General features: G+C 38.0%; 9 protein-coding genes and 1 long non-coding RNA gene across 10 annotated transcripts; 4 read left to right on the forward strand and 6 right to left on the reverse strand.

Moving 5' to 3' along the window:
- The first annotated feature begins 13,245 nt into the window (after positions 1-13,245).
- LOC134328872 (histone H1-like) lies at positions 13,246-13,885 on the forward strand. Its single transcript, XM_063010104.1, has one exon. The coding sequence runs from the start codon at positions 13,246-13,248 to the stop codon at positions 13,852-13,854; it is 609 nt and encodes a 202-aa protein (XP_062866174.1). The 3' UTR covers positions 13,855-13,885.
- A 1,228-nt stretch (positions 13,886-15,113) lies between these two features.
- On the forward strand, positions 15,114-19,611 carry LOC134328376 (histone H2A-like). Its single transcript, XM_063009478.1, has 2 exons — positions 15,114-15,154; positions 19,239-19,611. The coding sequence occupies exons 1-2, from the start codon at positions 15,114-15,116 to the stop codon at positions 19,609-19,611; spliced, it is 414 nt and encodes a 137-aa protein (XP_062865548.1).
- A 672-nt stretch (positions 19,612-20,283) lies between these two features.
- On the forward strand, positions 20,284-20,716 carry LOC134328918 (histone H3). Its single transcript, XM_063010159.1, has one exon. The coding sequence runs from the start codon at positions 20,284-20,286 to the stop codon at positions 20,692-20,694; it is 411 nt and encodes a 136-aa protein (XP_062866229.1). The 3' UTR covers positions 20,695-20,716.
- A 3,969-nt stretch (positions 20,717-24,685) lies between these two features.
- On the forward strand, positions 24,686-25,060 carry LOC134328377 (histone H2B-like). Its single transcript, XM_063009479.1, has one exon. It carries the CDS (start codon positions 24,686-24,688, stop codon positions 25,058-25,060), a length of 375 nt encoding a protein of 124 aa, XP_062865549.1.
- An 8,352-nt stretch (positions 25,061-33,412) lies between these two features.
- LOC134329021 (histone H2B) lies at positions 33,413-33,834 on the reverse strand. The gene has a single exon (XM_063010264.1). The coding sequence runs from the start codon at positions 33,832-33,834 to the stop codon at positions 33,460-33,462; it is 375 nt and encodes a 124-aa protein (XP_062866334.1). The 3' UTR covers positions 33,413-33,459.
- Positions 33,835-34,199: 365 nt separating this feature from the next.
- Positions 34,200-36,066, reverse strand: LOC134329132 (uncharacterized). Its single transcript, XR_010014788.1, has 4 exons — positions 35,827-36,066; positions 35,649-35,745; positions 35,495-35,569; positions 34,200-34,762 (listed from the first exon to the last, which is right to left on the reverse strand). It is a non-coding gene; the product is annotated as an uncharacterized LOC134329132 (long non-coding RNA).
- A 319-nt stretch (positions 36,067-36,385) lies between these two features.
- Positions 36,386-38,745, reverse strand: LOC134328378 (histone H4-like). Its single transcript, XM_063009482.1, has 2 exons — positions 38,740-38,745; positions 36,386-36,685 (listed from the first exon to the last, which is right to left on the reverse strand). Exons 1-2 carry the CDS (start codon positions 38,743-38,745, stop codon positions 36,386-36,388), a joined length of 306 nt encoding a protein of 101 aa, XP_062865552.1.
- Positions 38,746-39,112: 367 nt separating this feature from the next.
- Positions 39,113-40,602, reverse strand: LOC134328901 (histone H2A-like). The gene is made up of 2 exons (XM_063010138.1): positions 40,220-40,602; positions 39,113-39,320 (listed from the first exon to the last, which is right to left on the reverse strand). Exons 1-2 carry the CDS (start codon positions 40,600-40,602, stop codon positions 39,128-39,130), a joined length of 576 nt encoding a protein of 191 aa, XP_062866208.1. The 3' UTR covers positions 39,113-39,127.
- A 601-nt stretch (positions 40,603-41,203) lies between these two features.
- LOC134328846 (histone H1-like) lies at positions 41,204-41,862 on the reverse strand. The gene has a single exon (XM_063010077.1). The coding sequence runs from the start codon at positions 41,819-41,821 to the stop codon at positions 41,204-41,206; it is 618 nt and encodes a 205-aa protein (XP_062866147.1). The 5' UTR covers positions 41,822-41,862.
- Positions 41,863-62,140: 20,278 nt separating this feature from the next.
- On the reverse strand, positions 62,141-62,763 carry LOC134328892 (histone H1-like). The gene has a single exon (XM_063010126.1). The coding sequence runs from the start codon at positions 62,720-62,722 to the stop codon at positions 62,141-62,143; it is 582 nt and encodes a 193-aa protein (XP_062866196.1). The 5' UTR covers positions 62,723-62,763.
- Between the last annotated feature and the right edge of the window lie 9,116 nt (positions 62,764-71,879).

A 71,879-nucleotide genomic window follows, 5' to 3' on the forward strand; every position in this document is an offset into this window, starting at 1 on the left:
CGCCCTGGTGAGAAGTACCAAGACAACTGTATCTTGCCTACAGTCAAGCATGGTGGTGGTAGCATCATGGTCTTGGGCTGCATGAGTGTTGCTGGCACTGGGGAGCTGCGGTTCATTGAGGGAAACATGAATTCCAACATGTACTGTGACATTCTGAAACAAGCATGATCCCCTCCCTTCGAAAACTGGGCCTCATGGCAGTTTTCCAACAGGATAACGACCCCAAACACAACCTCCAAGATGACAACTGCCTTGCTGAGGAAGCTGAAGGTAAAGGTGATGGACTAAACCCAATTGAGCACCTGTGGCGCATCCTCAAGTGGAAGGTGGAGGAGTTCAAGGTGTCTAACATCCACCAGCTCTGTGATGTCATCATGGAGGAGTGGAAGAGGATTCCAGTAGCAACCTGTGCAGCTCTGGTGAATTCCATGCCCAGGAGGGTTAAGGCAGTGCTGGATAATAATGGTGGTCACACAAAATATTGACACTTTGGGCACAATTTGGACATGTTCACTGTGGGGTGTACTCACTTATGTTGCCAGCCATTTAGACATTAATGGCTGTGTGTTGAGTTATTTTCAGAAGACAGTAAATCTACACTGCTATACAAGCTGTACACTGACTACTCTAAGTTATATCCAAGTTTCATGTCTATAGTGTTGTCCCATGAAAAGATATAATGAAATATTTGAAATGTGAGGGGTGTACTCACTTTTGTGATACACTGTATGTTTCACATTTTTACTGAATATGCTCTTTGCAATTCTAATTTGTTCACAGCATTGTGCTATAGCAAAGTACAAACTTATTTACAACAAACATAAGAAACACCCTTTGGGTAGAGCTGTGCACAACTGTAAACAATATTGCAGTACATATTGGAACTGAATTGGAACATACAACATACACAGTACTGTAAATCATTATTGCACATCCAGACATTCCTGTCTGTCTGGCCACATATTTTCATCGACATTACAGCGAATATCATCCCTGGCAATGCAGCAAGGAAAGTATCTCCTTAAGTAGCAAATCCAAATCCATCCATGGCCACTAGCAGGGCCATTTGGGTATGTGGATGCCGGTCATATACCTTCCACCTTCAGGCAGAGAAAAACTCCTCTATTGGATTAAGGAATGAGGAGTAGGGAGGGAGATATTCCACCAGCATCCTTTCATGTGCTGCAAACCACTGTCTGACCAAATCTAAGTGGTGAAAACTCACATTATCCCATATTACAACATACTTGTTCAGATGGTCTCCATTTAGACCCCTCTCATTCTCAGGGATTATGTCCCAGTAAAGAGTGTCTAAAAAAGTCAGCAAATGTTTTGGTAAGATTTGCTTGACTGATCTTGAGAAATAGTTCAACATTTTTGTATGTAATGATTTAAGCAATGAAATGAGGACTATTAGTTTAATAGGGAATGACTATTCAGCATTCATAAGTATAGTTCATTTTGACAGACATGACATAAGCAAATGATAATGTTATAAAACAGCAGAGAATTGTATGGAAGCAATTGATGCATGTCCAAAAGCATTTGTAATTTGTTGGAAGGAATGAGAAACTGCTACTATGATGTGCACAAATGACTAAATCTTGTGGAGGCTGAACTAACAGTTATGAGAATTTTAATTCTGATCAGAGAAATGCACCAAAGCAATTGAGAAAAACTGTAACACCATTTTTTGGAGAATTAAAACATAACTATACATTTATACTAGTTATAAAGTAGCAGGTTCTTGCGTCTCCTAAGCTCGTATTTCCGCTTGGAGATGCTGAAATGATAACGGAGCGCAAGACATGACGGCAAGGCGAGAAAAGCATCTATCTGTAGCCATGGTGACGGCAGCTTCCTTATTCCACTCGAAAGCAAAGAGGGCGTCCCAAAGTTGACTCCTGAATTTAGACCCTCCCCTTAATTGGAAGCTCCCTTCACAGCACAGTGTGACTTCATATGGAGTGTGACTCTGTAGTGGAGTGTTAGTGAGGAGGGAACGGTTTGGGAAAGGCCGATGGTGAAGTGACTAAACATAAGCAGTACAAGTGGCTGCTGATTGGTTGCAGCCTGTTCTCTACTGCAACCAATTACAATGTATACTTTTAAAGTACTGGTTAAGTAAATACAGCTACAGGCTATGTTAAGAGCACATGCAGGTAGACAGACCACTGTAATTTTAGCCTTGTGCTTATTTGTGGCCACCAGTTTTCTTGTGAGCATGGTACAAAGAAAATCTTGTAATGTCGCCCTTTTGTGGCACTTTTGGAGAATTGCTAAAAAGATAGATGATAGATAGATAGATAGATAGATATAAGCCACAACACAAATAAAAAAAGTCACAACGCAAATAAAAAGTCACAACGCAAATAAATTAAGCCACAACACAAATAAAAAAAGTCACAACGCAAATAAAAAGTCACAACGCAAATAAATTAAGCCACAACACGAATTAAAAAAGTCACAATGCAAATAAATTAAGCCACAACACAAATAAAACTAGTCACAACACAAATAAAACTAGTCACAACGCAAATAAAACTAGTCACAACGCAAATTAAAAAAGTCACAACGCAAATAAATTAAGCCAAATACAAAGACAAGACAAAGATAGAGTCTATACTTTTAAAGCACTGGTTAAGTAAATAAAGCTACAGAGCTATGTTATGAGCACATGCAGGTAGACAGAGCAATGTAATTTTAACCTTGTGATTATTTGTGGCCAGTTTTCTTGTGACCATGGTAAAACAAAATTGAGCTGTCGCCCTCTTGTGGCATTTTTGGAGAATTGTTATGAAAACTAATATGATATGGTAATATGAGGTCTGTTGACCATGGTAAAATAAATATTTGTAATGTCGCCCTCTTGTGGCAGTTTTGGGGAATTGTAAAAAAAAAATTCACATGATATGGTAAAATGAGTTCATGTGACCAAATGGGTAAAAATATCTATTTTAATATATTTTAATAAAATATATTAAAATATATATTAAATAAAATATATTTTAATGTCGCCCTGTTGTGGCACTTTTAAAAAATTGCAAAAAAGTAATATGATGTGGTAATATGGGATCTTGTGATCATGTTAAATAAATCTTTGTCGCCCTGTTGTGGCACCTTTGGAGAATAAAAAAAAAAAATAGTGATATGATATTGTTACTTGCATGTATTAGTGTTTGGTTGTTCTCTCTTTCTGTCTTTTTGCAGTACAAGTGTCTGCTGATGTTATGAGCACATGCAGGTAGACAGACCACTGTAATTTTAGCCTTGTGATTATTTGTGGACACCAGTTTTCATGTGACTATGGTAAAAAAAAAAAAATTAAAATGTCGCCCTCTGGTATCACTTTTGGAGATTTGTTATAAAAACTAACATTATATATTATTATATAATAATATGGTGAAATGAGATCATGTGACCATGCTGTTAAAAAAAATCTTGTAATGTCGCCCTCTTGTGGCACTTTTGGAGAATTGCAAAATAAAAAAATAGTGATATGATATATGTTACATGCCTGAGGGAAACGTTTTTTTTTCTTTTATGTATTTGTGTTTGGTTGTTTTTTTTTTTTTGGTTGCAGCGTTTTCTCCACTGCATCCAATGAGAGGCATGGTGGAATGACTAAGCATCAGCAGTACAAGTGGCTGCTGATTGGTTGCAGCCTGTTCTCCACTGCAACCAATGAGCGATAGGGTGGAGTGACTGAGGGCGGGGCTTCTAGTAAAAAAACAGCAGGAGACAGTTTTGGAAAACTTAAAAAAAAAATTTACATGATATGGTAAAATGAGTTCATATGACCAAGTTGGTTATAAAAAAATATTTTAATGTCGCCCTCTTGTGGCACTTTTGGAGATTTGCAAAAAAGTAATATTATGTTGTAATATGAGATCTTGTGACCATGGTAAAAAAAAAATCTTTGTAATGTCGCCCTGTTGTGGAACTTTTGGGGAATAAAAAAAAAAAATAGTGATTTCATATTGTTACATGCCTGAGGGACACGTGTTTTTTTTTGTTTTCATGTCTTTGTGTTTGGTTGTGCTCTGTTTCTGTCTTCCTGTATTTTTGCAGTACAAGTGGCTGCTGATTAGTTGCAGCCTGTTTTCCACTGCAACCAATCAGAGATATGATGGACTGACTGGGGATAAGCAGTACAAGTGGTTGCTGATTGGTTTAAGCCTGTTCTTCACTGCATTCAATTAGAGAAATGGTGGAGTAGCTGGGGGCGGGGCTTCCAGTAAAAAAAACAGCAAGAGACCGCCACGAATAAAAAAAGAAAATGATGTCAATACAAAGATAGAGTGTATACTTTTAAAGCACTGGTTGAGTAAATACAACTACAAGGTTATGTTATGAGCACATTCAGGAAGACAGACCACTGTAATTTTAGCCTTTTGATTATTTGTAGCCAGTTTTCTTGTGACCATGGTAAAAAAAAAAAAAAAAGAAAGAAATGTCGCCCTCTTTTGGCACTTTTAAAGAATTGTTATAAAAGCTAATATGATATGGTAATATGAGTTCTGTTGACCATGGTAAAGCAAAAAATCATTGTAATGTCGCCCTTTTGTGGCAGTGTTTTAAAAAACTGTAAAACAAATTAACATGATATTTAAACTTAGATCATGTGACCATGGAAAAAAAATCTTGTAATGTCGCCCTCTTTTGGCACTTTTGGAGAATTGCAATAAAATAATATGTTGTGTTAATATGAGATCTTGTGACCATAATAAACAAAAATCTTTGTAATGTCGCCCTGTTGTGGCACTTTTAAAGAAGTGTTGAAAAAAAATTGTGATATGATATTGTTACGAGCCTGTTCACTACTGCAACCAATTAGAGACATGGTGGAGTGACTGTGGGCGGGACTTTCAGTATAAACAAAAAAAGAAAAGAATGTCAAGGGCAGTTGTAGCCTAGCGGTTAAGCTAATGGGCTAGCAAGCAGAAGGTTGATTGTTCAAACCTCATCACTGCCAGGCTGCCACCGTTGGGCTCTTGAGCAAGGCCCTTAACCCTCAATTGCTTAGACTGCAAAATGTAAGTCGCTTTGGATAAAAGCGTCTGCTAAATACTGACAATGTAAAGACAAAGTTAGAGTGTATACTTTTATTATTTGATTAATTGATTATTTGTGGCCAGTTTTCTTGTGACCATAATAAAAAAATTGTAATGTCGCCCTCTTGTGGCACTTTTGAAGAATTGCAAAAAAAAGTTATTATAATTTATATTATATAATATAATATTATGTGGTAATATGAGGTCTTTTAACCATAGTAAAAAAAATCCTTGTAATGTCGCTGCTTTGTGGTGTCACGCTTTGAGCCTCTGTGTGTGCTCCTGAGGTGCCACGCCCCCCTCTCCATGAGCACACTGTCTCCTGCCACACCCCGTTCCTGATTGGCTCTTCTGGGCTAATTAGCTCCAGCTGCTCCTAATAAAAGGAGGCAGCTTCTCGACAGACGCTGAGAACTATTCTTCTGAACTGGGTTATGGTGTGGAACTCTGTGTTGGTCTCTGTGTTGGTCTCTGTGTTGGTCTCTGTGTTGGTCTCTGTGTTGGTCTCTGTGTTGGTCTCTGTGTTGGTCTCTGTGTTGGTCTCTGTGTTGGTCTCTGTGTTGGTCTCTGTGTTGGTCTCTGTGTTGGTCTCTGTGTTGGTCTCTGTGTTGGTCTCTGTGTTGGTCTCTGTGTTGGTCTCTGTGTTGGTCTCTGTGTTGGTCTCTGTGTTGGTCTCTGTGTTGGTCTCTGTGTTGGTCTCTGTGTTGGTCTCTGTGTTGGTCTCTGTGTTGGTCTCTGTGTTGGTCTCTGTGTTGGTCTCTGTGTTGGTCTCTGTGTTGGTCTCTGTGTTGGTCTCTGTGTTGGTCTCTGTGTTGGTCTCTGTGTTGGTCTCTGTGTTGGTCTCTGTGTTGGTCTCTGTGTTGGTCTCTGTGTTGGTCTCTGTGTTGGTCTCTGTGTTGGTCTCTGTGTTGGTCTCTGTGTTGGTCTCTGTGTTACTAGCCGTGTGTTTAGCTTATGTTACTAGCCGTGTACTTAGTTTGTGTTACTAGCCGTGTGCTTAGTTTGTGTTTAGTTAGCTGTGTTTAGTTTTGTTTAGCCCTGCTTTGTTGGTCTTGTCTTTTGTTATTAATAAATATCCTTTGTTAGTTTTTACATCTCTGCGTTTGTGTCCACCCCTATTGTCTTGTCCCTAGACCCCCTCGTGACATGTGGCAGTTTTGGAAAACTGTAAAAAAAAATTAACATGATATGGTAAAATAAGTTCATGTGACCGAACGGGTAAAAAAAAACAACATTTTAATGTCGCCCTGTTGTGGCACTTTTGGAGAACTGTAAAAAACAAATTGTGAGATGATATTGTTACGTGCCTGAAGGACACAGTGTTTTTTTTTGTCTGTTTTCATGTACAGTATTTGTGTTTGGTTGTTCTCTCTTTCTGTCTTTCTGTATTTTTGCAGTACAAGTGGCTGCTGATTGGTTGCAGCGTTTTCTCCACTGCATTCAATGAGAGCTATGATGGAGTGACAGGGGGTGGGACTTTTAGTAAAAAAGCAGCAGACGACCGCCACAAATAAAAAAAAGAAAGAAAAGAATGTCAAGACAAAGATAGAGTGAATACTTCTAAAGCACTGGTTAAGTAAATACAGCTACAAGGTAATGTTATGAGCACATGCAGGTAGACAGACCACTGTAATTTTAGCCTTGTGATTATTTGTGGTCAGTCAAAAAAAAATTGAAATGTCACCCTCTTGTATCAGTTTTGGATATTTGTTATAAAAACTAATATTATTTTTTATTATATAATATTATGGTAAAATGAGATCATGTGACCTAGCTGGTAAAAAAAATCTTGTAATGTCGCCCTCTTGTGGCACTTTTGGAGAATTGAAAAATAAAAAAATACTGATATGATATTGTTACGTGCCTGAGGGACACGTTTTCTGTTTTTATGTATTTGTGTTTGGTTGTTCTCTCTTTCTGTCTTTTTGCAGTACAAGTGGCTTCTGATTGGTTGCAGCCTGTTCTACACTGCAACCAATGAGCGATAGGGTGGAGTGACTGAGGGCGAGGCTTCCAGTTAAAAACAGCAGGAGACCGCCAGAAATAAAGAACAAAGAAAAGAATGTCAGGATAAAGATAGAGTGTATACTTAAATCATATATGTATATGAAAGCTCTGGTTAATTAAATACAGCTTTACGGCTATGTTATGAGCATATGCAGGTAGACAGACCACTGTAATTTTGGCCTAATGTTTATTTGTGACCACCAGATTTCTTTTGACCGTGGTAAAAAAAAAAAAAATTGTGTTGCTTCCCTCTGGTGGCACTTTTGGAGAATTGTAAAAAGTAATATGATATGTTAAAATTCCCAGATTTGACTAATTCTTCCCTGTCTCAGGTCCACAATCTTGCTGTCATTCTAGACTCCACTCTTTCTTTTAAATTTCACATAAAAAATGTTGCTAAAACTGGATATTTTCACCTTAAGAACATCTCTAGACTGCGCTTCTTTATTTCATTCTCTTCAACTGAAACTATTGTAATGGACTATTGTAATGCTGTTCTTTATGGGCTCCCTGTCTCCGGGCTAAAGAGGCTACAGAATGTACAAAATTCAGCCGCGAGGGTCCTAACACATACAAGATCACGTGATCACATAACTCCTACACTTAAACAGCTCCACTGGCTACCCATCCAATACCACATTCAATATTAGGTTCTTTTGTTGGTTTTTAAAGCCTTGCATGGCCAAGCACTTACATATCTCACTGATTTACTTCATCCATACTCACCTACTCGGTTCACTTCGGTCATCAGATTAAAACGTACTTGTTGTCCCCCCTTTCAGGCTTTTTTCTATGTGACAGGGCTTTTAGTATATCTGATCCCAAACTCTGGAACTCCATTCCTGAGAAACTCCGAGCATGTACTTTGTTTTGGCTGAGCAGGAGTCATCTCTTCCCCTCCTGCTCCACCAACCAGACAAACCACCAACGTTTTTTTTGTCATGTTGTGTATCTTCTCTGGTAGTTAAAAGTTTAACTTAGTTATGTAATATTTTAATCAAACTTAAAAGCAGAGTAGGGGGTAAAGCCCTTTTTTTGTTGTTTGTTTTTTGTTTTCTCCTGGTAACAGTAGAGAGAGAGGCAGGAAAAACATTGTATTTTGATAAGTTTAGTACCTTGTACGGTGGCTGAGAAGTGCAAAACAAATTAACATTTTAGAAAATAAAATTACAAAAAAACCAAAAACAAATTTACAAGAGCTGAAACACTTTTACCAATGCCGAGACACATTTACAAACGGCCGATCTGAAGAAAATGGTAGGTACAATACACAGGAAGTGCTTGTTGCTTACCTGCTGCCAATCAAACTGTTTCTCGGGGGTAAAGTGAACGGAGTTTGTGGAAATAATTTTATCCAGTTCACCTGCTTTTGTTTTTCTTGTAGTCTTGAAGTCCTTAGATTGTTTGTGCAGACATTTAGACGTGGCCTGTTCATCTCTATCTACTGTCCGCTTCTCTAAACATCTAAGGAATTCCCACAAGAAAAACAAAAGCGGGTCAACTGGATATAATAATTAACACAAAATGGACAGAACATTGTTTATTAGGGACGGAACATTTGATACAGAGGCTTTGAAGCTTGTTTCACTTTTGTAACACTGGACTCAGTGTATTGGAGCTTATATTAAACCAGCAGGAATGTGCAGGACTGATTCAAAGCTTTGGTGCTTTTATCTCACTGACTATATAAGAAACAGTAAAACTACACTCTAATAAGTAATGTGTCATTTTTTCTACACAACTACTGTGTCCTGCGATCTGTAACATGTTTTGTGTCATTTTTGGCCACTTTTTACACAGACACGTAAAGTAACTCCAATAGTTAGTCTACACATTTATGTGTAGAACTGTGAGAGAATACATTGTTTAAAAATATATATTTATTCATTTTTTTATTTTAATTTGGATAAAATAATGGCATTTCTGACTAGAAACATAGATTTTTTTTTCCCATGGAAGATTAAAAATAAATTAATAAATAAAAATATGCGTTAACCAGTCACATTTCTCCTATCAAGTATATCTGTGTTTCATGGTTGATTTCCTCTTTTTGGACCATGCAAGGAAAGGAGCAGGACTCATCCTTATTGGTAAGATGAAAAAGCAGTGGGGTTTCAGAATAGTCTAGTATTGAGTATGTTTTATTAATTATTATTTAGTTAATGTTTATCAGTGTTTTGTTGTGTGTTTTATGAAGTCAAGCAAAGCTATAAAAAGTAGGTTTTAACCCTGTGACCTGTTTTAACTTACAATAGACTCACAATTGACTTAGTTAAGTAAAAAAGGAGGCACTGAATTACATTAATATAAACCTAAGTTTGCTTTTCTGTTCCTATTCAGTAATAAATGTTCCGTTAACTAGTAATAAATGTTCCGTTCCTGACTAGTCTTTCTTTTTATTGGTATTATTTATCGTTAGCTAACTGGCTAACCGTAAATCGGACTTTTAGTTTGGTCAAAATGGCGCCACAACAGAATGATTGTGGATAAGGTTACCATAGCAACCCTGTGTGTTTTAGTTTTCTCAAGGTAATTTACTTAACTGATCTATTGGGACTTTGTGGTTACAGTGATTGAGTAACATTATTTAAGTTAAATCTCATTATGAGAAGCGAATTTTAATCATTTTAACATTTTTAGCTTAGTTTAGCTCAGTTCGTTTTACTGAATCGGTTCTTTTAAATCATCCATTTAAACGAATCGAAAAACTGAATCGATTGATTCATTAGTGGTCCTAATGCAGTCGGTTCGGAAGTGCAGAATCGTTTCGGAAGAATCGGTTCTTTAAATCGAATTGTTAGCAACATTGCTTATTGTTATTAGCATTAAAGCTGGTAGTGGTGGATATATTTAGGGTAAAGCACAACTCTTCCAAAATGTATCATCCGATTTACTTTATTCTGGTAAAGGAAACATTTTAGCTTGTATTCTGTAACTGTAGTTTTCAGGTGACTTGTTTAATAATTTGCTAAACAGCCTATGTGAATAATTAGAGACATGACAAATTTGGAGGAATATCAGTTGTGTTCTGATTACTCATTTGGTTGGTTGACTAATCAGAATGTTATTCAAAATATTAAATGTTGTAAATGTCTAATTCAGTTAATATTTTGTATTGTGATTACACAAGACTCTCTGAGAGAGAAACACAGAACCTTGTAATGATATTTTTGTCTTTCTTTTAGGACAGAGAAACAGACGTTTTACGAGTTTTTGCAACCATCTTTAAGAATGGAAAGAAGTTCAAGGAAGATATATTTTGTACCTTTACTGTTAAACTGTTTGTAATATTGTTTTACAAAAAACACAAAAAAGAATGTTATTTAAACATTTGTAATATTATACAGTAAAATAAAATGGCTACATTTGTTTTAGTCTTTATCTTACCCATTTTTTTGATTACACATAATCAACACACATTGTGTAAGAACAACACATTGTGTTTGTTAATTATCCTAACACGGTGGGTGTGCAAAAACAGGATGATACATTTACTGTGTTTAAATCAACATATAGTATGTGCCGTCCCTGAGCACACTCCTCACATGTGTTAAAATTCCACACAGTGTGTGTCGTTTTTAACACATTTCTTTTTAGAGTGTAGGATTACCAACCGCCTCGTAAAATACAGAATCGATCTTTATTTGGAGACTAAACGCCACGTTCCGTATTGAACTGATACAGGACGAGCTTTGTATGAAACAGAAAGATACTGCTGCTACCGTGGAAATTAGAAAGCGTTTGGTTATTATATTAAGTAGTATTTGCTTTAATTCTTAGTAACGGTGTGTGTGAGTAGGTTTATCAGCATAACAACCTGTTTAATACACCGCTGTATGAGTAGCACAGTGGGCTGAGTGTGTTGTTTTGCCTAAAATATGGTTCTGACTTATTATTATAAAGAATGAAAATAATATATGTTAAACACCCTAAATAAAACATTTTGATAATGTTCTCATAACGGTGTAAGACACGTTATATTTTTTATAGGTGCAACCCTAACCACCCCCCTCCTCCCCCACTCAGGTATTTTCAGCACAATCAGGAAAAACTTCAAAAGCTTTAATGAGGCTTCATCTGCACATCACTATTGTTTAGTGTTACCATCACAAACTCCGTTCACTTCATCCCTGCAAAACAGTTTGATTGGCAGCAGGTAAGCAATGAGCACTTCCTGTGTATTGTACTTACCCTTTCCATCAGATCAGCCGTTTGTAAATTTGTTTCGGCATTGGTAAAAGTGTTTCAGCTCTTGTAAATTTGTTTTTGTTGTTAATTTGTTTTGCACTTCTTGGCCACTGTAGTTTTTGCTCAGTAAATCGATCCAAAATCGATTTGATGTTTTTTTTTTGTAACTAAAGTTTAATTTTAATAATTTTGCAGTTTTAAACATGTTAAAAAAAGAAATTCAACAGGGCTTCTATGCAACCCTAAACCCTATTACAATGTACTATAATCGCCATATTTGTCGCATTTTTTAATATTGTACAATTAGGTGAGACAAACAGCAATTAGAGACATGAAAATGTAGCCAAAAAATAACCCATACTAGGATATAAGACAGAGTGGGAGAATAGAGCAGTGTGTGATAAAAAATTCATATTAGGTCAAACCAGTAAAATTGTAGTGAAATTGAAATAAAACAAACAAATAGCTTTAGAAACCTTTCAGTGCTTGTGAAAGTAGCATTAGAGACATGTTAGGATAAAAAAAAAAAACTACATCTAAAACACCTGCAGCGGTGTAGGAGGAGGTGTAGTGTGAATAAAACATTAAGGTAAAATTGTGTTTAGGAATGTGTACTATATAAATGGACAACGCTTGTGTTTGTTGCTAGCTTTTGCAGGTGTGTGTGTGTGAGAGAGAGAGTAAAAAATTTAAGTAAAATAGGTGGATATGTCTCACCTGGACTGCTAGAGCCATTAATGTTATGTTAAATTTGGTGTTAGGGTCATGAATGAGTGATTAACTAAATAAACAATGAATACATTAAACAAATAAATAAATAAAAATTGATTGAATAAGTTTTCAGATTATTTTGTGCTGAACAATACTGACTTATAAAGTCTTTATAAGTGACATCTGTGTTAAAAATGTGTTTGTATATTTCACTATATTGTGAGAAATGGGACGTTATAAGTCATATTCTGCTAAAGCATAACGTTTCATAAACATATTTCAAAGTCAGACACATCTTGGTTAAAGTGAAAGTGATCTTAGCTGTGTATCAATAAAAGCCAAATAAGTGAAATAAGACATTTTATGTGTCGGTGTTAGCTGTGTTAAAGACATTTCTGAGTTAAACATTAAAAAGTGCATCTTTATAAAAGAGATGTATCAGATAAATAACTAAAATAGACTTGAATCTGTTTTCTGAGTGTTAGAAACATCAGTAGAATGTGAATGTTGGAGCCATGTGTTGTTTTAGAAATGTGTCAGTATATGTGAACTTAAAGCTGATACGGTGATGTTCTGTAGATCTTACAGCACAAATATGTAGGAATGACTGAAATAAATGTTAGTGTATTAAAATATTCTTCTTATTATCATTATTATTCTAAATTGTTATATTTACTTTTTTCTTACATTTGTTCTTTCAGCTACATGACAGTTAAGCACCCTGGACTCGACCTAGTCCTGCTTGGTAGCTGTGTTTTACTTCGCACTAAACAGCCTATTTTTCTAGTAGAAAAGGAAACTCACATCCGCTTATAAATGCATGTGGAAAACACCAAGGCTTTGTTTATACTTTTCAGCCTGTGTCTACAAGAAGATCGGGTTTCCTCAGCATATTTTTACGTGTAATAAGATGTGAAATGTGCGCTGCGTCGCTTTACGCATCAGGAGCGGTGTGCTGTTTTAGCAGAACACAAGGAAACAGAGCATCGTTAGGTTCCCTTTGCGGGCTTTTACATGAACGAGAGAACTTATGTTCGGCCGACGTGCACTTTATTACCTCGTATTTTATATCAGGACTTGTATTTTAATCATTATTTGCCATGAGAAAACACAAGTGCGCATGTGTCACGGAAGCACACAGACGCTGCGCTGGTCGAGTTGAGCCTACACAGTTCTCATGTGTGATATAAAGCCCCGCCCCCTCTCGTAAGAGGGAGGAGTCTCTGTACAACAGAGCACAGCGCTTCACTCGCTCTTTCTTAGCGCCGTTTTAGCTCCAACAACGATGGTAGAAGAAGCTCCAGCACCGGCCAGCTCGGCCCCCGCCAAGGCTCCTAAAAAGAAGACCGCGGCCAAACCCAAGAAAGCGGGTCCCAGCGTCGGCGAGCTGATCGTCAAAGCTGTTTCCGCTTCCAAGGAGAGGAGCGGCGTGTCCCTGGCCGCCCTGAAGAAAGCTCTGTCTGCAGGTGGATACGACGTGGAGAAGAACAACTCCCGCGTCAAACTCGCCGTCAAAAGCCTGGTGACCAAGGGCACCCTGGTGCAGACCAAGGGCACCGGCGCCTCAGGCTCTTTCAAGCTCAACAAGAAGCAGACCGAGGCGAAGAAACCCGCGGCCAAAAAAGCCGCCGCTCCTAAAGTGAAAAAGGTCGCAAAGAAACCCGCCGCTGCAAAGAAGCCCAAGAAGGTAACAGCCAAGAAAACCGCGGCTAAGAAGTCCCCCAAGAAGGTCAAGAAACCCGCTGCTGCCGCTAAGAAAGCCACCAAGAGCCCTAAGAAGCCGGCGACCCCCAAGAAGGCAGCCAAGAGTCCTAAAAAAGCCAAGGCAACCAAACCTAAGACCGCTAAGCCCAAAGCGACCAAGGCCAAAAAAGCTGCACCCAAGAAGAAGTAAACTTGTTCCTGTTTTATTACTTTTGTTTTATTAAAACGGCTCTTTTAAGAGCCACCTATATCCTCCCATAAAGAGTCGCGTTTCCTAAACTCATACATATAAGCATTCATGCAAACATACAACTATTCATACAAACATATTTTGTGGAGAGTGATAAGCAAGGAGTTAAAAACACTAAGTATAACTGGTCTTGTTTTATGTGTAATAATGATTTTGTCACACATACTCATAAAACTGTCCGTATAAATGTGTATATGTATGTGAATTTACGTATATGAGCACCTTACATAGTGTAATTGTTAGTGTAAATGTTATTGTGACATAATATAATGTAATTGATGCTTAAGAGAATCTTTTCTGTATCATACATTACACGGGAGGGAGAACGGAGGAGAAGAGAGGGGAGGAGGAGGGGCGGGGCAGTATGTGAGGGGGCGTGTATGTGTTTCCCTGAGACATGACGGCGCGTTTATGATTGGCTCAGCTGTGCCTTCGCTCTAAGTCAATAGGAGAGAGGCAGTTTGCCTATATCATACCGTTTCGAGCTGTCTCCCAGTTTACTTCAGTTTTGTTCGACGAACGGATCTGATCATCAAAATGAGTGGACGGGCCCCTTAAGTGCAGCCCTTTATGTACTAGCTATTAGCCCTCTTCTAAATAAAATCAAGAATGACCCAAGAATACAAGGTATAAAACTTTCTAAGAACAACATAATTAAAATCTCAGCTTACGCTGATGATATAACAGTTTTTATTAAAAATCAATTCGAATACAATATATTAAAAGACTATTTTAATGAATATGAAATAATAGCAGGTGCAAAACTTAACCAAATGAAAACAGAAGGTATTTGGATAGGAGGAAATACACAACCCTATCTAGAAGTTAATATAAAAGAAGAAATAAAAGTACTGGGTATATATGTATCTAAAGATAGAGCACGTGAACTAAACTGGGAAAAGAAAGAAGAGTCAGTGAAACATGAACTGGACAAATTCAAAGGCTCTAACTATAAAACTCGCATACATATTATTAAAACCTTTATTTTATCTAAATTATTATTTCTTGCTACTGTTTTTCCACCAGATGAAAAATGTATTAATCGCCTGAACAAATTGTGTATTAAATTTATATGGAATACAAATAGGGAGGTAACAAAACGAACCCTTCTGTTTAAACCAAAGTTACAAGGAGGGTTAGGAGCAATCGACTTAGGCATTAAATTAAAAATTGCATTTTGTAAAAACATAGCACAAGCAATGGAAAGGAAGGCCAAGTGGATACTAAAGGAATCTGAATGGTTGAAACAAAAAGGAAAGAAAAGAAAAGATGTATTTTATTATAAACTTATTTATGGTGATTTCACATTTAAGCATACAAACTTAAATATTGACTGGATTAACTTATCAAATAAAGAAATTTATACATTAATTAATACATTTTATCATGGAGAAACCTTACAGTATAGACAGACAGATTTAAATGAAAGTAAGATAATAATAAAGAACATACTCTCTAAAAATATTTCTGAAAATATAAGAGACACAATGTGGCTAATAATAAATTATAGACTACCTGTTAGAACAATTGTGAAATGGAGTTGCTATGTCACCACCACTAAATGTCCTATACATGGTTGTCTGGAAGAAGAAACAATTGAACATCTTTTGTTGAACTGTACAAGAACCACCAACATTTGGAATAAAGTAAAAACATTAAATTTGGATTTTGATATAAATATGAGAACAATAATGTATGGTATTTTTGATAATGTACATACAAATATTGAAGAATTTTACTGGCTAATTATTTGTGTGGTGAATACAAAGATTTGGAAAACAAGATGCAAAATAATTATAGACCAAATTAATATAAGTGCTGACATTGTTTTTAAACAGATTGTTTGTCACTTAAGACGGTTGCGAACTGAAGATCTTAAAGCTAAGAAAAAATTTCCATGGTCGATACTTAAGTTGTAAAAATTTGTATGTAATAGATTTTATGTTTTGTATGTGTTATTGCTGTGTTCTTTATCTGGTTCGGATTGTAATGTAATGATAATAACTTTGTTCTGAAAATCATGTCTTAATAAAGATCATATTTAAAAAGGAAGACCGGTGGTAAGGCTAGAGCTAAGGCCAAGACTCGTTCATCCTTCAAGACTCCTCTTCTTCTCATATACACGCCGTCAGATCGCGCCGGTAAAATAAGAATTTTTCACAAAATGTCAGAATTATTAAATATTGGGTTTCCCGTAATCTTATGTGGGGACTTCAATACAATTACTGATTTAAAAGATAGAATTCCGTTTAAGGATACTCCAATAAGTAGGGAGGGAAATCTATTAAAAAAGATCTGTGAATCATCCGAACTAAATGATGTCTTTAAACAATTACATCCAAATCGAATGGGTTTTACACGTTTTGATAAGATAGTTAACACACGAATTGATAGAATATACACATCAAAAAATATACAAATTATTAACTATACAACAGAATATTTAGTAGACTCTGACCATTTAGCAGTGAACGTTAAAATAAATATAGGGAAATATGAGAATAAAGGATATTGGAAATTAAATACATCATGCCTAAAAAACCCAAATTTAATAATAGAAGTGAAGGAAGAAATTAATCGAATTAAGCAATTAAATGTTTTAACTAAGTCAAATATAGAACTATGGAGTGTTTTAAAAAGTCAAATAAGAACCTTTTTTAAGCGTAAATGTAAATAATTTAACTTTCGCAGAAACGAATATTATAAGCAGTTAACCCTTGACTACGTAAGTTTGCAAACTATATCAAATCGAAATTATGAAGAAGAAAATAAATTAAAAGAGGTAAAATTGGAAATCGCAAAAATAAATAATGACATTTTTCTAAGTACTCAAATACAAGCTGGTTTTGACTCCAGCTACATGGGAAATGTAAATACTGTAATAAAACACTTTAAAGAAAGAAAAGAAAAGAAATATATAACGGGTATTCGAAATCAAGATGGCAAAATTATAAAAACCAATAATGAAATACGTAATTTAATACAGGAAAAATGTGAAACTGCATATAAAAAAGAACATATTGATGAAGCTCAAATTATAAAATTTTTGAAACTTTTTCCTAAAAATAATATAGAAAATTTAGAACACTTAGAAAAACCATTTACAAAGGAAGAAATAGAATTAGCCATAAGACAACTAAATAAAGAGAAAACACCAGGGTCAGATGGCCTCCCTGCTGAATTCTATCAAATATTTTGTAATGACTTGATAGATCTTTTGGAGAAAGTATATAATGAAGGTTTGCAATCAAGAAAAATGCATGATTCCTTTTATCATACCATAATAAATTTAATATTCAAAAAGGGTGATCAATACAATTTAGATAATTGGAGACAAATCAGTGTAACTAATGTAGATTATAAAATATTAGCAAAAATTTTAATTAATAGAATGAACGAATTTTTAAATAAAATTGTAGAACAAGAACAAACGTGCGCTATAAAAGGGCGATTCATGTGGGATAACCTAAGCACTATAAGAGATATACTAACAAATGAAAAAAATAAAAATTATTTCATAGTAGCATTAGATCAAAAAAAAGCTTTTGACTACGTCTCAAGAGAATATCTCTGGCATGTATTAGAAAACTATGGCTTTCCAGAAAATTTCATCCAAATGATAAAGCTGCTTTATGCAAAGTCGGAAGTACAAATAAATGTTAATGGTGTTTTAACTCATAATTTTAGCTGTCATAGAGGAGTAAAACAAGGTTGCCCCCTGAGTTCTGCCCTATACATTTTGGCAATTAGTCCACTTTTAAAATTAATTAAAAATAATAAAAAAATCAAAGGTATTCAACTAGATCCCAATAACTTAGTTAAAATTTCAGCATATGCAGATGATATCACCGTAATAATAAAAGATCAACAAGAGCTTGATATTTTAAAAGAACATTTTAAAACATACGAGTTAGTTTCGGGAGCCAGACTAAATGAAAACAAAACCGAAGGAGTTTGGATAGGAGATGATGATATTCAACCCCATATCAATCTAAATCTGAAAGATAAAATAAAAATTTTAGGTATATATATAACTAATAGTAAAACTAGAGAACTAAATTGGGATAAAAAGGAACAATTAATAAAAGAGGAACTAGAAAAATATAAAGCTACCAATTATATGACACGAATTCAAATTATAAAAACTTTTATCTTGTCTAAATTATTATTTCTAGCTACAGTTATACCACCCGATGATAAATATATTACAAGATTAAACAAGCAATGTGTAAAATATATATGGGGAACTAATAGAGAAGTAACAAAAAGAGCACTATTATACAAACCAAAAAAACAGGGGGGCTTGGGAGCTGTTGATATGGGTAATAAATTAAAAATAGCATTTTGTAAAAATTTAACACAAGCCATGAATAGAGGCGCAATTTGGGTTGGAAAAAAAGAATATTGGTCAAAACAAAAAGGTAAAAAGAGATTAAATATACCATACTACCAACTCCTTTATGGAGATTTTATGTTTAAACATGATCATTTAAATATAGACTGGCTAAATCAAACCAATAAAGATATTTATAATATAATTAATAATCATTATTATGGTGAAAAGATACAATACAGTCAACTAACCGAAGAGGAATCGACAAAAGTAAGAAAAAATGTCTCCTCTAAAAACATCTCTGAAAACATACGCGATACAATATGGTTAATAACGGTTGGAAGACTTCCAGTAAGAGTTATCGTTAAATGGAGTTGCTTTGTAACAACAAAATTATGCCCGATACAGGGCTGTTTACAAAATGAAACCATCGAGCATCTACTAATAAATTGCAGTAGATCAATTGATATTTGGAACAAAATTAAAACTTTAAACTTACATTTCGAAATAAATAAAAAAACAATTATGTTTGGAATCTTCGAAAATATTTCTCAAAGAATAAATGACCTTTATTGGTTAGTTGTCTGTATTGTTAATACAAAAATCTGGAAAACTAGGTGTAAAATGATTTTCGAGCAATGCAACATACCCCCGGATATTGTTTTTAAACAAATTGTATGCCATCTTAGAAGACTAAAAAATGAAGACTTGCGCACAAAAAAAACTCCACTTCCTTGGTCAATATTAAGATTGTAATTTATTATTATTATTCTTTTTTTTTTTTTTTTTTTTTTCACTTAAAAAAAAAAAAAATACAGTATAAAAAGGGAAAAGAAAAAGAACAAGCTCTGAATATATATATTTTTTCTGTATTATTCTACTCTGGATTTGTAATAAACATTTTGAACTGATGTAATTATTTTGATGATGTATTGATCTGTATATATTTGTAATGTGATTGAATTTTGTTAAATAAAATTATTTAAAAAAGGAAGACCGGTGGTAAGACTAGGGCTAAAGCCAAGACTCGTTCATCCCGTGCCGGCCTTCAGTTCCCTGTGGGCCGTGTTCACAGACTGCTACGTAAGGGTAATTACGCCGAGCGTGTGGGCGCTGGTGCTCCTGTCTACTTGGCTGCCGTGCTGGAGTATCTGACCGCTGAGATCCTCGAGTTGGCTGGTAACGCCGCCAGAGATAACAAGAAGTCTCGTATCATCCCTCGTCATCTGCAGTTGGCCGTGCGTAACGACGAGGAGTTCAACAGACTGCTTGGAGGTGTAACCATCGCTCAGGGCGGTGTGCTGCCTAACATCCAGGCTGTTCTGTTACCCAAGAAGACCGAGAAAGCAGCCAAGGCCAAGTAAAGTCGCTCTCGTGTTCTAACCAAAAGGCTCTTTTAAGAGCCACCCATTTCCACAGAAAAAGTGCAATTTCCCCAGATAATGTGTAAATAAATGTAATATCGTTTCATAGATTCACACGGTGTAAAACACATGATTTATCACATGGTAAAATTAACAAATCAATATTTACAATATATTTTTTCTCTAGCTATCTTCACATATATCACTATATACTGTATGTATACACAAGTGAAGTTACAGATCACTTGCAGTAGCAAAACCAACAGTATAGACGATTAAAAGTGGTGCAACAAACGTGTTTGTGTAATACACATGGAACAAAAATAACAATAATAATAAGCAAAATGAACGAAATAATCAATAATATATATTTTGCAAAAGGTATATACTTTAAGTGCGATTGTAGGCTGTGTTTTAAAAGCACAAAGAAATAAAGGAAAGTATTTTAAATCCCGCCAACAGCATGGAGGAAATACTATGTTTTCTGCAACGAGGCAGCGGCAGAACGCCGACCAGTAAGCGATATTTGACGTAAGCACCTTCGTCCAATGAGAAAAGTGCATCATCAAGACGCCCAATGAGCGCAGAGCGGCTCTGGTACTTATAAGGAGCGTGTTGAGCGGGTTAACATATTCTGTTTTACAGTTGGTGAAGTGCAGAGTTCCAGACGCGATGGCAAGAACCAAGCAGACCGCTCGTAAATCCACCGGTGGTAAAGCGCCGAGGAAGCAGCTCGCCACTAAGGCTGCCCGCAAGAGCGCACCGGCTACTGGCGGTGTGAAGAAACCTCACCGTTACAGGCCAGGTACCGTGGCTCTGCGTGAAATCCGCCGTTATCAGAAGTCCACTGAGCTGCTCATCCGCAAGCTGCCCTTCCAGCGCCTGGTTAGAGAGATCGCTCAGGACTTTAAGACCGATCTGCGCTTCCAGAGTTCTGCCGTCATGGCTCTGCAGGAGGCCAGTGAGGCTTACCTGGTCGGTCTGTTCGAGGACACCAACCTGTGCGCCATCCATGCCAAGAGGGTGACCATCATGCCTAAGGACATCCAGCTGGCCCGCCGTATTCGCGGAGAGCGTGCTTAAACGAACCCACTCCATCCAGTTATCCACAAAGGCTCTTTTAAGAGCCACTTACATGCTTCCACTGAAATGGGCACTTTTCATAACTTTTTTTTATGTATTTTTATTATTCCATTGTGTGCGCGTGTTATAATTTAGTTATAATTTAGTTATAATTCATCAGTTACAAATATTAGGAAAACCTGGTTAATGTGTTTTTGAGTGTGTAGAGATGTACTTTACATGTTCTTACAACAATTATAAACAAGGTTACATAAGTACAGCTGATTAAAGATTGACAGGTGGTGTCTTATAACACATGATTAATAATGTTTATGGGGTTCTATAAAGCATTGAGTTAGTAAGAGTAATATAGTCGTTATGAGTAGTAGAGTAACAACACAAACATGACGGTAAATAAGAGGGAGCTGTAAATTGCAGCAGTGGTTAAAATATTACGCTACTAATGCAAAAAAAAAAAAAAAAAGATTAATAATCAGTAATTATTATTCAGAATAATATATCAATAATAAAATACCATTCTAGGTACTCAACACAGGGTAAATAGAGACATTTTAGTGTAAATAATCATAATTACTCATTTCTTTTATGTATGTATAATTTTATGTATTTTTATGTAATATAAAAAATTGTTAGGAGGATTTAGTGGCGTTGGTGTTGCACGGTGTACACAGTCTGTATTTTACACAGAGATCGTATTAACTGATTGTAGTGTAATCTACAGTATGGCTGTACATTGGTAGAATGTAAACACGCTGGATGAAGGCATAAGGAATGAGCAGAATATTGAATGTTTACCATAAGACTGGTTATTGTAATAATGGTAATAAAACAACCGTATTCACAATGATGCCTTTTCTAATTTGGTAATTCATGTGTTTCAGCCGCCACCATAGCTAACAAGTGTTAACAAGTGTCATAAGTGAGTGAGATAAAGACCATGACTGAATTAGATTAAAGGGGAAGGCCACTTCCTGTTCCAGCAGGACTATACCTCTGTGCACAAAGCAAAATCCACAAACATAAAGAGAAGCTCGGCTTCAAGAAACTCCAGTGTCCTGCACAGAGGCCTGACCAAAGCTCCACTGCACCGCTGAGGAATTAAAGTTTTTGGTAATATGGATTGAGGCTCTCCTGACCAACATCAGCTTGAAGCCATACAAATGCTCTTTTGACAGAATGGGTCCAAATTCCGACAGATTTAGTTCCAAGTCTTGGGAGAAGCGTGTGTATGTGTGTGTAACTTTAACCTTTGCCCTCTGAGTCCCGCAGCGGCGACTCCCATTTCTGACGGGTTTTTGTCTCCGTTTGCAGGTTCTCCGGCTGGCACTCACACTCAGGCTGGCACTCATTGTTCTCGCTACCTGATCTGAAGGCATGAGGACCCAGGTGTGGTTCATCAGCTCCAGGTGCGTCTTGTGTTCCTAGGCAGCACAGATGATATCTGTTGAGTCCAATTTAAGCCCAACCTCCTTCAAACCCAAACTTCGATAACCCCAAGTTTTTTCTAACCTAAACTACAATAACCTCAAGTTATTTCTAACCTAAACTTTGATAATCCTAACATGTTTTTAACCCTAATTAGGAAAATTCCAACATGTATCTAACCCAAACTATGATAACCCCAAAATGTTTCTAACTCAAACTAATATAACCCCATGAGTCTAACCGTAACTATAATAACCCCAACATGTATCTAACCCAAATTAGGATAACCCCAAGCTAGTTCTAACCCTAAAATAATCCTTTTTTTACTATCAGTCAATGAAATTAGAAGGAGGCAGAGTAAAAACATCAACACCATTTCACTATTTAATTTACTTTCACGAAAACAGGTGAGCATAAAAAGTGTAGGTTTTCACATTAACAATACACAAAATCTTATTTCTATAACTTTTGGAACTTAATGACTTCATTTGCTGTTTTTCAGTCCTTTGAAGCAGTCAAGAGCAGCTTTGTGATGTCCAAAAAGTACATAAAGCGCTATAAAAAGACCTTGTTGCTTTTGTATTTGAGCTAGTAAAGCTTCACACCTGAATGTTGTACATTGTTCACGTTCTTGTATTTCACGGTGTTTAGTACCGTAATGGGGATTTAAATTGTAAATCTTAATCGGTTTTACTTCTGACTTCAGTAAATAAAAAGTCTTTGTTAAGAAATTGCAGTTTCTATCTATTGCACTTACAGTTCTGTTTGCGAACACATTACGGTGAAGATGGATACACTCGCACACACCTAAATCATAAACTGAGAGGGAAATACCCCCCCTCCTCCCCCCCATAAAAAAGAAAAGAAAAGAAATTAATTACTTAATTTGAGTTCACATACACTGACAAATTTCTAAAACAACACATGGCTCCTACACTTACACAACAGATTCAAGTCTATTTTTTTTTTATAATTCTTTTAAAGCTCAGAAATGGCTTTAACACAGCTAACACTGAAACATAAAATATCTTCTTTCACTTATTTTTCGCTTTTATTGATACACAGCTTTCACCACTTTCACTTTAATCGAGATGTTTCTGACTTTGAAATATGTTTATGAAACGTTATGCTTTAGCAGAATATGACTTATAACTTCCCATTTCTCACAATACAGTGAAATATACAAACACATTTTTAACACAGATGTCACTTATAAAGACTTTAATCAGTATTGTTCAGCACAGACAAATCCAAACACTGCTTTACACATTATTTATGTATTTATTTGTTTAATGTATTCATTGTTTATGTATTTATTTAGTTATTCAATCACACCCACTAACACCCACTTTAACAAAACATCTATAGCAGTCCAGGTGACACATATCCAGGGCCAGCTGTAGCCTAGTGGTTAAGGTACTAGGCCAGTGACACATCTGCAAAAACTAGAAAAAAACACTGGCGTTGTCCATTTATATATTACACATTTCAACACAATTTTACCCTCATGTTTTATTTACCCTACACCTCCTCCTACACTGCTGCAGGTGTTTTAGTTCTTTGTTTTTATCATAACGTGTCTCTAATGTTACTTTCACAAGCACTGAAAGGTTTCTAAAGCTACTTGTTTGTTTCAAATTCAATATTCACTACAACTGTACTGATTTGAACTAATATGATTTTTTGATCATACACTGCTGTATTCTCCCACACCGTCTTTTCGTATTGTACGCGCTTTACATGAGGCCTACTCCGAGCATCTGCGGTCACTGCTTAACTCCGCCTCATTGTCTTCAACTAGGTCCGGTAGAGAGAAATAACATGTTCGCTGTAAACGCTCGTCCTGCTCTGAAACGCCAGGGACACACCCTGTACGGATTCGGGGGTTAAACGTTCAGACCTCCACGCTAACACAACTAACTCATATTTTCTACAAAAGAGAAAGTCCTCCTGCTTTATTATTAATATTGTTATTATTAGTAGTAGTACGTTCACTGATGCGTAGATGTGCAAATCACTCGTTTAGCCCCAAAAGCTTGAAAGCATCATTATAAGTAAAAATAACACATTCACTGATGCATTTTTTTTATCAATTAATTTATGTAGCCCTAAAAGCTTGGAATTATCATTAGTAGTTTTAGTATTACGTTTACTATCAGATCTCTCGTTTAGCCTTCATACGGCGTGTTTGCATACTACCAATGTACAGCCATACTGTAGATTACACTACAATCATTAACACGATCTTTGTGTAAAATACATACATATGTATATATATATATATCATAAAATTTAATAAAATATTGCTATGGATTATTTTATATTCGGTTTTAAAACATGTATCGACCTCAGATTAAGCGGGAACAGACAACAAAGAACAGATTCTAGTGAATGGGGCAGAAGGGGGCGTGGAACGGTATGTTGTCTGTCCAATAGAAACCCAGGACTTTGGACCAATCAGAGTTACGTGTTCCAACTTGGCTTACTCAGCATGCAGGGTTAATAAAGCGGGTGTGTAGAGCGTCTATATTCACTTGCAGTTTGCTCTAGAGGAAACAGCAGCATCATGCCCGAACCAGCGAAAGCCGCGCCCAAGAAGGGCTCCAAGAAAACCGTCCCCAAGACCGCCGGTAAAGGAGGCAAGAAGCGCAGAAAGGCCAGGAAGGAGAGCTACGCTATCTACGTGTACAAGGTCATGAAACAGGTCCACCCTGATACCGGGATCTCCTCCAAGGCTATGGGCATCATGAACTCCTTCGTCAACGACATTTTCGAGCGTATCGCTGGTGAGTCCTCTCGTCTGGCTCACTACAACAAGCGCTCCACCATTACCTCCAGGGAGATCCAGACCGCCGTGCGCCTGCTGCTTCCCGGTGAGCTGGCCAAGCACGCCGTGTCCGAGGGTACCAAGGCCGTCACCAAGTACACCAGCTCCAAGTAAAGCGCCTTAGTCGCTCTGGCAAACCAACGGCTCTTTTAAGAGCCACACATCTTATCAAGTTAAGAGAATTTTCTTCTTTTTAAGTATTATGTCTGAATATGTTATACCCACTTTATCTAGGTAGCCTCACATGTTTGTAATATCTTACCTTTTATTTATATATAGTACTATTGTTGGGCCCTGACTGCCACTATGTGGTGAGTTTAGGATAACTTGCAGAATAAAATCTCACTGTACTAAGATAGTGTGACGCACTCGGAGCTGTAGAGAGAGTTGCGACACTCCTTGATCTCGCCGCCAGGCGGTCACGTGGTTCATGTGCCCCTTCAATAGTTCCAGATAGATCCGCGCTGTCATGTTCTCATGTGGGACCGGCAGCAGTGAATGACATTAAACGGTAAATTATAAAAATGTGTACAATTTCTGGGTATTTTCAACTGCCTGAAGATTGATGTTTATAAAGACTTTTTAATAGGTCGTTCTTGTTAACACACAGTACATTATATTAGCGAACAATACATAATGCAATGACATTAAGTAGTAGAGACAATATACAGTACAGAGATTAAAGAGGTTTTTTTTTGCATAGGAGTTTTTTTTTTTGCATAAACTAATCTCCCTTCACTTTCCTGAGGATTCATAGTAATACTTTTGGTTAAACACTAAACCATGTGGCTGGATTCATAAGGTTTACCTGCACTGAATGAACAGATTCATAAACACACTACCGTACCAGAAACATTATAGTGCAGGTACAGGAAATAGTATTAATTCATCTCTTATTTCACGAGTGATTAATTATTGATTCCTACATGTAATACATGAATGAATAAAAAAAAAATACTCTTTACCTCCACTTGAGTAAAAGTACCAAAGTATTTACCTTCAAATGTACAAATGTACGAAGGTAAAAGTAGCATGATTTATTATGGCTCTAATGTTTCATTATCATTTCTGTAAAAAGACTCTTGATGAATCAACTCATTTTGGGTGAAAAGACTCGTGTCAATTATTAATCTGACACTAATGTTTATTAAAATTATCATAAGAACAAAACACTGATTGGTGTGATCGCTTCACGCTTCCTTTATTTTGACAATGTTACGTTTTTATTCACACATAAACCAAAAAGAAGATTGTTCAGAATGTAGTGGAGAAAAAAGTAAGACATTTGACTACCAAATGTGGTGGCGTTAACGTAAAAACTCACCCAACTAGTTACATTTACTTAGTTACTGTCCACCACTGCTAATGTATGCCTTAATGCAGGAGCAATATATTAATTATTTTAGTAATTAAGGTACAAGTGTCATCAGTTATTCATGAGATTCATACAGGTCATCAGGATGACCATCACAAATATTACCTCATGTCATGTTCAGAATCAGATTTATTGGCCAGGTATGTGGATACACACAAGGAATTTGTTTCCGGCTGATGGTATCTCTCTAGTAATGGTACGATACAGTGTACAAGCAACGTATACATTAAGCACAAAATTATCCAAACTATAAGATTATATACACACAATATACAGATATGTAATTTAGCAGCATCTGACATATTTACAAAACAGTAAAGTGCACAACATGTAGGATGAGTACTACAGTGTAGTCAATTTGGCAGCAGATGAATATTTTTACGCTTACGTGTTATGTATTATCAGTCATTTATTTATTTAGTAGGGAGATCGCCTGTGGGAAGAAACTGCTTTTAAATCTGGTGGTTTTAATGTGGATGGATCTATAGCGCCTGCCGGAGGTAAGGGGTTGTGTCCAGGGTGTGAGGAGTCAGTGATAATTTTCTCTGCCCGTTTCTTGGTTCTTGAAGTATACAAGTCCTGGAGAGAGGGGAGAGGAGCACCAATGATTTTTTCAGCTGACTTCACCTGTCGCTGCAGTCTGTTCCTTTGTTGTGTTGTGGCTGCACCAAACCAGACTGTGATGGAAGTGCACAGAACTGATTCGATGGCCGTAGTGTAGAATTGTCTTAGCAGCTCCTGTGGCAGTCCCAGCTTTCGCATTTTCCGCAGAAAGAACATTCTCTGTTGGGTTTTCTTGATGGTGGAGTTGATGTTATACTCCCACTTCAGGTCCTGGGAAATAATAGTGCCCAAAAACTTGAAGGACTCCACAGTTGAAACAGGACTGCCTAAAATTGTGAGTGGGAGCCGTGCTGGTGAGTGTTTTCTGAAGTCCACTGTCATCTCTACAGTCTTGAGCGTGTTAAGCTCCAGGTTGTTCTGACTGCACCAGTGCACCAGCTGGTCGACCTCTCGCCGGTAAGCAGATTCATCTCCATCGCAAATCAGACCAATGATTGTAGTATCATCTGCAAACTTCAAGAATTTCACAGATGGGTCACTGGAGATGCAGTCATTGGTGTAGAGTGAAAAGAGCAGTGGTGAGATAACACATGTGAAGCATGGGGGTGGATCAGTAATGGTTTGGGCTGCCATTTCATGGCATTCCCTTGGCCCAATACTTGTGCTAGATGGGCGCGTCACTGCCAAGGACTACCGAACCATTCTGGAGGACCATGTGCATCCAATGGTTCAAACATTGTATCCAGAAGGCGGTGCCGTGTATCAGGATGACAATGCACCAATACACACAGCAAGACTGGTGAAAGATTGGTTTGATGAACATGAAAGTAAAGTTGAACATCTCTCATGGCCTGCACAGTCACCAGATCTAAATATTATTGAGCCACTTTGGGGTGTTTTGGAGAAGCGAGTCAGGAAACGTTTTCCTCTACCAGCATCACGTAGTGACCTGGCCACTATTCTGCAAGAAGAATGGCTTAAAATCCTTCTGACCACTGTGCAGGACTTGTATATGTCATTTCCAAGACGAATTGACGCTGTATTGGCCGCAAAAGGAGGCCCTACACCATACTAATAAATTATTGTGGTCTAAAACCAGGTGTTTCAGTTTCATTTTCCAACCCCTGTATATGTATATGTATATATAACTATATATATATATATATAAAACCATAACAATAACAATGTTTTATCTCTTTCTACTTTATTCAAAGGGGAAAAAAAGAAAATATAAATTAAAACAATAAAAAGTAATAAAATGAAACATGTATATATGTAACACTTTCTCTTTGTGGGTTAATTCAGACTGTTCCTCTGTTCGGGTGTATCAGTCCGTGTCTCTCAGACTGTTGCAGGTAGATACATACTGTGCTGCTACAGTGCTGCTCTCCTTCTCCTCTCCTAACATGATGCTTAGTTTCTGACCACTGTTGTTTGTGTAGTATGTAGATTCAGATTTGAGTAGCTCTATAAGCATGACAGTAGGAAACAATATTGCCAAATGGTCGGTGTTTTCCTTAGGACTTATAAAATCATTCTACAGAAATCAGCATGCAGGGTTTCTGTTGGATGTTTGTCCCATTTAACAGAACTGTGAAATTTCAGTGGACCCCATACACATTCACTGCCATGCTGAAACTCCCTGATGCAGTAATGAGTACAGCCGTGGCCTAGTGGTTAGGGTACTGGACTAGTAATCAGAAGGTTGCTGGTTCAAGCCCCACCACTGCCAGGTTGCTGCTGTTGGGCCCTTGAGCAAGGCTGTTCAATTGCTCAGCTTTGGATAAACGCATCTGCTAAATGCTGAAAATGTAAATGTAATGATGAGACCAAGGTAAGTGTACTGCATTGTGTGCTCCAGGGCAGTGCTGACCATGGTAAACTGGTGCCATGTGTTCCTGACATCTAGGATTGTTTTTGGAACACAATCATTTTTGTTTTCTTCAGATTTACTGCTAGGGCCCAGTTCTGGCTGTACTGCTCCAACAGGTCTAGGTGCAGCTGCATAGAGTAGAAATTTTACTTCCCCGTCCTGCAGAGTGAGTCCGGGGGCTGCACACTAAATCATTTATGTAGATATTAAACAGTGTCGGACTCAGACTGCAGTCCTGCAATTCTGTGTTGTGTATTGTGTATGTTTGTCACCGGTTCTTACAGCACTTTTGTTTCTTAGTAGTATCTGTGTGTGTTTGAGTAAAATGTATGTACACACACACACACACATACACATACATAAAAGAACACATATACAGTTGTATGGCAGTTGTATGGCATGTGTAGGGCAGTTGTAGCCTAGCGGTTAAGGTACTGGACCAGTAATCAGAAGGTTGCCGGTTCAAGCCCCAAGGCCCTTAACCCTCGATTGCTTAGATTGTATACTGTCACAGTACTGTAAGTCGCTTTGGATAAAAGCGTCTGCTAAATGCTGAAAATTTAAATGTATGAACGTAACAGCTACAGCCACGCTCCACTAATTGTCTATTGGTTTTCCATAACATTATAAGTAACTAGTTATATTATAAGTTACTACTACCACTACCATCACCAATAATACTATTATTACGACAACAACTATAATATTAAAAACTAATTGATTATTATGAGTAATTATGATTATTTACAGTTAATATTTTACAATATGTCTGTCCTAAGATGCCTGTAAGTACCCTGTGTTGAGTACCTAGAATAGTGTTTTATTATTGATATTGATACATTATTCTGGATAATAATTACTGATTATTATTCCTCTTTTTTTGCAAGCTGCAATTTACTGCTCCCTCTTCTTTACTGGCATGTTTTTGTTCTGTTACTCTGTTTAGTGCGAAGTAAAACACAGCTACCAAGCAGGACTAGGTCGAGTCCAGGGTGCTTAACGGTCATGTAGCAGAAATGAAAGAAAAAAATAAACAAAACAATTTAGAATAATAATGATGATAATAAGAAGAATATTTTAATAAACTAACATTCATTTAAGTTATTCCTACATATTTGTGCTGTAAGATCTACAGAACATCCCCGTGTCAGTTTTAAGTTCACATATACTGACACATTTCTAAAACAACACATGGCTCCAACATCCACATTCTACTGATCTTTCTAACACTCACAAAACAGATTCAAGTCTATTTTAGTTATTTATCTGATAAATCTCTTTTATAAAGTTGCACTTTTTAATGTTTACCTTAGAAATGGCTTTAACACAGCTAACACCGACACATACAATGTCTTATTTCACTTATTTGGATTTTATTGATACACAGCTAAGACCACTTTCACTTTAACCAAGATGTGTCTGACTTTGAAATATGTTTATGAAACGTTATGCTTTAGCAGAATATGACTTATAACGTCCCATTTCTCACAATACAGTGAAATATACAAACACATTTTTAACACAGATGTCACTTATAAAGACTTTATAAGTCAGTATTGTTCAGCACCGAAGAATCTGAAAACTTATTAACTCAATTTTTATTTATTTACTTAATGTATTCATTGTTTATTTAGTTAATCACTCATTCATGACTAACACCCACTTTAACAAAACATTAATGGCTCTAGCAGTCCAGGTGAGACATATCCATCTATTTTACTTACATTTTTTACTCTCTCACTCACACACACACCTGCAAAAGCTAGCAACAAACACAAGCGTTGTCCATTTATATATTACACATTCCTAAACACAATTTTACCTTCACCCTACACCTCGTCCTACACCGCTGCAGGTGTTTTAGATGTATTTTTTTATCCTAACGTGTCTCTAATGCTACTTTCACAAGCACTGAAAGGTTTTTAAAGCTATTTGTTTGTTTTATTTCAATTTCACTACAAATTTACTGATTTGACTTATGACTTTTGATCATACACTGCTCTATTCTCCCACTCTGTCTTATATCCTAGTATGGGTTATTTTTTGGGCTACATTGTCATGTCTCTAATGGCTATTTGTCCCACCTAATTGTACAATACTAAAATATTTGACAAAAACGGCGATTATAGTACATTGTAATAAGGTTTAGGGTTGCATAGAAGCCCTGTTGAATTTCTTTTTTTAACATGTTTATAACGGCAAAATTATTAAAATTAACTTTAGTTACAAAAAAAAAAAAACATCAAATCGATTGTGGACCAATTTACTGAGGAAAAACTACAGTGGCCAAGAAGTGCAAAACAAATTAACATTTTAGAAAACAAATTTACATCAAGGTATATATAAATCCATATATATATATATATGTGTCAGAATGCATATAAATGGAGCCACTTAATGCTGTTTAATGATAATAGTTGACCATTACACTCTCAGCTTAAACAAAACTTCAATCCTAACAATAATAACGGGACGATATTTTAAGTGTATCCAGAGCGGTAGAGAGAACAGAGTGGCGACTCTCCCGTAGAGAACCGTTGTAATGTTTTTTGTTTTTTTACTACTTTTACTGGAGTAATATTCTACCGTGGATATCTCTACTTTATCTCAACTACATGGACTTTAACTCGACTACATTCTGTACCTTCTCCACCACTAACATTAGACAAAATGAACTTGTGCATATTCACAATGAATTCACTAATGTATTACATGTAGGAATCAAGGTTATAATAGTTTTGGATTTTTCATTATAGTTTAGTTTTATTTCATTGTGACTTTTTTCTCTCTAATTTAGTTAGTTTTAATACGTTTTTATAGTGGGTTTGCTAGTTCTTTTGAATTTTTATTATTTTTTTAATGCTTAGTTTTAGTTTAGTTTTTATTAGTTCTAGTATTTGTTTTAGTTTTTTTATACTTTGGGTCATTCTTCAGGTGCAGGATTCAAAAAGGTCAGAGTAAGTATTATGTAATAAAAACTCAACAAAAGATACCATTTAAAAATGTTTTTCAAATACTGTTGAACAACCAACTGTCCACAAAAACTGTAACAGTCCACAAGATATCAGCCGTAAGTGCAAAATGTGTATAATACTGCTGCTGAAATGTAGTTGTTGACAGTTACCATCTTTCAGTCAGTTATTTAAAATGAGTCTGTTCACATGAACTGGTAAAAGTGAGGATATTTACCTGTCCATAACCCTGCCACTGAAAACAGGCGCTCATAATATGAACCATATCTAGATGCAACACCAGTGGTGTAACTAGGAGCTCAAGGGCCCCAGTGCAAAAAAGAAATGTTGGGCCCCCTCAACAAATTGCATCTGCTGACAGCTGGTCAGAATAAATTAAAAGTCACTCAGAAGTTACACTTCAAGTCCAAATTCCTGCCTCTGGTATTTTTACTGCACAGTTTTAGTTATTTTAATTTTACTTATCAAAAATATTGTAATATAATAATAAGGACCTGGCGAGTGCAGCCAATGGTAGTGAGGTGAGTGGTTAATGTCGTGGAGGCCCCCCTGCCATGGGCCCCGGTGCACCTTCTGTATCTGCCGTAGTTTTTCCTGCCCTTGTAATTCACACAAGAACTATTTTTCCTTAAAAATGTTTCCTCTCACCTGTCATGTAATGTGAATTACACATCTAGTGTCTGGTCCTTTAAGAATGTTAAGTGTACTATAGGTGCGCAGGGAGCGAATGTGTAGGGAAGCTATCAGAAGTTCTGTTCATCAGAGTTCTGCTTCATGCACTTTTAAGAAACAAAAATTACCACAGAGACGCAAATTTACGTGACACAAACAGCTCAATTAAAATAGTTTGATTAAAAAAATTATCTCGATTATTTTTTTTTAATCGCGATTAAAAATGTTAACGCTTTAATCGCGTTAATTACCGCGATTAACGACAGCCCTAATAATAATATAAACTAATTCATGAAACACACATAAGGGAGCTCAATCTGAGAACATCAACTTAACTTTTGCTGTGGTCATTTTGCAGGCTAGCGTGGAGAGCAGAAACGGAATGTAAACATGAAGTGCCGTCAGGGAGCCCAATCCCCCCAATCTCAATCCGCTCCCTACTCACTCCCCCTCTCCACTCCGCCTCCGTTTGCGCGTTCACGTGGAGGGTCCCTCTGTAGTGGAGTGTTAGTGAGGAGGGAGCGGATTGGGAAAGACCGCATGAGGTACCGTACGGTGCTCGAGTGGAAAACATCGATTTCATCAGTTCACAATGCTCATAAATAAAATGATGAACACGAAAACGAAGGCTATTCTATTTATAATATTAGTACGTTCTCGTTAGTTTTGTAAACGCCTAATACAGTTACAGTTAGTTATCGTTTTTTTTTATTTTAACAGCACCGGGTTTGTTTGGCGAGATCAAGGAGTGTAGCATCTCTCTCTCTACGGCTCTGAGTGTATTATAATATCTTAAAGAGTACAGTGACATTTTATTGTGTAATCTACTAAACTCACCACATAGTGACAGTCGTGGACAATTCGTGAAAAACAGCAGTGCCCAAAACTAGTAATATATTAATAAGTAAATAAAAAAATAAAAAAATCATGTGAGGCTACCTAGATAATGTGTATGACATGTTCAGATCTAATATTTAAAAAGAGGAAAATTCTCTTATCTTGATAAGATGTGTGGCTCTTAAAAGAACCGTTGGTTTGCCAGAGCGACTAAGGCGCTTTACTTGGAGCTGGTGTACTTGGTGACGGCCTTGGTACCCTCGGACACGGCGTGCTTGGCCAGCTCACCGGGAAGCAGCAGGCGCACGGCGGTCTGGATCTCCCTGGAGGTAATGGTGGAGCGCTTGTTGTAGTGAGCCAGACGAGAGGACTCACCAGCGATACGCTCGAAAATGTCGTTGACGAAGGAGTTCATGATGCCCATAGCCTTGGAGGAGATCCCGGTATCAGGGTGGACCTGTTTCATGACCTTGTACACGTAGATAGCGTAGCTCTCCTTCCTGGACTTTCTGCGCTTCTTGCCTCCTTTGCCGGCGGTCTTGGTGACGGTTTTCTTGGAGCCCTTTTTGGGCGCGGACTTCGCTGGTTCGGGCATGATGCTGCTGTTTCCTCTAGAGCAAACTGCTAGTGAATATAGACGCTCTACACGCCCGCTTTATTAACCCTGCATGCTGAGTAAGACAAGATGAAACACGTAACTCTGATTGGTCCAAGGTCCTGGGTTTCTATTGGACAGAGAACATACAGTTCCACGCCCCCTTCTGCCCCATTCACTAGAATCTGTTCTTTGTTGTCTGTTCCCGCTTAATCTGAGGTCGATACATGTTTCAAAACCGAATATAAAAGATTAAATAGCAATATTTTATTAAATGTTTGTTAGATTAGATAGATAGATAAAGATCGTGTTAATGATTGTAGTGTAATCTACAGTAGGCTGTACATTGGTAGTATGTGTGATAGATGGCGGAAACCCGGAAGGTACTTTCGACAACGCCACCCCCGGGGGGTATAGGCCCCCGAGGGGAAAAGAGTTTATAATTACAAACGCCCCAAATTGATCACGGTTTCCAAAGTTCACAAGATACCCGCCCAATAGCAAACAAGTCCGTGCAATCAAGACAGAGACAGGGTTCTATTTCTAATCGTATACATATTTATTTACTTTCAAGCGTATTCACAATATATTCTTAAATCTTTTGTTAAAATGGTTACACCCAAACACACACACATATACTCACTTATTTACACACTACTGCGGGTATGGTTAGAGGTAAGCCCACCAGAATAACACGTCAACATACCAAACATACAGAACAAACACCAATACTAGAAAATCAAAATAATAAAAGAAGAAAGGCAAGAGAGGGCTTACCAGCAGGAGGACCGTACTTACGGAGTGGGTTGAAAGGACCACACGTGATCTACACTGCACTGTACACCCAAGTGACGCTACACTACCATAAAGGTGAACTCTGGATACCCACCACCACTGGGTTGGCCCCCACTACTGATCGTCCCCAATCCTGCCAAAGAGAAAGAGAAAAGAAAACAGAAAATATGATTAACACTATACAGTACCCGCCGGGAATAGCTGAGCCCACGGGACCAGCAGTAGAGCAATTTACAAAACAGTGACAGCACACACACACGGTAAGCTATACACCCCAAGCAAATATCACATCCCCAAGAGGGCACAGCAAGGCACCAGTACCAACCCAGCAAGTCGTGAGGAACAAAGGTGAGGCCCACACAGGCCCTGAAAACCCAACCACTGCCCCACAGAATGTATATAGAAATCAAAAAGAAAATCAACCAAAGAAATCATAACCCAGAAAATAACTAAATAAATCAATCATCAAACAAAAAAAATAAAATAAACCAAATCACAAAAACAACATACTCGATAACGAGTGGTTAATACCCACTTACCACCCCACACACCCTCACACATACACTAATTAAAGTTAACCCACACACGCTGCTGTTTGAAATGGCGGCACACGGCCCCTCCCAGTGGGATGCCGCCACAATCCAAAACAAGCAACAGCGTGGAAATATACTATAATAAAAGCACAATGAAAGCAGAACAACAGCCGGAGTGGAGCCCGACGATGCAAAGCTGGTTATAAATCCAATAGAGGAAAGATGAGAGCACCTGGAAGCCTGCAAGGAAACGAATATTTCCACATTAGCTGAGCCCATTAATAGTTACTCTTACTCATAGTAGCAGCAATATTAACAGTGGCACTACTTACCTAAAGTCCAATATTAATGTACACCAAACCCGAATACCCAGCTGGTCTCGGAGACAAAAGTCACGAGTATGGATCCTACGTGAAAGGGGGAAACATTAGCCGCGAAGCAATCCAAAACCATGCTAAACAAATACGTTGCCGGGCAACCACATACCAGAACGCGGGGAGAAAGCGAACTGAATAAACCACTGCAAAACACAGATAGAGCCCAAAGGAGCCACTTCAGAACGCAGGCCACCGAACGAAATTCCCTGAGAACAATGCAAGAAGCTAGCATTAGCAAATGGCAGCTAGCTTGCATTTCAACGCCAAAAAGAAGCAAATTAACGTACCTCCAGAGAGAAACGTGAAAATACCAACCGTTGCCTCCACAAAAGGATCGCTCGCGAACGAGCAATAACAGCAAAACCAATCCTGATGGCCAGGCGGAACTGCGTGAAACAGCCCGAGCTTGCTCCACTGGTCGTGTCCGCACCGTGAATTTAAAGACTATCGCTAACGCCGAACAACGAGCCAGCGTAATGACGTAACCAACGATGCGACACGGCTGCAGCACACTTAAAGGTACCGGAGCACCACCACATATGCAAACACGCCGTATGACGGCTAAACGAGAGATCTGATAGTAAACGTAAAATTACTAATGATAATTCAAAGCTTTTAGGGCTACACAAGTGAACTAAAAAAAAATGCATCAGTGAATGTGTTATTTTTACTTATAATGATGCTTTCAAGCTTTTGGGGCTAAACAAGTGATTTGCAAATGTACGCATCTGTGAACGTACTACTACTAATAACAATATTATTAATAAAGCAGAAAGACTTCCTCTTTTGTAGAAAATATGGGTGGCTCTTAAAAGAGCCGTTGTGTTAGCGTGGAGGTCTGAACGTTTAACCCCCGAATCCGTACAGGGTGCGTCCCTGGCGTTTCAGAGCGTACACCACGTCCATTGCGGTGACGGTCTTTCTCTTGGCGTGCTCGGTGTAGGTGACGGCATCACGGATGACGTTCTCAAGGAAAACCTTGAGCACACCGCGGGTCTCCTCGTAGATCAAGCCGGAAATACGCTTCACACCGCCACGGCGAGCCAAACGGCGGATGGCGGGTTTAGTAATACCCTGGATGTTATCACGGAGAACTTTGCGGTGACGCTTAGCGCCTCCTTTTCCAATGACCCTTTGGTCACTGGCCTAGTACCTTAACCACTAGGCTACAGCTGGCCCTGAATATGTGTCACCTGGACTGCTAGAGCCATAGATGTTTTGGGTGTTAGGGTCATAAATGAGTGAATAACTAAATAAATACATAAACAATGAATACATTAAACACATAAAAACATAAAAAATGTGTAAAGCAGTGTTTGGATTTGTCTGTGCCGAACAATACTGATGCAAGTCTTTATAAGTGACATCTGTGTTAAAAATGTGTTTGTATATTTCACTGTATTGTGAGAAATGGGACGTTATAAGTCATATTCTGCTAAAGCATAACGTTTCATAAACATATTTCAAAGTCAGACACATCTTGGTTAAAGTGAAAGTGGTCAAAGCTGTGTATCAATACAATCCCAATAAGTGAAAGAAGACATTTTATGTTTCAGTGTTAGCTGTGTTAAAGCCATTTCTGAGTTTTAAAAAGAATTATAAAAAAAAAAAAAATGCATGTTAATAAGTGAGATCTCTTGTGTAAGTGTAGGAGCCATGTGTTGTTTTAGAAATGTGTCCGTATATGTGAACTCAAATTAATTAATTAATTAATTTTCTTTTTTTATGGGGTTGGTGTTCTGGGGTTTTTTATTTCCCTCTGAGTTTATGATTTAGGTGTGTGCGAGTTTATCCATCTTCACCGTAATGTGTTCGCGAACAGAACTGTAAGTGCAATAGATAGAAACTGCAATTTCTTAACAAGACTATTTATTTACTGAAGTCAGAAGTAAAGCCGTTTAAAGTTTACAATTTAAATCCCCATTACGGTACTAAACACCGTGAAATACAAGAACGTGAACAATGTACAACATTCAGGTGTGAAGCTTTGCTAGCTCAATATAAAAGCAACAAGGTCTTTTTATAGCGCTTTATGTACTTTTTGGATATCACAAAGCTGGTCTTGACTGCTTCAAAGGACTGAAAAACAGCAAATGAAGTCATTAAGTTCCAAAAGTTATAGAAATAAGATTTTGTGTATTGTTAATATGAAAACGTACACTTTTTATGCCCACCTGTTTTCATGAAAGTAAATTAAATGACCTAATTTGGGTTAGATACATGTGAGGGTTATCATAGTTACGGTTAGAAACATGGGGTTATATTAGTATGGTTTAGAAATATTTTGGGGTTATATTAGGGTTAGAAACATATTGGGGTTATATTAGTTTGGGCTTAAATTGAGCTCAACAGATATAATCTGTGCTGCCTAGGAACACAAGGCGCACCTGGAGCTGATGAACCACACCTGGGTCCTCATGCCTTCAGATCAGGTAGCGAGAACAATGAGTGCCAGCCTGAGAACCTGCAAACGGAGACAAAAACCCGTCAGAAATGGGAGTCGGTGCTGCGGGATAAAGTTACACACACACAGTGGCGGCTCAAACACATGAATTACCAAATTAGAAAAGGCATCATTGTGAATACGGTTGTTTTATTACCATTATTACAATAACCAGTCTTATGGTTAACATTCAATATTCTGCTCATTCCTTATGCCTTCATCCAGCGTGTTTACATTCTACCAATGTACAGCCATACTGTAGATTACACTACAATCAGTTTATACCATCTCTGTGTAAAATACAGACTGTGTACACCGTGCAACACCAACGCCACTAAATCCTCCTAACAATTTTTTATATTACATAAAAATATACATACATAAAAGAAAACACACACATAAACACACACATTTAGTTCGTGTTTTCACATTTTGTTGGAAGATGGATGAAACGCTCCACTAACCGTCTATTGGTTCTCCATAACATTATAATTACAGTTACTACTACTACCATCACCAATAATACTATTATTACAACAACTATAATAGAAATAAAATCATTATGAGTAATTATGATTATTTTTACTTAATATTTTAGTGTGTGTTCCTAATTACCCTGTGTTGAGTACCTAGAATAGTATTTTATTATTGATATATTATTCTGAATAATAATTATTGATTATTAATCTTCTTTTTTTTTGCATTAGTAGCGTAATATTTTAACCACTACTGCAATTTACCGCTCACTCTTCTTTACCGTCATGTTTTTGTTCTGTTACTCTACTACTCATAACGACTATATTACTCTTACTAACTCAATGCTTTATGGAACCCCATAAACATACACCACTATAAACATTATTAATCATGTGTTATAAGACACCATCTGCCAATGTTTAATCAGCTGTACTTATGTAACCTTGTTTATAATTGTTGTAAGAACATGTAAAGTACATCTCTACACACAAAAACAACCAGTTTTTCCTAATATTTATAACTGAAAAATATAACTAAATTATAACTCGGAACATGCACAAACAATGGAATGATAAAAAAATTATGTTATGAAAAATGCCCATTTCAGTGGAAGCATGTAAGTGGCTCTTAAAAGAGCCTTTGTGGATAACTGGATGGAGTGGGTTCGTTTAAGCACGCTCTCCGCGAATACGGCGGGCCAGCTGGATGTCCTTAGGCATGATGGTCACCCTCTTGGCATGGATGGCGCACAGGTTGGTGTCCTCGAACAGGCCGACCAGGTAAGCCTCACTGGCCTCCTGCAGAGCCATGACGGCAGAACTCTGGAAGCGCAGATCGGTCTTAAAGTCCTGAGCGATCTCTCTAACCAGGCGCTGGAAGGGCAGCTTGCGGATGAGCAACTCAGTGGACTTCTGATAACGGCGGATTTCACGCAGAGCCACGGTACCTGGCCTGTAACGGTGAGGTTTCTTCACACCGCCAGTAGCCGGGGCGCTCTTGCGGGCAGCCTTAGTGGCGAGCTGCTTCCTCGGCGCTTTACCACCGGTGGATTTACGAGCGGTCTGCTTGGTTCTTGCCATCGCGTCTGGAACTCTACACTTCACCAACTGTAGGACAGAATATGTTAGCCCGCCCAACACGCTCTATTTAAGCATTAGAGCCGCTCCGCGCTCATTGGGCGTCTTGATTACGCTCTTTTCTCATTGGACGATCGTGCTTACGTCAAATGTCGCTGATTGGTCGGCGTTCTGCCACTGCATCGTTTAAAAAAAACAGTATTTCCTCTATGCTGTTGGCGGGATTTATAATACTTTTCTTGGTTTCTTTGTGCTTTTAGAACACAGCTTACAATCGCATTTAAAGTATATAACTTTTAAAAAAATATATTATTGATTATTTCGTTCATTTTCCTTATTATTATTAGCATTATTCTTATTTTTGTTCCATGTGCATTACACAAACACGTTTGTTTCACCACTTTTAATCGTCTATATTGTTGGTTTTGCTACTGCAAGTGATCTATAACTTGGCTAATGTATACATATATAGTGATATATGTAAAGATAGATAAATGGGGAAAAAATAAGTCATACATATCGATTTGTTAATTTTACCATGTAATAAATCATGTGGTTTATGCCGTGTGAGTCTATGAAACGATATTACATTTGTTTACACATTATCTGGGGAATTGCACTTTTTCTGTGGAAATGGGTGGCTCTTAAAAGAGCCTTTTGGTTAGAACACGAGAGCGACTTTACTTGGCCTTGGCTGCTTTCTCGGTCTTCTTGGGTAACAGAACAGCCTGGATGTTAGGCAGCACACCGCCCTGAGCGATGGTTACACCTCCAAGCAGTCTGTTCAACTCTTCGTCGTTACGCACGGCCAACTGCAGATGACGAGGGATGATACGAGACTTCTTGTTATCTCTGGCGGCGTTACCAGCCAACTCGAGGATCTCAGCGGTCAGATACTCCAGCACAGCAGCCAAGTAGACAGGAGCACCAGCTCCCACACGGTGGGCGTAATTACCCTTACGTAGCAGTCTGTGAACACGGCCCACGGGGAACTGAAGTCCGGCACGGGATGAACGAGTCTTGGCCTTAGCTCTAGTCTTACCACCGGTTTTCCCTCGGCCACTCATTTTGATAATCAGATGCGTTCGTCGAACAAAACTGAAGTAAACTAGAAGAGAGCTGGAAACGGTATGATATAGGCAAACTGGCTCTCTCCTATTGGCTTAGAGCGAAGGCACAGCTGAGCCAATCCTAAACGCGCCGTCATGTCTCAGGGAAACACATACACGCCCCCTCACATACTGCCCCCCCCCTCCTCCCCTCTCTTCTCCTCCGTTCTCCCGCCCGTGTAATGTATGATACAGAAAAGCTTCTCTTAAGCATCAATTACTTTATATTATGTTACAATAACATTTACACTAACAATTACATTATGTAAGGTGCTCATATACGTGAGTGCACATACATACACACATTTATACGGACAGTTTTATGGGGATGTGTAACAAAATTATTACACATAAAACGGGACCAGTTATACTTAGTGTTTTTAACTCCTTGCTTATTACACTCTCCAGAAAATATGGATGCATGTATGAATAGTTGTATGATCGCATGCATGCTTATATGTATGTATGTGTTTAGGAAACGCGATTCTTTATGGGAAGATATAGGTGGCTCTTAAAAGAGCCGTTTTAAGAAAACGAAGTTAATAAAACAGGAACATGTTTACTTCTTCTTGGGTGCAGCTTTTTTGGCCTTGGCCGCTTTGGGCTTAGCGGTCTTAGGTTTGGCTGCCTTGGCTTTTTTAGGACTCTTGGCTGCCTTCTTGGGGGTCGCCGGCTTCTTAGCCTTCTTAGGGCTCTTGGTGGCTTTCTTAGCGGCAGCAGCGGGTTTCTTGACCTTCTTGGGGGACTTCTTAGCGGCGGGCTTCTTGGCTGTTACCTTCTTGGGCTTCTTTGCAGCGGCGGGTTTCTTTGCGGCCTTTTTCACTTTAGGAGCGGCAGCTTTTTTGGCCGCGGGCTTCTTCGCCTCGGTCTGCTTCTTGTTGAGCTTGAAAGAGCCTGAGGCGCCGGTGCCCTTGGTCTGCACCAGGATGCCCTTGGTCACCAGGCTTTTGACGGCGAGTTTGACGCGGGAGTTGTTCTTCTCCACGTCGTATCCACCTGCAGACAGAGCTTTCTTCAGGGCGGCCAGGGACACGCCGCTCCTCTCCTTGGAAGCGGAAACAGCTTTGACGATCAGCTCGCCGACGCTGGGACCCGCTTTCTTGGGTTTGGCCGCGGTCTTCTTTTTAGGAGCCTTGGCGGGGGCCGAGCTGGCCGGTGCTGGAGCTTCTTCTACCATCGTTGTTGGAGCTAAAACGGCGCTAAGAAAGAGCGAGTGAAGCGCTGTGCTCTGTTGTACAGAGACTCCTCCCTCTTACGAGAGGGGGCGGGGCTTTATAGCACACATGAGAACTGTGTAGACTCAACTCGGCCAGCGCAGCGTCTGTGTGCTTCCGTGACACATGCGCACTTGTGTTTTCTCATGGCAAATAGTGATTAAAATACAAGTCCTGATATAAAATACGAGGTAATAAAGTGCACGTCGGCCGAACATAAGTTCTCTCGTTCATGTAAAAGCCCGCAAAGGGAACCTAACGATGCTCTGTTTCCTTGTGTTCTGCTAAAACAGCACACCGCTCCTGATTCGTAAAGCGACGCAGCGCACATTTCACATCTTATTACACGTAAAAATATGCTGAGGAAACCCGATCTTCTTGTAGACACAGGCTGAAAAGTACAAACCAGACCTTGGTGTTTTCCACATGTATTTATAAGCGGATGTGAGCTTCCTTTTCTACTAGAACAATATGCTGTTTAGTGTGAAGTAAAACACAGCTACCAAGCAGGACTAGGTCGAGTCCAGGGTGCTTAACTGTCATGTAGCTGAAAGAACAAATGTAAGAAAAAAATAATAATAAACATAATAATTTAGAATAATAATGATGATAATAAGAAGAACATTTAATGTTAGTCAGAACAAGTCAAAACAACCGTATTCACAATGATGTCTGTTCTAATTTAAAAATTCATGTGTTTCAGCCACAACGATAGCTAACAAGTGTTAACAAGTGTCATAAGCGAGTTAGATAAAAACCATGACTGAAATAGATCAGTTTAGGGAATCTCGTTAGTTTCAGCTGTTCATCTTTTACAAAGCGTTTCCCTGGATAAATAGAAAAAAAAACATCAACAAGTCACGTACCTCTACTTATATATATATTATATATATTATATTTTTTATGTATTATAAGTTATTGCGTGTTTGTCAATTTAAAAATAAAAAATGGTCTTCAACAAATGATTTGAATGAATACAGAGCGTTAATGTCATTGTAACACTTACAGATTGACATAATTTTTAATGCTGCGTTTCAGTGAGCAATGACACAACGACTTTCATATTACATGATGCCCTTAAATGATCATAATTTTTCTTTACTGGAGAATGCGGGCATCGATCCCGCTACCTCTCATATGCTAAGCGAGCGCTCTACCATTTGAGCTAATTCCCTTTAAAAAGAACCCTCTTTTACCCTTTGTAAATTGTAATGTACTAACAGAATTGATGCTGCATTATGTAAGGCCTAAAATAGTGCAGGATATACCAACTGTTTAGTGCAGTGCAATAACAAAGCGGCTCTGTGAAGCAAGAACTGAAATTATGATGCATGTAATTCATCATAAAATATATGTAGGTATTAATATCTAGAACTCAGTGCACTATTAGGCTACACATAAATGTAGATTTAAACTGTCCTCTATTTACTACAGTGTGTTTGAAACAGCTGGGAGTACAATTATTTCAAGTACAACTAGATCAAGTACATGCTATTTCAATTAGATATATCTCACTAAGTACAAATCTTTTAACTTTCTAAATAAACCACGTTGTACAGGACATTAGTGCTTACTGTAGTAAGGAACAACTCACCTGAACAGGGACTTGAACCCTGGACCCACAGATTAAAAGTCTGATGCTCTACCGACTGAGCTATTCGGGCCCTACATACTGCTTTATTCCTCACAAGGATGTGACATGAATTAAAAACTTTAACATACGTTGTCCTGTAAAACTGCAATTGATATAAAATGTTTTAATGTTTTTGCAAATATGTGAAATAAACAATTTTTATTTTATATGTTGCTTTTACTTATTAAGCCAAGTTTCATCCTGAAAAAGTACTTTTAACTGTATTTTGTTTTATAGTTTAAAACCTTAAGAAGAGTCAATTTGACCCATAACCTATCAGGAAGGTTAAACCTTTAATCACTTCTCACGTTTGTTTTCGTGACTAAACGTAGTTTGGGAGACCAGAGAGGCTCTCCTGTGATTCCAGTTGGTGATAGATGGTGTAGTGTGTGACCCCCTATCACAGATCAGTCGTGTAGTGTGAAAGCCACACCGACTTGAAAGACTCCCGTTTACAAGAGATCCAGTCGTGTAGTGTGAACTGTACAGAGACCTGATGTCTTGAAAAGTCGTGTAGTGTGAATTTGGCATAAGATGAATCCCCACTAGACTGTGGATAGTGACACCAGAGTTCCAGCAGCTTTTATTTAAAACAGACCAGTTTTTTTGACATCTGACAATCCGGACAACTTTTATTTCAACATAAATTAGGAATTCGGGGTTTGTTTGGCAAAAATATCACAGTTTCGTGTTATCTTGTCCTTAAATACCCCTTTATGGGAAAAAAAACCGTAGCACCTGGAGGAAAACCATGCAGACAAAGGGAGAACATGCAAACTCCTCTTGTGGAACTTTTGGAGAATTGTAAAAAAAAAAAAAGTTATATGATATGATAATACGAGATCTTGTGACCATGTTGAAAAAATTGTGATGTTGCCTTCTTGTGGCATTTTTAAAGAACTGTTAAAAATGAGTTATGATATGGCAATATGAGATCTTGTGACCATGGTAAAAAAACAATTCTTGTGATGTTGCCCTCTTTTGGCATTTTGGAGAATTGTAAAAATGTCATTTGAAATGTTAATACTAGGGCTGTCGAAGTTAACGCGATAATAACGCATTAACGCGACCTCAATTTAACGCGATTAAAAAAATTAGTGCCATTAACGCAAATTCTAGTTCATGTTGACACTTGACTGGTAGAACAAACGTTTTAATGTCGGACTTGCCACCGTTTTTCATTTGCGGTTTGTTAACATAATGTAACCGATCGTGGTAGTGATGCACTTGCATAATAAAGAAATAAATACACGCTATATTCACAAGTTGTCGGGAGCAGAACACTTTATTACACTTAATTAACTTCTTCTTCTGTACCGAATACCGGAAAGCTGAGTCGAGCACGTTAGTTCATGAACTATGGAAGCCCCAAAGGGTCAAAACACACTCACTTCGTGTAGAAACGTCCATCAAACCATCGTCACGATACAACCACAGACAAGTCTGATACAATAACTACGCCTTATCCCATCTAAAGCACCGCTGATCTACAATGTTTGCTGATGGAGAAATTCTAACCTACAATCTGACATTTACTGCCTAATATGTGAGTGAATAAACTCCCTTACAGTTTTCTCTTGTCCCAGCAGTTTTTAACATCAGTACATTTAGCATAAAATGTGTTCACCATTTTAATTGTTATCTATAACATTTACACAGATTTTTTTTTATGCGATTAATCACGATTAACTATATGAAATTCTGAGATTAATCGCGATTAAAAATTTTAATCGTTTGACAGCCCTAGTTAATACACTATATTGCCAAAAGTATTCACTCACCCATCCAAATAATTGAATTAAGGTGTTCCAATCACTTCCATGGCCACAAGTGTATAAAATCAAGCACCTAGGCATGCAGACTGCTTCTACAAATTTTAGTGAAAGAATGGGTCTCAGGAGCTCAGTGAATTCCAGCATGGTACTGAAATATCGACTGTCAGTGGTATTATAACAAAGTGGAAGCGATTGGGAACAACAGCCATGAAGTGTTAGTGCCATGTAAAATAACAGAGCTGAGACTCATAGTGCACAGAGGTCGCCAATTTTCTGCAGAGTCAATTGCTACAGACCCCCAAACTTCATGTGGCCAAGCAGCTGCATCCAAGCCTTACATCACCAAGCATAATGCAATGCGTCGGATGCAGTGGTGTAGAGCACACCGCCACTGGACTCTAGAGCAGTGGAGACGTGTTCTATAGAGTGACGAATCACGCTTCTCTATCTGGCAACCCGATGGATGAGTCTGGGTTTGGCGGTTGCCAGGAGAACAGTACTTGTCTGACTGCATTGTGCCGAGTGTAAAGTTTGGTGGAGGGGGGGTTATAGTGTGGCAGTGTTTTTCAGGAGTTGGACTTGGCCCCTTAGTTCCAGTGAAAGGAACTCTTAATGCTTCAGCATACCAAGAGATTGTGATTAGATAGATAGATAGATAGATAGATAGATAGATAGATAGATAGATAGATAGATAGATAGATAGATAGATAGATAGATAGATAGATAGATAGATAGATAGATAGATAGATAGATAGATAGATAGATAGATAGATAGATAGATAGATAGATAGATAGATAGATAGATAGATAGATAGATAGATAGATAGATAGATAGATAGATAGATAGATAGATAGATAGATAGATAGATAGATAGATAGATAGATAGATAGATAGATAGATAGATAGATAGATAGATAGATAGATAGATAGATAGATAGATAGATAGATAGATAGATAGATAGATAGATAGATAGATAGATAGATAGATAGATAGATAGATAGATAGATAGATAGATAGATAGATAGATAGATAGATAGATAGATAGATAGATAGATAGATAGATAGATAGATAGATAGATAGATAGATAGATAGATAGATAGATAGATAGATAGATAGATAGATAGATAGATAGATAGATAGATAGATAGATAGATAGATAGATAGATAGATAGATAGATAGATAGATAGATAGATAGATAGATAGATAGATAGATAGATAGATAGATAGATAGATAGATAGATAGATAGATAGATAGATAGATAGATAGATAGATAGATAGATAGATAGATAGATAGATAGATAGATAGATAGATAGATAGATAGATAGATAGATAGATAGATAGATAGATAGATAGATAGATAGATAGATAGATAGATAGATAGATAGATAGATAGATAGATAGATAGATAGATAGATAGATAGATAGATAGATAGATAGATAGATAGATAGATAGATAGATAGATAGATAGATAGATAGATAATTGATTCTGAAGGAAATTAGTACAGTGGCCCAGTACAGAAATTAGTACAGGGTTGTTCACTATGTTTAAATCAACATAGTTATGTAGTCATAATGTCGCCCTCTTGTGGCACTTTCAGAGAATTGTTTTAAAAACTAACTTGATGTGGTAAAATGAGTTCATGTGACCATGTTGGTAAAAAAAATCCTTGTAATGTTGCCCTCTTGTGGCATTTTTGGAGATTTGCAAAAAAGTGATATGATGTGGTAATGTGAGCACTGATGGTATGAAAATATATTTTTGCTTTCTTCTTGGCAGGGGCGGCGCCAGGGGGTGGCCAGTGGTTGCCATGGCCACCATAAAGTAGTCTTCGGCCACCCCTCTGGCCCCCCCACCACCGCTTTGCCGGCAATTTGTTTGCGGAAGCATTTCTGCAGGCAGGAGCAGCGCACCTCAGATGAGTAGTTCTTCACCAAAACAGTGCAGTAATACACTCAACATAAATGTCAACCACCAACACCATTACAGAAGTACAGTAGTACTATTTAGTAGTATTCGTGGCGCGCTACGAGTAAAAGCGCCAGCTTCTCTGCGCATTCCAGTGTTGCCAGATTGGGCGATTATCCGCCAAATTGGGCGGATTTTGTTGGAAAACAATTTAATAGCAGGTAAATAACACTTCTATTTAAAAGAAAATCTTCCGTTTTAAGAAGCTCCAGCATTGTAGAAGGCTATTAAAAGTAAAGTCAATTTTCAATGCTGATTTAGCGTAATAGTGTTGGTCAGTCTGTATCATATTCTTGAAAGAAAATTAAAATTTGTTTTCCATGCATTCACACTAGCATGTTCTGGGATTCAATTGAGTCTCATCAGTACACACAAGTTGGCAGCCAAATGATAAAGTATTGCAAAGGAATATCTTTAAAATATTCCGCATTATATAACTAATAAAGTAACTTTTAATCTAACTTAGTTACTTTTAAAATCAAGTAATCCATAAAGTAACTAAGTTACTTTTTAAAGGAGTAATCAGTAATCAGTAATCAGATTAATTTTTCAAGGTAACTATGCCATCACTGAATATGAGATCTTGTGATCATGGTAAAAAAAATATTTGTAATGTCGCCCTGTTGTGGCACTTTTGGAGAACTGTAAAAAAAAAATAGTGAATTGATATTGTTACGTGCCGGAGGGACATGTGTTTTTTTCTGTTTTTATGTCTTTGTGTTTGGTTGTTCTCTTTTTCTGTCTATCTGCCCTTTTGCAGTACAAGTGGCTGCTGATTGGTTGCAGCGTTTTCTTTTGTGTCCAGTTTTCTTGTGACCCTAGTAAAAAAATAACACTTTTAATATCGCCCTCTTGTGGCACTTTTAGAGAACTGTTATAAAAACTATTATGATGTGGTAATATGAGGTCTGTTGACCATAATAAACAAAAATCTTTATAATGTCGACTTGTTGTGGATCTTTTAAAGAACTGTAAAAAAAATAGTGATATGTTATTGTTACGAGTCTGTTCTCTATTGCAACCAATTAGAGACATGGTGGAGTGACTGGGGGCGGGACTTTCAATAAAAAATCAGCAGGCGACCGCCACAAATAAAAAACAAAGAATGTCAAGACAAAGCTAGAGTGTATACTTTGAAAGCTCTGGTTAAGTATATACAGTTACAAGAATATGTTAAGCGCACATGCAGGTAGACAGACCACTGTAATTTTGGCCTTGTGTTTATTTGTGGCCACCAGTTTTATTGTGACCGTGGTAAAAAAAATCTTGTAATGTCGCCCTCTTGTGGCACTTTTGGAGAATTGTTATAAAAACTAATATGATGTGGTAATACGAGGTTTTGTTAACATGGTCAAAAAAAAGATCCTTGTACTGTCGCCCTCTTGTGGCAGTTTTGGAAAACTGTAAAAAAAAATTAACATGACATGGTAAAATGAGCTCATGTGACCATGTGACTATGTGGCACTTTTGGAGAATTGCAATGAAGTAATATGTTGTGTTAATATGAGATCTTGTGACCATGGTAAAACAAAAATCTTTGTAATGTCTTCCTGTTGTGGCAAAAAAAACGAGCCTGTTCTCCACTGCAACCAATTAGAGACATGGTGGAGTTACTGGGGGCGGGACTTTCAATATAAAAGCAGCAGGTGCCCGCCACAAATAAAAAAAATGAAAAGAATGTCAGAATGAAGATAGAGTGTATACTTTGAAAGCTCTGGTTAGATAAATACAGCTACAACATATGTTATGAGCACATGCAAGTAGACAGACCACTGTAATTTTGGCCTTGTGATTATTTGTGGCCACCAGTTTTATTGTGACCTTGGTAAAAAAAAATTTTTATGTCGCCCTCTTGTGGCACTTTTGGAGAATTGTTATAAAAACTAATACGATATGGTAATATGAGGTTTTGTGAACATGGTAAAAAGCAGGTCCTTGTACTGTCGCCCTCTTGTGGCACTTTTGGAGATTTGCAAAAAAGTAATATGATGTTGCAATATGAGGTCTTTTGACCATGGTAAAAAAAAAATTATGTAATGTCGCCCTGTTGTGGCACTTTTGGAGATTTGTAAAAAAAAGAAATAGTGATATGTTATTGTTACATGCCTGAGGGACACGTGTTTTTTTTCTGTTTTCATGTATTTGTGTTTGGTTGTTCTCTCTTTCTGTCTTTCTGTATTTTTGCCGTACAAGTGGCTGCTGATTGGTTGCAGCGTTTTCTCCACTGCAGCCAATGAGAGATATGATGGAGTGACTGGGGATGAGCAGTACAAGTGGCTGCTGATTGGTTGCAGCCTGTTCTCCTTTGCAATCAATAAAGGATATGGTGGAGTGACTGGGGGCGGGGCTTCCAGTAAAAAAAAAAACAGCAAGAGACCGACACGAATAAATAAAGAAAAGAAAAGAATGTTAAGTGAAAGATAGAGTGTATACTTTTAAAACACTGGTTGAGTAAATACAGTTACAACATATGTTATGAGCACATGCAGAAAGACAGACCAATGTAATTTTAGCCTTGTGATTATTTGTGGCCAGTTTTCTTGTGATCATGGTAAAAAAAGTAAAAAATGTCGCCCTCTTGTGGCACATTTAGAGAATTGTTATAAAAACTAATATAATATGGTAATATGAGGTCTGTTGATTATAGTAAAAAAAAAAATCATTATAATGTCGCCCTCTTGTGGCAGTTTTTTGAAAATTGTAAAACAAATTAACATGATATGGTAAAATGAGATCATGTAATCATGGTAAAAAAAAATATTGTAAAGTCGCACTCTTTTGGCACTTTTGGAAAATTGCAATAAAATAATATGTTGTGTTAATATGAGATCTTGTGACCATAATAAACAAAAATCTTTGTAATGTCGCCCTGTTGTGGCATTTTTGAACAATTGTAAAAAAAAGGTGATATGATATTGTTACGAGTCTGTTCTCCACTGCAACCAATTAGAGACATGGTGGAGTGACTGGGGGCGGGACTTTTAGTATTAAAAAAAAAGAAAAGAATGTCAAGGGCAGTTGTAGCCTAACGGTTAAGATACTGGACTAGTAAGCAGAAGGTTGCTGTTTCAAACGTCATCACTGCCAGGCTGCCACCGTTGGGCTCTTGAGCAAGGCCCTTAACCCTCAATTGCTTAGACTGCAAAATGAAAGTCGCTTTGGATAAAAGCATCTGCTAAATGCTGAAAATGAAAATGTAAAGACAAAGCTAGAGTGTTTACTTTTATTATTTGATTAATTGATTATTTGTGGCCAGTTTTCTTGTGACCATAATAAAAAAAAAATGTAATGTCGCCCTCTTGTGGCACTTGCAAAAAAAGTGATATGATGTGGTAATATGAGGTCTTTTGACCATGGTAAAAAAAAAATCCTTGTAATGTTGCTGTCTTACGGCAGTTTTGGAAAACTGTAAAAAAAAAAATTTACATGATATGGTAAAATGAGTTCATTTGACCAAATGGGTAAAAATAAAATCTTTTAATGTCGCCCTCTTGTGGCACTTTTAAAGATTTGCAAAAAAGTAATATAATGTCGTAATATGAGATCTTGTGACCATGGTAAAAAAAATCTTTGTAATGTCGCCCTGTTGTGGCACCTTTGGAGAATAAAAAAAAAAATAGTGATATGATATTGTTACGTGCCTGAGGGACACGTGTTTTTTTCTGTTTTCATGCATTTGTGTTTGGTTGTTCTCTCTTTCTGTCTTTCTGAATTTTTTCAGTACAATTGGCTGCTGATTGGTTGCAGCAATTTCTACACTGCATCCAAGGAGAGATATGATGGAGTGACTAGGGGCGGGACTTTCAGTACCAAAACAGCAGACGACTGCCACAAATAAAAAAAAAGAAAGAAAAGAATGTCAAGACAAAGATAGAGTGAATACTTCTAAAGCACTGGTTAAGTAAATACAGCTACAAGGTTATGTTATGAGCACATGCAGGTAAACAGACCACTGTAATTTTAGCCTTGTGATTATTTGTGGTCAGTCAAAAAAAAATTGAGATGTCGCCCTCTTGTATCACTTTTGGAGATTTGTTATAAAAACTAATATGATTTATTATTAGATAACATTATGGTAAACTGAGATCATGTGACCATGCTGGTAAAAAAAAATCTTGTAATGTCGCCCTCTTGTGGCACTTTTGGAGAATAAAAAAAATACTGATATAATATTGTTACGTGCCTGAGGGACACGTTTTTTTTTTCTTCTGTTTTTATGTATTTGTGTTTGGTTGTTCTCTCTTTCTGTCTTTTTGCAGTACAAGTGTCTGCTGATTAGTTGCAGCCTGTTCTCCACTGCAACCAATGAGCGATAGGGTGGAGTGACTGAGGGCGGGGCTTCCAGTTAAAGCAGGAGACAGCCAGAAATAAAAAACAAAGAAAAGAATGTCAGGATAAAGATAGAGTGTATACTTATATTGTATATGTAAATTAAAGCTCTGGTTAAGTAAAACAGCTACACGGCTATGTTATGAGCATATGCAGGTAAACATATGCACTGTAATTTTGGCCTTGTGTTTATTTGTGGCCTCCAGATTTCTTGTGACCGTGGTAAAACAAAATTGAGATGTCGCTTTCTTGTGGCAGTTTCTGAGAATTGTTGTAAAAACTAATATGATATGGTAATATGAGATCTTGTGACCGTTTAAAAAAAAACTTTGAATGTCGCCCCCTTGTGGCACTTTTGGAGAACTGTAAAAAAATTACATGATATAGTAAAAAAAAAATTATAAAAATAAAACCCAATGTAATATCAATAATAATCAATAATACTTTGTGATCAGCCTCACTGGTTGTCCCTCAGATTGTGACAGGCTGCTACAAATTGTGCAGCATGTGTGATCAGTCCGCTCTTCTCTCCCAGTATGTAGGGCAGTTTGTGTGTGTTACCGCAGTGTAGGAACTCAGTGGAGATGCTGCTGATCTTCCTATAGTATAAACTCCTGATAGAGCTGTACTTCAGGTACTCTGTTAGGAAGTGCAGCTCTGTCTCCACCACTGCCAGCTCACAGTGAGAGCAAAGCCTGGCCTCTCTTTTCCTCATTTCCTATAGAATTTCATGGGAACCTTTGATTCTTATCAGCTGTGACTGTCAGGAATATATATTTTGTAGACCACACAGACTATATAACAAGTGTCACCCCTTAAGAAGATTATGGAGACACAGCAAGATACATGTAAATATTATCTTCATTTTTTTTTTACCTTAGAAATGTGTGGGTGCGTGTCATACATGACTACTGTGTGAAAGATGATCTGTAATTATCATGTATCAACAAATTAACACTAGCTAGCTAATTAAGCTAGCTAACATTACTGTATGTACTGTGTGCATGTGTGTGCATGTGTGTAGGTAGGTAGGTAGGTAGGTAGGTAGGTAGGTAGGTAGGTAGGTAGGTAGGTAGGTAGGTAGGTAGGTAGGTAGAGACAGACAGACAGACAGACAGACAGACAGACAGACAGACAGACAGACAGACAGACAGACAGACAGACAGATATATAGATAGACAGATAGATAGATAGACAGATAGATCTTATCAACCCACACATGAGACGTTGACTGGAAGGTTGCCCCCAAGGTGATTAAAGCCACAGGAAAGAATCAGACAGAGTCAACCGAAGAGAAAGAGGTTTCAGATCTGCCCAAGTAACAAAGATTGTAAAGTCAACAGTCTGTGTGCAAAATGCGCCTGTACGTACCTGTGTGCAATGATTACAGCCAGAAACAGGTAGTTTGTCACAACTGCATACCGTGAAATACACTCTCTCTATCTCTCTATCTCTCTCTCTTACGCACACACACACACACACACAATAGATGTTGACATTGTTCTAGCTGTGGAGAAAGCCGAGGAGCTAGTGGCCGCGCGGACGGAGAGAGAGGAGCAAAGATCGGACGCATAGGGTGAACTGGGATCGTGCAAACTGGGAGAAAAAGAACTTCAAAAAGTAACTGCTTTTTCCTCATCATTTCTCAAGATGAAGATTTAACGAGTCGCTACGTTTATTCTGTTTCAGTCACTAAATAAATGTGTTTTCTTCAACAGATCGAACAACGAAAGAAAGAAAGAAAGAAAGAAAGAAAGAAAGAAAGAAAGAAAGAAAGAAAGAAAGAAAGAAAGAAAGAAAGAAAGAAAGAAAGAAAGAAAGAAAGAAAGACAGAAAGACAGAAAGAAAGAAAGAAAGAAAGAAAGAAAGAAAGAAAGAAAGAAAGAAAGAAACCCCTCAGCAATTAAATACACCTCATCATCTCACAGGAAGAAGGTACCGGGTGGCCTGGGAATTGAACCCAGCTAAATTTCAGCAGCTTAACCCTTAGATGCATGAGTGACTGGACCCTACACTCTTCCATAAGTGGGTCAAAAATGACCCGTGGTACAATCAATGTGTTTTTATGCCACATTTGTCATTTTGGTTAAAAATGATCATTTATATCATATTTAGTAATATATTCTGGTCCACAAAAGAATGATTTCATTTTTGAAATATTTGTATTTTTCACTTTTTAAAACTAAAATTTTTAAAACATTTTGAAAATTGGAAAAGAAAATTACACAACAGCAATAGAACAGCTAGCAGGAGTCTTTTTTCTAGCAGTGTTTGCTGCTCTCGGTCTTTTTGTCGGAGCTCCTCTAGTTCTCCGACTCTTCTCATAAGCTCCTCGTTCTCCTGCCTCATGGTGCTTCTCTCCTCCTCCCAGCACACTTTCATACTTTTCTCCTCCAGTCTGTGTTGCTCTTCCTCCATCAGTCGGAGGCTCCGCACGTCCTGCAGGTTGCGTCTGGCTCTCTCCGTCTCCTCGGTCGTGGACGTCACGTTCTCCTGGTACTGCTGGAACTGGGTCTCGCAGAGGTGCTCCTTCCACGCAGAGGTCAGCAGGTGCCTCTTCCTCACTGACTCGGAGAGCATCCTCATCCTTATCTGATGGTCCACTTCCTCCAGCAGACCCTTTCTGTCCCAACCCTGCCTGGCCCGCAGTCTCTCCGTCGCCAGCCGCTCGGCCCTCAGCTCGGCCTCCAGCTCGGCCTCCAGCTCCCTCAGCCTGTGTCTCCGCCGGGCCGGGCAGCAGGAGCGCAGGAACGACAGCAGTCGGTATGGTTGTACCGCCAGGTTTTTTTTTTACTTAAACAAGGGAACGTAACATGAACACCAAACACAGACGAGTCTCTCGAGTCGTCGAAACTGAAGTGATCTGAAAGTCACCAAGTGTGTGGTTATATAGGGGCTGTACGTGTGATGTCATCCTGTCTGTGACATAATCGTGTTCTACAGCTCTGCACCTTTCAGTCCTGTTTAGACTCCTCCCCCCTGTTTTATACATAAACACACACACACACACACACACACACACTCTCACACACACACACACACACACACACTTTCAGTCCTGTTTAGACTCCTCCCCCCTGTTTTATACATAAACACACTCACAGACACTCTCACACACACACACACTTTCAGTCCTGTTTAGACTCCTCCCCCCTGTTTTATACATAAACACACACACACACACACTTTCAGTCCTGTTTAGACTCCTCCCCCCTGTTTTATACATAAACACACACACACACACACACTCACACACACTCTCACACACACACACATGTAGCTCCTTAATTTTAACTTTTTAAGACATTGCAATAATCCAACCTTGAACCTTTGTGCAATTAAGAGGTGTGTGTGTGTGTGTGTGTGTGTGTGTGCACCACCTGGTTTGATCAGCTTACCTACACTAAAACACTACCTATAGAATCTACTCAAAACATGTGAGGTAACAATTTACACTCATTTTGTTTGGGTAGATTTTACTCAAATTGAACATCTCTGAAATACTAATAGAAAGTAAATAAAATCTACTTAATACATTTTATTTTATTACACAAATAATTATTTACAAAAAGTGTGTAGTATTTATTCTTCAACTGCTAGTAGATAATATTAATTCATTTAATAATTATATCTATTAATTCATTTATATAACTAATTATCCATTACTTATTCAGGAAAGTTTAGCTTTACTTAAAAATATTGTCCTACACAGGTTCAGTATTTATATTGTAGAATTAATCATGTCTTAAATAAAATAAAGAAATTAAGCACAAAAGATCCTCTGTACTTTGCATAGTTTACTGAACAATTCAAATTCATTTCAGTCTGTGACTGTGTTTGATATTAAACTTGTGAACTGATGAATCTTGTGTAACTACTGATTCTTTTATGAATGTAAACAAAGTGTAAAACATGATGTTAAAATTTTAATAAATCAATAAATATAAGATCAACATGTAACAAGTTACCTTAGAAATACTTTTACTCCATTAACTTCCTCTTGAGACTGTAAACCCTCTTGTACAGCTTTTCCTCCATCGAGTTCCAGAAGAAGTTTCTGGAATACTTCAAATATATATTTCAGATTCACAGGATACTCAAGGTTGAGGCCATGAATCAATCTCATTACCAGCATGCATGCCTGGGCTCGGTGTCCACATCTGTTTACAGACATCCCAAGTTGCAAAAACTCATTTCAGGGAGGTACCCCCGACCCCCCAAGCTCAAAAAAATAAAAAGGAGCTGCTAACTGAGCTACTAAGCTAACTGTTCGTGTCACAAACACATTAATGTGTACTTCATAGTGCACTAGATAGTGTGAAAGATAATATATAATTTATGTTCCCTACATAATGCTTTAGGTGGCGTATTAGTTAACGGATTTATGTTCCCTACATAGTGCACTAAATTGTATATCAGATAACGAATTTATGTTCCCTACATAGTGCACTAGATAGTATTTTAAATATGAATTTATGTTCCCTATGTAGTGCACTAGATAGTGAATTAGACAATTGGTTTATGTTCCCTACACAGTGCACTAGATTGTATATCAGATAACGGATTTATGTTCCCAACATAGTGCACTAGACAGTATATTAGACACTTGATTTATGTTCCCTACACAGTGCACTAGATTGTATATCAGATAACGGATTTATGTTCCCAACATAGTGCACTAGACAGTATATTAGACACTTGATTTATGTTCCCTACACAGTGCACTAGATTGTATATTAGACACTTGATTTATGTTTCCTACACAGTTCACTAGATTGTATATCAGATAACGGATTTAATACCCGATCGGGGAATAAAGTCTGTGTCGCCTGCGTGCGCGTTTGTGTCGCTCTTGGCCGCTCGTTCTAGATTCCGGGAGATTTTATCTGACTTGCGGGCATCAGGGAGCCGCTATGTATATGTGAGAGACTCCCGGAACATCCGGGACACTTGGGATGTCTGCGTTCAGTACTTGGTTGTCCTCTATCAGAATAGACACGTCTACCAACTTATTCTCAGCAATGGCATTATGGATCACAAGCACCTTCATGGTTTGGTCCACGTGGAGCTCAGTCTCGTGCCCATGTTAATAAAATCCTTGTGATGTCGCCCTCTTGTGGCACTTTTGGAGAATTGTAAAATATCAATATGAAATGGTCATATAAAATCTTGGTAAAAAAAAAAGAATCTTTGTGCACATATGGGTTTATTTTATTGTTAAATGTTTATGCTCCATGGTGTTTAACACTCTCTCTGTCCAAATGCATGAGCCGCTTTTAGAGATTGTCATGCCTGATTATCCGCAAAGCAGGACAACGCTGAACGAGAACTGATAAATTGTTTAAGTCATATAAGCGACGTGAGGATTTGTCGAAAAAGATTTTCAGTCAAAAACAAATACTCATCCTGGTAGCAATCTCCATTGACATGGTGACAATCAAGTAACTTGTTTTGTTGTATATTGTGCGAGTGCCGATTATCATCGGTGGTGAGAATTTTCAGGGTTTTTTTGTAACTTTGTGTTAATTTAGCTGAAGTACATACGGATTGTTTTGTGTTTCCTCATGCCGTCACTAGAAATTGTAAAGGAAGTCTAACCCTTGTATTTGTGTGTGTATGTGTCTGTGCCTCCTGCTCAGTGTTTCAGCTAAATTAAATGTACCGTCACTACGTACAGTCAGGTGGCTGTATTTCAGGGCCTGGGCAGGTAAGTAAGGGCAAGCCCATACATATTGCTACAGGTAAGAAGCCATCTGTCTAAATACATTAGGTAAGAGGTGTGTGCCACCCCATGTATTTTTGTTAAGACAGGTAATCCTAGTGTAGGTTTTGTTTTGTCTTTTGTTTGTTAGGGGATTTGTTATGTTTTATTATTTTCTTTGCTTTAGCACCACCTAAGCCCAGAGCCTCATGTTTTTTTTTGTTTATTATGTAAATTTATATTGTATATATTTTATTTATAGATTGTACCATAAATATCTGTTTTGTGAATTGTTTTTTCTCATTTTTTCCAGTAAAAAGTCAGTACAATCCAGAGTTTGTGTCTGGGTCTGTTTGCTCTCTGCTACTCTGGTACTTCACAAAAGGTTATTTTTTTAGATACTTACCCCATCAATACCCCTATACCATCAAAAGGAATCGTAACATTAAAGTAAAACGAGATCTTGTAACCTATGTTTAAATTTTTTTTGTGTTGCCGCCCTCTGGTGGCACTTTTGGAGAATTGTAAAAAATATGATATGTTGAAATTCCCAGATTTTACCAATTCTTCCCTGTCTCAGGTCCGCAATCTTGGTGTCATTCTAGACTCCACTCTTTCTTTTGAATCTCATAAAAAATGTTGCTAAAACTGCTGATTTTCACCTTAAGAACATCTCTAGACTGCGCTCCTCTCTTTCATTCTCTGTAACTGAAACTCTCATTCATGCACTAATCACTTCCCGACTAGACTATTGTAATGCTGTTCTTTATGGGCACCCTGCCTCCAGGCTGAAGAGGCTACAGCATGTACAAAATTCAGCATCGAGGGTCCTAACACATACAAGATCACGTGATCACATAACTCCTACACTTACATGGCCAAGCACTTACATATCTCACTGATTTACTTCATCCATACTCACCTACTCGTTCACTTCGGTCATCAGATAAGAACGTACTTGTTGTTCCCCCTTTCAGGCTTCGTTCTATGTGACAGGGATTTTAGTATATCTGGTCCCAAACTCTGGAACTCCATTCCTGAGAAGCTCAGAGCATGTACTTTGTTTTGGCTGAGCGGGAGTCATCTCTTCCCCTCCTGCGCCACCAACCAGACAAACCGCCAGAGTTTTTTATGTCGTGTTGTGTATCTTCTCTGGTAGTTAAAAGTTTAACTTAGTTATGTAATTTTTTATTATTATTTTAATCGAACCTAAAAGCAGAGTAGGGGGTTGTTTTTTTTTTTTATTTATGACGTTTTCTCCTGGTAACAGTAGAGAGAGAGGCAGGAAAAACATTGTATTTTGATTAGTTTAGTTAGTACCTTGTACGGTGGCCGAGAAGTGCAAAACAAATTAACATTTTAGAAAACAAAATTACAAAAAAACAAAAACAAATTTACAAGAGCTGAAACACTTTTACCAATGCCGAGACAAATTTACAAACGGCCGATCTGACGGAATTGGTAGGTACAATATACAGGAAGTGCTTGTTGCTTACCTGCTGCCAATCAACTGTTTCTCGGGGGTAAAGTGAACGGAGTTTGTGATGGTAACGCTAAGCAATGTTTTGTCTATTTTGTGGAAATCATTTTATCCAGTTGACCGGCTTTTGTTTTTCTTGTAGGAAGTTTTTGGATTGTTTGTGCAGATGTTTAGACGTGGCCTGTGCATCTCTATCTATCGTCTGCTCTTCAAAACATCTAAGGAATTCAACAAGAAAAACAAAAGCTGCCAACTGGCTGAAATAATTAACACAAAATGGACAAAACATTGTTTATTAGGGACGGAACATTTGATACCGAGGCTTTGAAGCTTGTTTCACTTTTGTAACACTGGACTCAGTGTATCGGAACTTGTATTAAACCAGCAGGAATGTGCGCGACTGATTCAAAGCTTTGGTGCTTTTATCTCACTGACTATATAAGAGACAGTCAAACTACACTCTAATAAGTAATGTGTCATTTTTTCTACACAACTACTAGGGCTGCACGATATATCAGTTCAGCATCATCATCGCGATGTGTGCATGCGCAATAGTCACATCGCAGGACGTGCAATGTCACTTAATGCAAATTAAATCAAATACGTCATGCTTCATAGGGCAGTGATAGCTCAGTGGTTAAGGTACTGAACTAGTAAGCAGAAAGTTGCCGGTTCAAGCCCCGCCACCACCAAGTTGCCACTGTTGGGTCCCTGAGCAAGGCCCTTAACCCTCAATTGCTCATTGTGTAAGTCGCTTTGGATAAACGCGTATGCTGAAAATGTAAATGCTTCAACTTTTTTGCTGCTTGACACAAAACGAAAATTCACACCGTTCTCGTTTTCCATGACGTATCTACACCAGTATGTTTGAAATCCTAGTGAGCCGCCTCGCTGTCTTACTGCCTACATATGCAGCTGCCTCAGTAGAGAGGATTCTAATAAGTCATTAACTTTTATAAGGCAGGTTATTTGAACGCGCTACTTAGCGATTCCATCGATTTTCGCGTTTAGCATTCATCATCTTGCCATTAAAACCAATAGAATGATGTGGGACGGCGCTAACATGTCATTATAACATAACGATTCGTGTACAGAAAACTGTTACATTTGCTGACAAGCCCAAACTTGCAAATAAAAACGCTCGTTAAAAATCTATAATTATTTATTTACGTTTGAAAATAACTTTGTCCGCACCGTCAGCCATGTTTATTTTCTGTGAGAGAAGACATGCCGCAATGAATTCTGGGATTGCCTTCATCACTAAGGACGCTTCCGATTCTCACTCGTTCTTGAGTCAAAATAACATTGAAATATTAGGATGCCTCAGTAGTGAACTTAGTAAGACATCTCGGATTTGGAACAGGTTTATAGCTGCTCTTTTGTTTGCATATTTTTTTTAAATAATGTTTACTACTTGAAGAGGTTTTGATTGTGAAATAAAATATTAAATGACCCATTTTGTCAATCTTGTTAATTCCCTCATGTGATATTGAAGCTTTCTTAGTTTAATGCTCAGTTTCAACCGAGTACAAAGATGTAGCTTGTCATAATCTTTTGTATCACTTGTAAGCACCACCATTTTTCAGTAAATAGTCTAGTATTGAGTATGTTTTATTAATGTTTATTTAGTTCATGTTTATCAGTGTTTTGTTGTGTGTTTTATGAAGTCAAGCAAAGCTATAAAAAGTAGGTTTTAACCCTGTGACCTGTTTTAACTTACAATAGACTCACAATTGACTTAGTTAAGTAAAAATGGAGGCACTGAATTACATTAATATAAACCTAAGTTTGCTTTTCTGTTCCTATTCAGTAATAAATGTTTCGTTAACTAGTAATAAATGTTCCGTTCCTGACTAGTCTTTCTTTTTATTGGTATTATTTATCGTTAGCTAACTGGCTAACCGTAAATCGGACTTTTAGTTTGATCAAAATGGCGCCACAACAGAATGATTGTGGATAAGGTTACCATAGCAACCCTCTGTGTTTTCAGTGTTCTCAAGGTAATTTACTTAACTGATCTATTGGGACTTTGTGGGTACAGTGATTGAGTAACATTATTTAAGTTAAATCTCATAATGAGAAGCGAATTTTAATCATTTTAACATTTTTTTTTAGCTTAGTTTAGCTCAGTTCGTTTTACTGAATCGGTTCTTTTAAATCATCCATTTAAACGAATCGAAAAACTGAATCGATTGATTCATTAGTGGTCCTAATGCAGTCGGTTCGGAAGTGCAGAATTGTTTCGGAAGAATCGGTTCTTTAAATCGAATCGTTAGCAACATTGCTTATTGTTATTATAGTATTAAAGCTGGTAGTGGTGGATATATTTAGGGTAAAGCACAACTCTTCCAAAATTCATCATCCGATTTACTTTATTCTGGTAAAGGAAACATTTTAGCTTGTATGCTGTAACTGTAGTTTTCAGGTGACTTGTTTAATAATTAGTTAAACAGCCTATGTGAATAATTAGACAGCTGATGACAAATTTGGAGGAATATTAGTTGTGTTCTGATTACTTATTTGGTTGGTTGACTAATCAGAATGTTATTCAAAATTTATTAAATGTTGTAAATGTCTAATTCAGTTAATATTTTGTATTGTGATTACACAAGACTCTCTGAGAGAGAAACACAGCACCTTGTAATGATATTTTTGTCTTTCTTTTAGGACAGAGAAACAGACGTTTTACGAGTTTTTGAAACCATCTTTAAGAATGGAAAGAAGTTCAAGCAAGATATATTTTTTACCTTTACTGTTAAACTGTTTGTAATCTTGTTTTAATTTATTACTTGTCACAAAAAAGAATGTTATTTAAACATTTGTAATATTATACAGTAAAATAAAATGGCTAAATTTGTTTTAGTCTTTATCTTACCCATTTTCTTGATTACACATAATCAACACACATTGTGTAAGAACAACACATTGTGTGTGTTAATTATCCTAACACGGTGGAAAAACAGGATGATACATTTACTGTGTTTAAATCAACATATAGTATGTGTCGTCCCTGAGCACACTCCTCACATGTGTTGAAATTCCACACAGTGTGTGTCGTTTTTAACACATTTCTTTTTAGAGTGTAGGGTTACCAACCGCCCCGTAAAATACAGAATCGATCTTTATTTGGAGACTAAACGCCACGTTCCGTATTGAACTGATACAGGACGAGCTTTGTATGAAACAGAAGGATACTGCTGCTACCGTGCGAATTAGAAAGCGTTTGGTTATTACATTAAGTAGTATTTGCTTTAATTCTTAGTAACGGTGTGTGTGAGCAGGTTTATCAGCATAACAACCTGTTTAGGAAACGCGACTCTTTAGGGGAGGATATAGGTGGCTCTTAAAAGAGCCGTTTTAAGAAAACGAAGGTAATAAAACAGGAACATGTTTACTTCTTTTTGGGGGCAGCTTTTTTGGCCTTGGCCGCTTTGGGCTTAGCGGTCTTGGGTTTGGCTGCCTTGGCTTTTTTAGGACTCTTGGCTGTCTTCTTGGGGGTCGCTGGCTTCTTAGCTTTCTTAGGGCTCTTGGTGGCTTTCTTAGCGGCTGCGGGCTTCTTGGCTGTTACCTTCTTGGGCTTCTTTGCAGCGGCGGGTTTCTTTGCGGCGGCCTTTTTCACTTTAGGAGCGGCGGCTTTTTTGGCCGCAGGCTTCTTCGCCTCGGTCTGCTTCTTGTTGAGCTTGAAAGAGCCTGAGGCGCCGGTGCCCTTGGTCTGCACCAGGGTGCCCTTGGTCACCAGGCTTTTGACGGCGAGTTTGACGCGGGAGTTGTTCTTCTCCACGTCGTATCCACCTGCAGACAGAGCTTTCTTCAGGGCGGCCAGGGACACGCCGCTCCTCTCCTTGGAAGCGGAAACAGCTTTGACGATCAGCTCGCCGACGCTGGGACCCGCTTTCTTGGGTTTGGCCGCGGTCTTCTTTTTAGGAGCCTTGGCGGGGGCCGAGCTGGCCGGTGCTGGAGCTTCTTCTACCATCGTTGTTTGAGCTAAAACGGCGCTAAGAAAGAGCGAGTGAAGCGCTGTGCTCTGTTGTACAGAGATTCCTCCCTCTTACAAAACAAAGAGTCTTTATGGTGGCGGCTTTTTCCACTCCATCAATCACCAGGAGCCACATCATAGACTAAAGTGGATCCTCTTAACTCCAGTGACCTGTCATTCAAAACAGAGACAACACAGAAGAAGGGTGGAGAAAAAAAAGAAACATCATACACAATACACTTCCTACAACCCTACCTCTGTCCGTAACACATCTCAAAGAATTTTTTCCAACATGGTCACAAAATCTCATATTACCATATCATATTATTTTATCTTACAATTCTCCAAAAGTGCCACAAGAGGGCGACATCACAAAGCTGCTTTAACATGGTCACAAGATCTCATATTATGATATATACTACTTTTCTTAAATTCTCCAAAAGTGCCACAAGAGGGCGACATCACAAGAATTTTATTAACATGGACAGAAGATCTCATATTGATAATAATAACATTTTATTTGTGAACGCCTTTCAAGGTACCCAAGGTCGCTGTACAAAAATACAAAATACAATACAAAAGATAGAATAAGCAAAAATACAGGTAGAATAAGACAAAGTAACAATAGAGTACAACAAAATACAAGTAGGATAGAAAACATAAAAACAGCAATTTAGAACAAGTCTAAAACCTAACTATCTAAAAGCGAGCTGAAAAAGGTGAGTTTTTAGAAGCTTTTTAAAAGTTGAAAGCGTTGTACATGCTCGGAGCTGCTCAGGAATGGAGATCCAGAGTTTGGGACCAGATATACTAAAAGCCCTGTCACACATAGAACGAAGCCTGGAAGGGGGGACAACAAGTACGTTTTCATCTGATGACCGAGGTGAACGAGTAGGTGAGTATGGATGAAGTAAATCAGTGAGATATGTAGGTGCTTGGCCATGCAAGGCCTTAAAAACCAACAAAAGAACCTTATATTGAATGTGGTATTGGATGGGTAGCCAGAGGAGCTGTTTAAGTGAAGGAGTTATGTGATCACATGATCCTGTATGTGTTAGGACCCTGAATTTTGTACATGCTGTAGTCTCTTAAGCCTGGAGGAAGAGAGCCCATGAAAAACAGCATTACAATAGTCTAGTCGGGAAGTGATTAGTGCATGAATGAGAGTTTCAGTTACAGAGTAGGAAAGAGAGGAGCGCAGTCTAGAGATGTTCTTAAGGTGAAAATCAGCAGTTTTAGCAACATTTTTTATATGAGATTCAAAAGAAAGAGTGGAGTCTAGAATGACACCAAGATTGCGGACCTGAGACGGACCTGAGGGAAGAATTGGTAAAATCTGGGAATTTTACAATATCATATTACTTTTTATTAACAATTCTCCAAAAGTGCCACCAGAGGGCGACATCACAAAAAAAATTTTTAACATGGGTTACAAGATCTCGTTTTACTATAATGTTACGACCCCTTTTGATGGTATAGGGGTATTGATGGGGTCATTATCTAAAAAAATTAACCTTTTGTAAAGTACCAGAGTAGCAGAGAGCGAACAGACCCAGACACAAACTCTGGATTGTACTGACTTTTTACTGGAAAAAATGAGAAAAACAATCCACAAAACAGATATTTATGGTACAATCTATAAATAAAATATATACAATATAAATTTACTTAATAAAGAAAAAAAACAAGGGGCTCTGGGCTTAGGTTGTGCTAAAGCAAAGAAAATAATAAAACATAACAAATCGTCCCTGCTCTGCACAGCAAAATGTCTAACCCCTTAACAAACAAAAGGCAAAACAAAACCTGGCTACACTAGGATTACCTGTCTTAACAAAAATGCATGGGGTGGAACACACCTCTTACCTAATGTATTTAGACAGATGACTTCCTACGTGTAGCAATATGTATGGGCGCGCCCTAACTTACCTGCCCAGGCCCTGAAATACAGCCACCTGACTGTACGTAGTGACGGTACATTTAATTTAGCTGAAACACTGAGCAGGAGGCACAGACACATACACACACAAATACAAGGGTTAGACTTTCTTTACAATTTCTAGTGACGGCATGGGACACAAAACAATCCGTATGTACTTCAGCTAAATTAACACAAAGTTACAAAAAAAACCTGAAAATTCTCACCACCAGTGATAATCGGCACTCGCACAATATACAACAAAACAAGTTACTTGATTGTCACCACGTCAATGGAGATTGCTACCAGGATGAGTATTTGTTTTCGACTGAAAATCTTTTTCGACTAATCCTCACGTCGCTTATATGACTTAAACATTTTGTCACTTCCCACCTCAGCGTTGTCCTGCTTTGCGGATCATCAGGCATGACAATCTCTAAAAGCGGCTCATGCATTTGGACAGAGAGAGTGTTAATCACCATGGAGCATAAACATTTAACAATAAAATAAACCCATACGTGCACAAAGATTCTTTTTTTTTACCAAGATTTTATATTATCATTTCATATTGATATTGACAATTCTCCAAAAGTGCCACAAGAGGGCGACATCACAAGCACTTTTAACATGGTCACAAGATTTTATATTTCCATATCATATTACTTTGTTTTATTAACAATTCTCCAAAGATGCCACAAGAGGGCGACATCACAAGGATTTTATTAACATGAGCACGAGACTGAGCTCCATGTGGACCAAACCATGAAGGTGCTTGTGATCCATAATCCCATTGCTGAGAATGAGTTGGTAGACGTGTCTATTCTAATAGAGGACAACCAAGTACTGAACGCAGACATCCCAAGTCTCCCGCGTATACATAGCGGCTCGCTGATGCCCGCAAGTCAGATAAAATCTCCCGGAATCTAGAACGAGCGGCCAAGAGCGACACAAACGCGCACGCAGGTGACACAGACTTTATTCCCCGATCGCGTATTAAATCCGTTATCTGATATACAATCTAGCGCACTGTGAAGGGAACATAAATCAAGTGTCTAATATACTGTCTAGTGTACTATGTAGGGAACCTAAATCCGTTAACTAATACGCCACCTAAAGCATTATGTAAGAAACATAAGTCTATTATCTAGTGCACTACGTAGGGAACATGAATTCATATTTAAAATACTATCTAGTGCACTATGTAGGGAACATAAATCTATTATCTTTCACACTATCTAGTGCACTACGTAGGGAACATAAATTCATATTTAAAATACTATCTAGTGCACTATGTAGGGAACATAAATCTATTATCTTTTACACTATCTAGTGCACTACATAGGGAACATAAATTCATATTTAAAATACTATCTAGTGCACTATGTAGGGAACATAAAGAGAGAGAGAGAGAGAGAGAGAGAGAGAGAGAGAGAGAGAGAGAGAGAGACATACATACATTGCACTGTATGGTAGTGAGGTGTGGGGGGCCCTAACTCAAAATGATTTTTCTAACTGGGACAAGCACACTATTGAAACTCTGCACACAGAGTTCTGCAGAAATCTTCTCAGTGTGCGGAGGAAGACCGCCAACATGGCCTGCAGGGCAGAATATTAGTGGACAATACCCACTAATATTCTGCATTCAGAAAAGAGCTCTAAACTTCTGGAAACATATCAAATCCAGTGTCCCCCACTCACTCCATTATAAAGCACTGACATGCCAAGAGCTGAACATGGAAAGGAGTCCCCTAACCCAGCTGGTCTCAGTGACCTAAAACACACTAACATCACACACACACACCAATCAGCCTCACCACACACTCGCCCAAAACATTAGACCCAACCAAATTATAACCAAAAAAAACAAAATTACATCAAATACTGGACTGAGACTATACAACAACAACACAGACTCCAGTGCTCTTCAGCCCTGAATCGAGATTACTCTCTGGCTCCTTACCTGACAGAAATGAAAGAGAAAAAACTGAGGAAGGTTTTGACGATGTACAGACTCAGTGAGCACAGCCTGGCCATCGAAACCGGGCAGCACAGACAGAGCTGGACACCCAGAGAGGCCAGGCTGTGCTCTCACTGTGAGCTGGCAGTGGTGGAGACAGAGCTGCACTTCCTAACAGAGTACCTGAAGTACAGCTCTATCAGGAGTCTATACTATAGGAAGATCAGCAGCATCTCCCCGGAGTTCCTACACTGCGGTAACACACACAAACTGCCCTACATACTGGGAGAGAAGAGCGGACTGATCACACATGCTGCACAATTTGTAGCAGCGTGTCACAATCTGAGGGACAACCAGTGAGGCTGATCACAAAGTATTATTGATTATTATTGATATTACAGTGTTTTTTTTTATTTTTTTATTTTTTTATTTTACCATATTATGTTATTTTTTTACAGTTCTCCAAAAGTGCCACAAGAAGGCGACATCTCAATTTTTTTTTACCACGGTCACAAGAAAACAGGCCACAAATAAACACAAGGCCAAAATTACAGTGGTCTGTCTACCTGCATATGCTCATAACATAGCCGTGTAGCTGTATTTACTTAGACAGAATAAGAGAACCACCAAACACAAAAACACGTGTCCCTCAGGCACGTAACAATATCATATCACTATTTTTTTTTTAATTCTCCAAAGGTGCCACAACAGGGCGACATTACAAAGATTTTTTTTTTTACCATGATCACAAGATCTCATACTACCACATAATATTACTTTTTTTTGCAATTCTTTAAAAGTGCCAAAAGAGGGCTACATTAAAAGATTTTTTTTAACCCATTTGGTCACATGAACTCATTTGACCATATCATGTTAATTTTTTTTTACAGTTTTCCAAAACTGCCACAAGACAGCGACATTACAAGACTTTTTTTTTTTTTACCATGGTCAAAAGACCTCATATTACCACATCACATCGATTTTTTTTGCAATTCTCCAAAAGTGCCACAAGAGGGCGACATTAAAAAATTTTTTTACCATGGTCACAAGAAAACTGGCCACAAATAATCAATTAATTAAAAAATAAAATTATACACTCTAGCTTTGTCTTTACATTTTCATTTTCAGCATTTAGCAGACGCTTTAATCCAAAGCGACTTACATTTTCCAGTCTAAGCAATTGAAGGTTAGGGGCCTTGCTCAAGAGCCCAACGGTGGCAGCCTGGCAGTGATGAGGTTTTAACCATCAACCTTCTGCTTACTAGTCCAGTAGCTTAACCGCTAGGCTACAACTGCCCTCGACATTCTTTTCTTTTTTTTTTTATATCGAAAGTCCCGCCCCCAGTCACTCCACCATGTCTCTAATTGGTTGCAGTAGTGAACAGGCTCGTAACAATATCATATCACTATTTTTTTTTTACAATTCTTCAAAAGTGCCACAACAAGGTGACATTACAAAGATTTTTGTTTATTATGTTCACAAGATATTATTTTATTGCATTTCTCCAAAACTGCCACAAGAGGGCGACATAACAAGGATTTTTTTTTTAGCATGGTCGACACACCTCATATTACCATAATTAGTTTTTATAACAAATCTCTAAAAGTGCCACAAGAGGGCGACATTTCAAATTTTTTTTTTATTATGGTCATAAGAAAATTGGCCACAAATAAGCACAAGGCTAAAATTACAGGGGTCTGTCTACCTGCATGTGCTCATAACATACATTGTAGCTGTATTTACTTAACCAGTGCTTTGGAAGTATACACTCTATCTTTGTCTTGACATTCTTTTCGTTACTTTTGTTATTCGTGGCGGTCTCTTGCTGGGTTTTTTTACTGGAAGCCCCGCCCCCAGTTACTCCACCATTTCCCTAATTGGTTGCAGTAAAGAACAGGCTGCAACCAATCAGCAGCCACTTGTACTGCTTATCTCCAGTCATTCCACAATGCCTCTCATTGGTTGCAGTGGAGAAAACGCTGCAACCAATCAGCAGACACTTGTACTGCAATAAAACAGAAAAAGAAAACAACCAAACACAAATACATGAAAACAGAAAAAAAAACGTGTCTCTCAGGCACGTAACCATATCATATCAGTATTTTTTTTATTTTGCAATTCTCCAAAAGTGCCACAAGAGGGCGACATTACAAGCTTTTTTTTAACAGCATGGTCACAATCATCTCATTTGACCATAATATTATATAATAATTAGGGCTGTCAAACGATTAAAAATTTTAATCGCGATTAATCTCAGAATTTCATATAGTTAATCGCGATTAATCGCATTAAATAAAATCTGTGTAAATGTTATAGAAAACAAGGTTTTTTAAGTGAAATGTGAAAAGTGGACGTTTCTACACGAAGTGAGTGTGTTTTGACCCTTTTGGGGCTTCCATAGTTCATGGACTAGCGTGCTTGACTCCGGTATTCAGTGCCGTAACAGATTAAGTTAATAAAGTGTTTTGCTCCCGACAACTTGTGAATATACCGTGTATTTATTTCTTTATTATGCAAGTGCATCCCTACGACGCTCAGTTATATTATTTTAACAAACCGCAAATGAACAACGGTGGCAAGTCCGACATTAAAACGTTTGTTCTACCAGTCAAGTCTCAACATGAACTAGAATTTGCGTTAATGGCACTATTTATCTTAATCGCGTTAAATTGAGATTGCGTTAATGCGTTATTATCGCGTTAACTTCGACAGCCCTAATAATAATATATAATGTTAGTTTTTATAATAAATCTCCAAAAGTGATACAAGAAGGCAACCTTTCACATTTTTTTTAACCATAGTCACATGAAAACTGGTGTCCACAAATAATCACAAGGCTAAAATGACAGTGGTCCGTCTACCTGCATGTGCTCATAACATAACCTTGTAGCTGTATTTACTCAACCAGAGCTTTCAAAGAATACACTCTATCTTTGTCTCCTGCTGCTTTTATATTGAAAGTCTCGTCCCCAGTAAGTCCACCATGTCTTTAATTGTTTGCCGTGGAGAACTGGCTCGTAACAATATCATATCACTATTTTTTTTTGCAATTCTTCAAAAGTGCCACAACAGGGCGACATTACAAAGATTTTTGTTTACCAACATGGTCACATGATCTCATTTGACCACATCATATTACTTTTTAAAACAATTTTCCAAAAGTGCAACAGAAGAGTGACATTTCAATTTCTTTTACCATAGTCACAACAAAACTGGCCACAAATAATCAATTAATCAAATAATAAAAGTATAAACTCTTGCTTTATCTTAAAATTTTCATTTTCAGCATTTAGCAGATGCTTTTATATAAAGTGACTTACATTTTGCAGTCTAAGCAATTGAGGGTTAAGGGCCTTGCTCAAGAGCCCAACGGTGGCAGCCTGGCAGTGATGAGGTTTTAACCATCAACCTTCTGCTTACTAGTCCAGTATCTTAACCGTTAAGCTACAACTGCCCTTGAAATTCTTTTCTTTCTTTTTTTTTCATATTGAAAGTCCCGCCCCCAGTCACTCCACCATGTCTCTTGGTTGCAGTAGTGAACAGGCTCATAACAATATCATATCACTATTTTTTTTTTGCAATTCTTCAAAAGTGCCTTAAGAGGGCGACATTAAAATATTCTTTTTACCAATTTGGTCACATGAACTCATTTTACCATATCATGTTAATTTTTTTTACAGTTTTCCAAAACTGCCACAAGAGGGCGACATTACAAGGATTTTTTTGTACCGCGGTCACAAGAAAACTGGCCACAAATAATCACAAGGTTAAAATTACAGTGTTCTGTCTACCTGCATGTGCTCATAACATAACCTTGTAGCTGTATTTACTCAACCAGTGCTTTAGAAGTACAGTGTATCACAAAAGTGAGTACACCCCTCACATTTCTGCAAATATTTCATTATATCTTTTCATGGGACAACACTATAGACATTAAACTTGGATATAACTTAGAGTAGTCAGTGTACAACTTGTATAGCAGTGTAGATTTACTGTCTTCTGAAAATAACTCAACACACAGCCATTAATGTCTAAATGTCTGGCAACATAAGTGAGTACACCCCACAGTGAACATGTCCAAATTGTGCCCAAAGTGTCAATATTTTGTGTGACCACCATTATTATCCAGCACTGCCTTAACCCTCCTGGGCATGGAATTCACCAGAGCTGCACAGGTTGCTACTGGAATCCTCTTCCACTCCTCCATGATGACATCACGGAGCTGGTGGATGTTAGACACCTTGAACTCCTCCACCTTCCACTTGAGGATGCGCCACAGGTGCTCAATTGGGTTTAGTCCATCACCTTTACCTTCAGCTTCCTCAGCAAGGCAGTTGTCATCTTGGAGGTTGTGTTTGGGGTCGTTATCCTGTTGGAAAACTGCCATGAGGCCCAGTTTTCGAAGGGAGGGGATAATGCTCTGTTTCAGAATGTCACAGTACATGTTGGAATTCATGTTTCCCTCAATGAACTGCAGCTCCCCAGTGCCAGCAACACTCATGCAGCCCAAGACCATGATGCTACCACCACCATGCTTGACTGTAGGCAAGATACAGTTGTCTTGGTACTTCTCACCAGGGCGCCGCCACACATGCTGGACACCATCTGAGCCAAACAAGTTTATCTTGGTCTCGTCAGACCACAGGGCATTCCAGTAATCCATGTTCTTGGACTGCTTGTCTTCAGCAAACTGTTTGCGGGCTTTCTTGTGCGTCAGCTTCCTTCTGGGATGACGACCATGCAGACCGAGTTGATGCAGTGTGCGGCGTATGGTCTGAGCACTGACAGGCTGACCTGGTCTTCAACCTCTGCAGCAATGCTGGCAGCACTCATGTGTCTATTTTTTAAAGCCAACCTCTGGATATGACGCCGAACACGTGGACTCAACTTCTTTGGTCGACCCTGGCGAAGCCTGTTCCGAGTGGAACCTGTCCTGGAAAACCGCTGTATGACCTTGGCCACCATGCTGTAGCTCAGTTTCAGGGTGTTAGCAATCTTCTTATAGCCCAGGCCATCTTTGTGGAGAGCAACAATTCTATTTCTCACATCCTCAGAGAGTTCTTTGCCATGAGGTGCCATGTTGAATATCCAGTGGCCAGTATGAGAGAATTGTATCCAAAACACCAAATTTAACAGCCCTGCTCCCCATTTACACCTGGGACCTTGACACATGACACCAGGGAGGGACAACGACACATTTGGGCACAATTTGGACATGTTCACTGTGGGGTGTACTCACTTATGTTGCCAGCTATTTAGACATTAATGGCTGTGTGTTGAG

The sequence above is a fragment of the Trichomycterus rosablanca genome, chromosome 15 (genome assembly GCF_030014385.1).
Source record: "Trichomycterus rosablanca isolate fTriRos1 chromosome 15, fTriRos1.hap1, whole genome shotgun sequence".
Taxonomy (NCBI): Eukaryota; Metazoa; Chordata; class Actinopteri; order Siluriformes; family Trichomycteridae; genus Trichomycterus; species Trichomycterus rosablanca.

Bases quoted from the DNA above. Each gene is read 5' to 3' on its own strand.
- LOC134328376 (XM_063009478.1), top strand. From the start codon at position 15,114: ATGGAAAGGAAGGCCAAGTGGATACTAAAGGAATCTGAATG. The intron at 15,155-19,238 runs GTTGAAACAAAA...TATTTAAAAAAG, and splicing joins ATACTAAAGGAATCTGAATG to GAAGACCGGTGGTAAGACTA.
- LOC134328846 (XM_063010077.1), bottom strand. From the start codon at position 41,821: ATGGTAGAAGAAGCTCCAGCACCGGCCAGCTCGGCCCCCGCCAAGGCT.
- LOC134328892 (XM_063010126.1), bottom strand. From the start codon at position 62,722: ATGGTAGAAGAAGCTCCAGCACCGGCCAGCTCGGCCCCCGCCAAGGCT.
- LOC134328872 (XM_063010104.1), top strand. From the start codon at position 13,246: ATGGTAGAAGAAGCTCCAGCACCGGCCAGCTCGGCCCCCGCCAAGGCT.
- LOC134328377 (XM_063009479.1), top strand. From the start codon at position 24,686: ATGCCCGAACCAGCGAAAGCCGCGCCCAAGAAGGGCTCCAAGAAAACC.
- LOC134329021 (XM_063010264.1), bottom strand. From the start codon at position 33,834: ATGCCCGAACCAGCGAAGTCCGCGCCCAAAAAGGGCTCCAAGAAAACC.
- LOC134328901 (XM_063010138.1), bottom strand. From the start codon at position 40,602: ATGAGTGGCCGAGGGAAAACCGGTGGTAAGACTAGAGCTAAGGCCAAG. The intron at 39,321-40,219 runs GTAAAGTCGCTC...GCGCCTGGTTAG, and splicing joins GAGAAAGCAGCCAAGGCCAA to AGAGATCGCTCAGGACTTTA.
- LOC134328918 (XM_063010159.1), top strand. From the start codon at position 20,284: ATGGCAAGAACCAAGCAGACCGCTCGTAAATCCACCGGTGGTAAAGCG.